The 72,089-nt window shown below is 33.1% G+C and overlaps 3 protein-coding genes across 4 annotated transcripts in view; all 3 read left to right on the top strand.

Annotated features, from left to right (window-relative positions):
* Positions 1–6,545, top strand: part of LOC134727004 (aquaporin-like) — a 6,675-nt gene extending 130 nt beyond the window's left edge. Inside the window, exons 1-6 of the mRNA XM_063591392.1 lie at positions 1–176; positions 746–869; positions 2,384–2,601; positions 5,070–5,225; positions 5,604–5,659; positions 6,465–6,545. The exon at positions 1–176 is cut by the window's left edge and continues 130 nt beyond it. Coding sequence (XP_063447462.1) covers positions 1–176; positions 746–869; positions 2,384–2,601; positions 5,070–5,225; positions 5,604–5,646 — 717 coding nt within the window. The 3' untranslated portion in view covers positions 5,647–5,659; positions 6,465–6,545. The remainder of the gene's footprint in view (positions 177–745; positions 870–2,383; positions 2,602–5,069; positions 5,226–5,603; positions 5,660–6,464) is intronic.
* A 31,686-nt stretch (positions 6,546–38,231) lies between these two features.
* LOC134726383 (aquaporin-5-like) lies at positions 38,232–39,890 on the top strand. Its single transcript, XM_063590783.1, has 3 exons — positions 38,232–38,574; positions 38,910–39,033; positions 39,882–39,890. The coding sequence occupies exons 1-3, from the start codon at positions 38,291–38,293 to the stop codon at positions 39,888–39,890; spliced, it is 417 nt and encodes a 138-aa protein (XP_063446853.1). The 5' UTR covers positions 38,232–38,290.
* Positions 39,891–53,106: 13,216 nt separating this feature from the next.
* Positions 53,107–65,527, top strand: LOC134725032 (aquaporin-8-like). 2 transcript variants are annotated; one of them, XM_063588516.1, is made up of 5 exons: positions 53,107–53,375; positions 61,459–61,585; positions 63,958–64,190; positions 64,645–64,794; positions 65,328–65,527. In XM_063588516.1, the coding sequence occupies exons 1-5, from the start codon at positions 53,158–53,160 to the stop codon at positions 65,344–65,346; spliced, it is 747 nt and encodes a 248-aa protein (XP_063444586.1). In that variant the 5' UTR covers positions 53,107–53,157; the 3' UTR covers positions 65,347–65,527. The 2 variants fall into 2 exon arrangements, with proteins under 2 accessions (XP_063444586.1, XP_063444585.1); XM_063588515.1 differs by lacking the exon at positions 53,107–53,375 and adding an exon at positions 60,571–60,851.
* Positions 65,528–72,089: the final 6,562 nt, after the last annotated feature.

Here is a 72,089-nt window from a genome sequence, read left to right as displayed (position 1 = left end):
CAATCGGACAAAACAACCGGGAAATGGTCAATTTCTGACAATACAAAAGAGTTGCTTAGGGCAATTTTTGTGGAATTTATTGGTACATTGTTCTATGTCTTTATAGCAACGAACGGCTATTGGTATGGTCCAGGTTTTGTATTAACGTCACTTATGATAGCTTTTGGGAAAATAAGGTAAGGTTTGCTACGTTTAAAACAAACAATAATGCTTATTGTTAATTATGACTCGAATATGAAATGGTTTTAAGAGTTATATTTTGAAGTGACTGATAGGTCAAACAGGCCGGGTTAAATAATTGTATTGACAAATATCGTTTTTATATTGTATATAATTTTATACACAATGTCACTAAAATAAAATAATTCGTATTCGTATTTGTTAATGATTCATGGGATATTTAACGGATCACAGACTAGATAATACTACAGTAGATACATCTTCAGGTTTCTAGTACAGCAAAGTTTTCCGTCCTTCACGGATCTAATGTAAGATCACTGACAATCATCCAGTCAAATATTAATTATCATTATTTAATTAGCACAAATTATTGACGTAATCGACGGTAGCAAAACCTAAAAATGACAGATTTTTTTAATCAATGCTTTCTAATTTACATTGCAAATTTATTTACGTAGCTTGAATTCCATCCACAATATAGAATTCATTCATATATAAAATAATTTCTTGTTTCCATTTATTAGTGAAGAAGATATGTCACTATTTTTTTTAATATTTATTTCAGCGAAGGGCATTTTAATCCAGTAGTAACCCTTGCAGTAAGCATAAGTAGGGGATTTACCAGAATGACTGCACTCTATGTTATCGTTCAAGTGGTGGGAGGGATAGCAGGAGCGGCTTTAGCAAAAGTGAGATCAGTATTTTTAATATATGCTTAGTATAATGTAACATTTCTAACTGCAAGTACATAGATCACTGTAGCCGTATTTGGTATAACATATTTGAAATTTGATGTCCTCAATGCTCTTCAACTTTGTACTTGATTGGCTTTATAACTATTTAGATCTGAGCGTCAGTGATGAGTTTTATGTAGACGAAACGCGCGTCTGGTGTATTAAATTATAATCCTGAACCTTTGATAACTATGTTATAAAAAGTATGAACAACATGTAATTATGAAAAATTCGAATGAGGTCTCTCACAAATAAAAACACGCGTCCAAATTAATTGTAAGCCTGATATCTATAATGAGTTTATTTTAACCATTTGGTTAATTGCACTGCTGTTGCAGGCTTCCCGCCAAGGATTGTTTGACACTAATCACCTTTGACATGGTCATAATTATAACTTTGAATGTTTCGAAATACTAATGACTATACTCCCATCCATTTCCTCAGCTGTATTTCAGAAAACCAGTCGATATTTCTGGTATTTCATGCTATTCAAAGCATTTTTTTTTTTCATGATTAGAAAGGCACTGGTTAGTTGGGTTTATTTGTATCTGTAATGAGCTTATTGTTACTTACCTTGGATCTAGATTTTTCATTTTAGTTTTAACACGGTATGTTTATCAATCTATAAAAACTAATAATAATGGTGAAGTATTGAATGTTCCAGGCTGCCCAGCTTGATGATGTTTATCAATCTATAATTTTTTTTATAATACCTCAGTTATCATTTTCTATTTAAAATAAGTACACAATAATTTCACTATTTTGCAAATTACAAGCTTTAAACTATTGGACCGGTCAAAAATTTCCAACTATTAGACCTTGGTGAAACTATTGGACCGCAAGCTTCATTATATTTCAGTGAATTTTAAATGCAGCTACTCGATTGGAGGATTTTGAAATTAACTCGCGGAGTAACGACGTCGTGCTTACCTATTGTATCTAATATAGGGTTGACGTCAGTGCAAGACGTAGCCTTAGCATTTGAACATATCTATGAAGTAAACGATATGGTTTGGTTTCTTCATTTTAATATTACAATAGTTGATTTATCACCGCCATTGCTTGTCTGTTGTCTTTTTCGATATAATAAAATACTTACTGACTGGATATTCGTGGAATAGTAAGTTTATTGTCCCTTGGATACAGCTATTCCCCTCAGCTACGCCTCATGACAATAGTTACTCCTCGGGACAATAAACTTACTATTCCACTCATACCCAGTCAATAAGTATACGTTATTGTATAGCAATATAACATTATTCCCCAATATTCATGCAATAACCCTATAATATTACACTAGTGCAATAAATCTTCAAAATTCATGACGTCATCAACGACAAAATCTTAGTTAAAACAAGTTTTTACTTTAAATATTATATTGCTATACAATAAAGGGTTATTGTATGGAGATTGGGGAGTATTCATGCAATAACCTTATAATACTAATGGTGAGATATTGAATGTTTCAGGTTGTCTTTTTTGATGATTTCAATGCCGTTAGATTAGAACCATATCTCACTGTTTTGGGTAAATCTGTTGAACCTGCAAATGGAATTCTATGTGAAGGATTAAGTACCTTTCTACTTGTGTTAATGTACTTAATGTGTATAGTAGATAAAAGAAATAAGAACTCGATGTTGTCACCAATAGCCATTGGATGTGTTATAACGGCAAACATTGTAACAACGTGAGTATTAAGAAAAAACAGCATGTTGAGTATTTGTTGATAATTTGTATATAAAACTAACTGTGAATGGTTGTGCACTTCTTTTTTTTTAAATCTCCAATTCAAAAGTCCATACAATCGACTTAATCCAACGTTATCAACCAATGGAACAAGTGGAAACAACTCTTACATTCTTGACTTGAAGATATATAGTTTATATATATCAATTAAAATATCAATTATCGTTTTTTTTTTTAAATTATATGTTTGCAAAAGTATAAAATATTGGAAAAACGAATGATTTCATAGATTACCTTTAAGTTAGCGGTATTTGGTACAACTATTTTGGGAAATTATTGCCCTCAATGTTCTTCAACTTTATACTTATGACTTGAATCTGCTCATTTTTCCCCGAGCATAGATAATTGACCTGTTGATTGAATATATAATTGAGTGATTGTTTGATGTCTTTCGGCAAGTAGTGTATGTATATCCATGGTATTAACATTTAAAAGATAACTCCGATATGTAGGTTTTGAAAAGCATTTTGACAAGGACGAAGGTTGATTAATAAAGTGTTCTATTTACAAAATCAATAGTTTAGTGTCACAATATAAGCCTAAAAGTAGGTCCAATTAGAATCCGTCAAATAGTAGTTGAAGTTTACCCTTTCAGAGCACCTGAGATAACCCCTAGCTTTTGTTGGAGTTCGTGTTGCTTATTTTTTTAGTTTTCTATGTTGTGACATGTGTATTATTGTTTGTCTGTTTCTCTTTTTCGTTTTTAGCCATGGCGTAATTTTATTCGATTTATGAATACGACTGTCTCTCTGGTATCTTTCGTCCCATTTTTTGTAACACACACTTTCTACAAAATACGTTGAATTCAACTTCCTCTTCCTCACTTCAAAACCGGACTACCTCTGTGCATCGGTTTGACTCCAATGATGGAGAAGTACAACTGACAATATTTCTATATATTAATATATATATTATAGTTCATGATAAGTCAAAATCTTGACTTATTGAATTCTAGTTAAACATTTTATAAGGCAAAGTTTTAATTGTCTGGCTTATGTTTGTTCAATGTTTGTTGTTGCTAACTTTGAATATATATTTCTTTTCAGAGCTAAATTATTGAGCATTCTCAAAGAAAGCTATGCTTGCAGCACGCATCGATCGCGTAACCAGTCGTTCATATTACCTTATGGACCAAACTCATATAGATTTTAGAATACTAGTATTCAAGTATATTCAAAGATCAAAGGGGGACAATCAAACACTGGGGATGATCCTGGGCTCTCCGAAAGGGTTAACAGATCCTGCTCCACATGTCACACCCATTGTGTTACTCCTGATATTTAAAAAAAACGATAAATAGTGTTATTCGGTAGGTCACATTCGTGAAAAGGAAAGTGGATTGAAGTGACGACATAATGTACATATCCGATATCATCTGTGAACCGGTTATTGCAAAACGGTCAACCAACTCGTGATGGCGTCCGTAAAATTCAACTTTACCATTTTGAACTCTTAGTAAAGTTATAACTCATGATTTATATATATATATATATATAAAAATTTAATAAATTAATTAAAAAACTGAAACATGAAAAAAAAATAATTGATGGCCTTGTGGCATATTTATAAGAACAGATCAATTTTGCGTTATCTCCTAGACATAATTTTTTACGCAAGATATTACCAAATAACAATAGAGTGAGAATCCCTCATTCCTGTAATTGTCTAAAAGTGTTAATGTCGACTTTGTGAGCTCTAACAAGTTATAAATATATTATTATAACAATGGTATTTCATGAGCGCACATTTAGATGTTCCTGATCAGTGTGTTAATTTATTTTCTTACAAGCAAAAAGAGGAACGAAAGATACCAGAGGGACAGTCAAACTCATAAATCGAAAATAAACTGAAAACACAATGGCTTAAAATTAACAAGACAAATAGACAAGCAATAGTACACATCACACAACATAAAAAACTAAAGAATAAACAACACTAACCCCACAAAAACTAGGGGTGATCGTAGGTGCTCTGGAAGTGTAACTTGCTACTTTAGATCAATGGAGAGAATGAATATAAAAAATGACAATGAGTGCCAATGATTACAGTCTTATTTAGTTGTATTGTAATTTAGTTTATATCTTTTTTTTCTACATATCATTGTACTGTTGATCATCCATTAGTATACTTCCTCAATAAGTATTATCAAAAGTCATCAAAATACGTATGGATTGTGAAATTGAACATCTATTGTCTGTCCTATATAACATAATCAACCTGCAATACAGGATGAAGCATTCATATATGTCACTATTGAAAACATTGCATTAACCTACTCTGGTTTAAAGGTGAGTAACATATATGATACAAGATTGCATTTTCATCTTTAAAACAAACTTGATTGAAAACCATAGAGTCCTCGTTGTGTTCACTGTTGTGATAAAAACTTAAAACCTGCTTAATTTACAGTTTGAATGTGACCGGTGGATCCATGAATCCTGCTCGAAGTTTCGGACCTGTCGTGTGTCTGTTGAACACCAAGTACAGTCATCTCGTATGGAAGTATCACTATGTGTACTGGGTCGGACCTACAGCTGGATCAATAGTAGCGGCTGTTGTTTATAGGTTAATATACCATCAGATTTTTTTTTCAATAACACCTTTTCTCGCCAACATATTCTGACAATGAAAGAAAATTTTCTCTTCAGTGTTAACTTTCACTCTTTCAAAATGGTTTAAGATTGGATGTTAATTCCTTGTTTGTATACCAAAATAATGTTACTTTGATTTTCTTAACCAAATTTTGATACACTTATTATAAAAATATCACCAGGGATGGCATAGATACAAACATTACAAATCTCAATTTTCTATTTGTAACTGTTGCATAGTACATACTAGGCAACGAAAAACAAATGTGAACAACTCAAACTAAACAAACCAAATACAACCTACTAACCTACTAATAGTTGTATAGTTTTTAATATATATAATGTATTTCAGATTCATATTAAGTACAGAGCCCTGTTGTTGCAGAACCCAATGAATAACTTCATATTGTAGGTAAAATAATCAACTTATGAAAATATTGAATTGAATGAAGGCAACAGTAGTATTAATTCGATTTAGCAAACACAAATCCGGGTAACAAACTAAAACCAAGGGAAACGCATCAACTATAAGAGGAAAACAACGGAACATCAAAAACACTGAACTTAAACAACAGCAAACGCCAAAATACATAGAAATCAAAGCTGGTACAGGACACTTTAAAATAACATGAAATAGTATATATATTTGATTAGGGTCCAGCTGAAGGACGCCTCCGGGTGCGGGAATTTCTCGCTGCATTGAAAACCTCCTGCTGTTGTCTGTTCTATGGTCCGGTTGTTGTTTCTGTGACACATTCAATATTTTCATTCTCAATTTTATTTATTGAACCTGATTTGTGTAGCTAGTCAAACATCCCGCTCATATAGTAATGTTAAAAATACCGCTAATATAATAATGTTAAAAATACCGCTAACACTTATGATAATGTTAAAAATACCGCTACAATGACAATACTACATGAAAAGTTTTTAGTATAAAAAGTAAAATCACAAAAATACTGAGGAGTATTCAAAACAGAAATAATGACACACGCAATAACACTGAGCACAGAAAAATACATAATTTCAATAAGATGTTAGTTCATTACAACATAAAGCGTTAATATTGATGTGTATCTCTTATTTAAAGAGATCGTCAGGATAAGTTGGTTTAAAAAAAAATTGTTTAGATTTTTTTATTTGTAGAACGTTATTCTTGATACCATTCTTTATGTTTGAAATCTTCCCAAATGTTGTTTCGTTTTGTTTTCAGATGTTGTCAAAACTGGATGTTCTACGGGTACAGAATCAAGATGAATAATATAGATTTATATGACTAAATTTTATACTGAACAGTTTTTCTGTATTGTAATTAATGTTTCAAACGTTCTTATATTTGCAAACAAATGTGGATTTAACTATAATATATTATGTTCAAAGCATTTTGTTATAATACGTAAGTTCCGTAAAGATATCACAGACGATAACGTATATTAGAATCAAACAAGATTTTCTTTGATTTTTTGTGTGGCACTTTGTAGCAGAATTCTTAAACAATATCTTGGTATTTAAACTTTATCTGTATCATTTGGGAAAAATGGAAAGATAGCAAAAAAACTAGCACATTTTGTTTAGAACTTTTCAACACAATGAAATATAAAGATATTTCAAAACATAAAAACAAATGACAAAAAACAAATTTCTGTCTACCGTCATAGTCATTGTCTTTATACATTCGAAGATGTCTTATAGACAAGAACTTTTCAACGCTTAAATTGAGTGATTGATTGACTATTGCTTGTTTAACTTCCTTACTTACTTAATCCTCTTCGTGCTTTGATGCACATAAGGCCGACACTAGCTCTCTCCATAACACTCTGTCTTGTGCTTTCTTCTCTACTTCTCGCCATGACATCCCAACCTCCTTCATCTAAATTTCCACTGTTCTTCTCCATGTTTCGGGTCTTCTCCTTTTCCTCTTGCAAGTTGAAGTCCACCTCAGTGACACTTTGGCGATGTTTGCTGGTTCCTTCATTAAGACATGCCCTATCCATTTCCATCTTCTTGTTTTTATTTCATTCCTTATATCTCTTTGTGCTGTTTGGTTATTTTGTTGGGCCAAAAGATTTTGCATATTCTTCTCAAGCAGATATTGTGGAATTCAGCCAGTTTGTTGAAGTCAGTGTGTATAATTCTCCAACCTTCTGAGGCATAAAGCAGTATAGATTTGACATTGCTGTTGTAGATTTTAAGCTTTGTGTTTCTGGCAAGGGATGACAATTTCCAGATTGGTCTGTGTTGACATTCTAGCCTTACTCAGTCTTGCTTTGATGTCTTTGGTGGTCCCATAATCACTGTTTATTACACTGCCTAGGTATGTAAAGTCTTTTATTCCCTCGATGTTTAAGGATCCTATCTTTATTGGAAGTTTATTTGATCGGTCGTTGATTGACATGACTTTCGTTTTCTCGATGTTTATTTTGAGTCCAAGTTTGTTTGACATAGTATTAAGTCTTGAAGTTTTCTTTTGCATTTGTGTTCTTTAGCTGGATATTGAGCAAATCTCATGTCTGACGCCTGCATCCACTGAGAACCAATCAGAAAGTTATCCATTGTGTAATACATTACTTTCATACTTGTCGTAGAATATCTTTATTAGCTTGACTAAGTGTGAATAGTTGTGCTCTCTTTTAAGAAAACTCTTAGGTAGATTCAAAATAGAGTCCAACATTATTAATTAACACAACGATTGGAAACAACCCTAACATTCCTGACCTAGTAGAGGCGTTTCCCGAAAATATATAGTGTCGAAAACATGAAAATCATTAAAAGAGGGACGAAAGATACCAAAGGGACAGTCAAACTCATAAATCTAAAACAAACGGACAACGCCATGGCTAAATAATGAAAAAGACAAACAGAAAAACAATAGTTCACGTGACACAACATAGAAAACTAAAGAATAAACAACACGAACCCCACCAAAAACTAGGGGTGATCTCAGGTGCTCCGGAATGGGTAAGCAGATCCTGCTCCACATGCGGCACCCGTCGCGTTGCTTATGTGATTACAAATCCGGTAAATAGTCTAATTCGGTAGGTCAAATTCATGAAAGGGAAGGGGATTGTAGTTACGACGTAAGGAACATATCCGATATCATTTGTGAAACGGTTATTCCATAACGGTCAACCAACTCGTGATGGCGTCCGTAAAATTTACGAAGGGATGATTTCAACTTCACCATTTGGAACTCTTGGTTTAATAGCTTCCTTGTGAGCAGTAACCCTCTATCAAGAAAATCATGATAGGAAATGCAAGCACGGGAATATCGTATCAATTGGGAGATATATACCCCGTATGCAGGTGCTGCTGGAATGTTGCTACTTAGAAATGGAAAGTTCACAATTGGAAAGCTGAAATCATCTCTTTTGTCGTAAAGTTTTGTCTTCAACCGACCCTCATTGTCAATTTCTAGATGTAAGTCAAGATATGAAGCCGACATAACTGTATCTGTAGTATCCTTTATCTCCAATTCGATGGGATAGATGCGATCCACATAGTCACCAAATTTTGAATTGTTTAGTGAAAGAACGTCATCTATATAGCGGAAAGTAGAGTTAAAGGATATTGCTAACTTCTTATCTTTCTTCCTAAGAAGTTCCTGCATGAAGTCAGCCTCATAATAATAAAGAAACAAGTCAGCAAGTAGAGGGGCACAGTTTGTTCGCATTGGGATGCCGACAGTCTGTTGAAAAACACGTCCTCCAAACGTAACAAATATGTTGTCAATCAAGAAATCAAGCATCTTGATAATATCGGTTTCAGAGAATTTTTTGTTTTAATCAGAGTGATTCTTTACAAAGTAGGATTTATCCCTCCCTAAGACAAGATACTTGTATCTACGTTGGCCATTCTTTTTAATGAAGCAAAGTAATACCAACTCTTTTAATTTGTCTTTTAGTTTGGAATGTGGAATACTTGTGTAAAGAGTAGAAAAGTCAAATGTTTTAATACTGTTACAAGATGAAAGAGAGTTAGATTGAATGTACTATAAAAGATCTTTGGAATTTTTAAGTGTCCACATCTGATTCACGCCACCTCTATAATAGGCAGTTTCACAATAACTTTGAAGCCCGTCTTTGATTGCTGATAAAATAGATGTTAATAATTTAGAAAGGGGTTTCGTGGAGCACTTGGAAGACCCAGCGAAATACCGTTATTTGTAAAGACACTTATGTAGTTTAGGTATCCAATACAGAGATGGAAGATCCAGTTCTTCATCTTTGGTTGAAATACAATGGAACAAAGAACAGTCCTATGATTATCCAGGATTTCCTCTTTGGTAAGTGTCGTGAGGGTATATGTTGAGTTTCCAAGTGAATTGTCTATACCTAATTCGCTTATAAAGCAATTAATGTAATGACTTTTAGACAAAAACGATGTTATTTGGGGCTTTATCTGCGGGGACAACAACATATTTATCATGGAGGTCGGATAGGTGTTTAGCCACATTTGGGTCTTTGAAGATTGACGTAGAATGGGCATTGATAGACCCATTCAGTTTCTTAATTCTTATTTGTATTAACGACCTCACTGCCTTAATCCATTCGGATAGAGTGGATACGCCTTCCTTCTCGCGCTTAGCTCATTGCCTGGCATAATCCTCGACTTAATCCATCAAAATTTTAAAGTTGTATTTCCAATTGATGGATTAAGGCTCACGATATTTCGGACCTTTCGATAACACGTTTCGTAGAGAAGTGTTATTAACAATGTTAAGGTCACCGGTAATAACGTGGCCAGCAGGATTATATGTGAATTGGGAACTAGCACAAGTGCAATCAGGAGGTTTAGACTTGAAGTCGTCAATATCGAGATCCTGCAAAACGCGTTTGTAATTGAAAATTTTAGTTGCAATAGGTTTGGTATAGGTATAAGAAATTATTGGTACAGACTGGTCTTTGAAATAAGGAGGTATTTTCGATTGAACTAATTTATGATGAAGGATATTGCCTAGGTTGACGCGATCGAGACCTTTGTTGGCAAAGGAAAGATTTAGAAAAGATCTTTTTTCTTTTTCATCTTTTCCAATGCGAACTGGCTTGAAAAGTCTGTGACTTGCAATATCCGAAATAATAGCTTGTAGTTTGTATTGGTTTGAATGAGGGTTTGTAACAGTGGATTCCAAACATAAATTGAACCGAGAATGAAGTTTTGAAAGGGGTAATGAATAAAGTTTCGTGCGAATGGGATGAATATCTAACGGTTTTTGTATGCATGGCAGCAAGTCATTAATAGAGACATCATGCAGAGAGGGTGATGTATAATGATGATGACCATGACTACGTCTACGTCGAGGAGTCGAGTTGAAAATATTCATTACACTCACAGAGTTACAGGAAGGACTAGATAGAATACCTATACAATCAATTTTGTCATTGCAGCCATACGGTGTTGCAGTTCCCAATTGTCTAATCCAGTAGTCTTCTTTTTGTCTACGGAGAGTCGTTGAAAGATTAGGATTGTTAGAGCTATGGTATATCTTTTCGATAATTCAAACTGTCATAGAAACGATGGAATGATCTGGCTGATTGAAATGCTGGTATAGAATGTCGTTAGCATTGAGGTTAATGTCTGATCTATGACCGCACATACGTTTGTTTAGCCTTCCTCTCGTTTCACCGACGTATACCAATCCGCAAAGGTTGCACTCTAATCCGTAGACGACATTTATCGATTTACAAATCAGATCATCGTAACTTCTGGTAAAATATGACTTCTTGGTCAAATTGCTAGTGAATTCAGCATCTATAATTGAAATAGCACAAGTTTTGCAGCCTTTGGTCTCACATTTTGAAATGCGACAGTGTTGTACTGTGACATCAAAAACCAAAATGTCTTTAAGGAGAACTGAACAAGGCTGTATATGTGTTATATTGCTGTTGTCACAAGGACGATGATCTGAATGAGTCGTGTTAGGGATATTTGTCATGGCTGTTGATGAGGGGACACCTGCCGTATCAGACGACACCGTGGTGACGTCTGTTTCGGACCTTTTTATACTGGGCGACGTCCGAGTCAGTTTCCTGTTAGTTCTTCGTGAGTTCATGCAATTGTAGTTTTGCTATTGGGCGGATGATGTCCTCGGGGACAAAATGTCCACCAGCAGAGACATCGACCCAGTGTAATAAAAGAGGGGCGAAAGATACCAAAGGGACAGTCAAACTCATAAATCTAAAACAAACTGACAACGCCCTGGCTATAAAATGAAATAGACAAACAGAAAAACAATAGTACACGTGACACAACATTGAAAACTTAAGAATAAACAACACGAACCCCACCAAAAACTAGGGGTGATCTCAGGTGCTCCGGAAGGGTAAGCAGATCCTGCTCCACATGCGGCACCCGTCGTGTTGCTCATGTGATTACAAATCCGGTAAATAGTCTAATTCGATAAGTCAAATTCATGAAAGGGAAGGGGATTGTAGTTACGACGTAAGGAACATATCCGATATCATTTGTGAAACGGTTATTCCATAACGGTCAACCAACTCGTGATGGCGTCCGTAAAATTTACGGAGGGATGATTTCAACTTCACCTTTTGGAACTCTTGGTTTAATAGCTTCCTTGTGAGCAGTAACCCTCTATCAAGAAAATCATGATAGGAAATGCAAGCACGGGAATATCTTATCAATTGGGAGATATATACCCCGTATGCAGGTGCTGCTGGAATGTTGCTACTGAGAAATGGAAAGTTCACAATTGGAAAGCTGAAATCATCTCTTTTGTCGTAAAGTTTTGTCTTCAACCGACCCTCATTGTCAATTTCTAGATGTAAGTCAAGATATGAAGCCGAGCAAAAACTCCCGCTTATTTATAATATTAAATATACTGCTAATAGGACAACAACACGTGGCATGAATATATACTCAAACGATAGAAAATTCGTCACAGAAAAGTACATAAACCAATAATTTAAATTTCAGTACACTATTAAGCTACTGGTATCAGATTGATGTTTATCTCGTATTCGAAGATTTTTGTCTGGTTAAGTTGGTTGCATTTCAGTTTAGAATGTATTTATTATGGAATGTTATCCTTATGACCTATATATATGCTTGAAATCTTGCAAACATATTTTTCCATTTTATTTTCAGATGTGGTAAGAACTGGAATTTCCAGTAGTACAGAAACCAGATGAATAATATAAATTGTATGACTGAATTTGTACTGAACAGTTTTTCTGTATAATTGATACACTCCTCTGAGGAGCCAATTTTTTCTAGAACTAAACTTTCTTAACCTGATTTTTGGGTTTATATGACTGTTAAAAGAAAAATAGTGAAGAAAAAATCATATGATGGTGCACATTTATTTTTTGTTACGGTTGTATTGTGTTCAACAATAATAAAAACTCATGCACAGTAATTTCATCTAGATAACAAAAACGCATAACGTTAAAAAATGAGAAACAATTCAAACCAGAAAAACAAACGACAACAGATTCGGCGAATAACAAATTTGACTGAAAGAAACAAACAACAACCTACGAGTAGTATTTATTATACATATAATGTTTTCCAAACTCATATTAAGTACCGAATCCTGTTGTTGCAGAACCCGATGACTTGCTTTGTATTGTAAGTAAAATCGTAAACATAAGAAAATATTTAATTAAAGAATGGCAACAGTAGTATAACACTGTTTAAAGTTAGTAATTCGATTAAGCCAATACAAATCCGGGTAAACAAAATCAAATAGACGGAACATATCAAATATAAGAGGAAAACAATGGAACATTAAAAGCATTGAACTACATCAACAGCAAACGCCAGAAAGGAAACCGACTGTAGAAAACGACTTCCATATTCCTGACTTTGTACAGGACACTTTAAGAAAAAAATATGGGTTGAAACTGGATGTTATAGCTAGCAAGAACTCCCGCTTATTTATAATATTAAATATACTGCTAATAGAACAACAACACGTGGCCTGAATACTGTATTCTCAAACGATAGAAAACTCGTCACAGAAAAGTACATAAACCAATAATTTAAATTTCAGTACACTATTAAGCTACTTGTATAAGATTGATGTTTATCTCGTATTCGAACATTTTTGTCGGGTTAAGTTGGTTGCATCTCAGTTTAGAATGTATTTATTATGGAATGTTATCCTTATGACCTATATATATGCTTGAAATCTTGCAAACATATTTTTCCATTTTATTTTCAGATGTGGTTAGAACTGGAATTTCCAGCAGTACAGAAACCAGATGAATAATACAAATTGTATGACTGAATTTGTACTGAACAGTTTTTTTCTGTATTGTAGTTAATGTATCAAATAGTCTTTTACTTTTACCCAAATGTTGGTTTTAACTGTAACATATTATTGTTACAACATATTTTGACGTTAAATAAAAGCAACAGTAGTATACAGCTGTTTTAAAGTCACAAATCAGGGTTACAAACACAAACCGAGGGAAACTATGTAAGTTTCAAATACAAATCGTGATTAATCACGTATATAAGAATCAAAGAGATTTTCAAAGAGTTTTTGTGCATCACGATATTGTAGATTAAAAATTATAGAATTCTGACATAAAACCAACTAAGTAGTAAAACTCTATCTGCTTATTGCGAAAAAATGACAGATTACAGATATTGAACTAGCGAAATGTTTATAAAAAATCTTAACATCATGTTTTAATCGAACTTTAACCAATACAAATAAATATATAGATGTTCAGCTTTGTTTCACAAAATAAGATTTAGTAGTAGTGGATTATAAAGGCATAAACACTTTAATAAATGATTACACACATAATTCATATTGGAATTTGCCTTTTAGATCTAGCATTACTTAAAATGAATGATTTTCATACACATAATTGAAATGATGGTATATATTAATTGTACATTTTATATTAATGAAACAGAAAAAAATGTAAAGATATAAATAAATATAAACACTAATTAGATAAAAGATAATAAGAATTTTATTTTGAGCAAAATTCATTTGAGAAATGCTAAAAAAAGTAGAGAAAACGGGTTACTCTTCCCATGATAAAAGAGGGTGACAGTACCCAGTAGTCAGCACTTATGTGTTGACTTGAGTTATCAATGATATGTTCAAAACTATAAATTAACTGGGTTTTTTTGTATTTTTAAATACTGAGGCTTTTCTACCTCAGGAATAGATTACCTTAGCTGTATTTGTCAAAACTTTTAGGAATTTTTGGTCCTCAATGCTCTTCAACTTCGTACTTTATTTGGCCTTTTTAACAATTTTTTATTCGAGCGTCACTGATGAGTCTTTTGTAGACAAAACGCGCGTCTGGCGTAAATATGAAATTTCAATCCTGGTATCTATGATGAGTTTATTTACCTTTCTCGTTAAAGAAACCATCTTTTTCCAATACCTGTTTTAAATCAGACCATGACAAAAACTCTATTGTATTTTTTTCTTTTTTTTAATTTCAAAAAGAATTTTTTTATAAAAAGGATACATTCTTTACCCGAAAAAGTTTTTAATGCATTTCAAATTTCAAAACTTTGTTTCTCAGAGGTAACTGTAACCATATGACTTTAAGATTCAATAGATAAAGTTAACTTTTCTAATCACTTGGCGCTCGTCGTCAGTCCCCAATGTTCGCAAAAGAAGTACAAATTTTACGGCCACTCTATATGTTATTGCAAATTTGGTAAATAGTCTAATTCGGTAGGTCACATTTGTGAAAAGTGAAGGGTATTGTAGTTACGACTTTAGGAACATATCCGATATCAACTGTGAAACGGTTATTACATAACGGTCAACCAACTCGTGATATGATGACTTTTGTTCTGCTGTACCATTAACCCTTACAGGAAGATGTCTTAATGACTTTATTTCCCGGAATGGACTAAAACGCGATAAGGTGTATCAATTGGATTCATAACTTTTAAACAATGATTGCTTCAGTCGAGGATCATGCCAGGCAATGGATTGAACGCCAGAACTAAGACGTAGATATTCTGTCCGAATGAATTACAGCTGTGCGGTTGTAGATAAAAATCAGAATTAAGAAACTGAATGAATCTATTTATACCTTTGTTACATCAATCTTTAACGAACCAAATGATTCAATACACTTGTCCCAACTCAATGACAAATGAATTGTTGTCCCCTTCAGATGTAGTCCAAAACAACTTCGTGTGTGTGTGAATCTCATAACATAAACTGCTTGATGAATTAGGTATTGACAATTCACTTTGAAACTCAACATATACCCCTTTGGCACTAACTCAGGAGAATATCCTGGGTAAGACTTCTGCTTTTCATTCATTTAGAATATCAACCATGAATGATGAGCTGGATCTTCCATCACTTTATTGGAAACATTAAATACATTGGTGTCCTTCCAAAAATCGGTATATTGGTAGGTCTTCCAAGTGCTCCATTCAACATCAATTGTATCAGCAATTAAAACCGGGTTTAGAAGTAAATGTGAACCTTCACATTCTAGAGGTGGTGTGAATCAAAAATGGGAAAAATTACAACGATCTTAAAGAGTAAATACATAAAGACAACAGTAGTAGACCGCTGTTCGAAATTCATCAATCGATTGAGGGAAAAAATCCGTGTTACAAACTACAACTGAGTGAAAGACACAAGAGAAATTCAACACTAAAATGCAACACACAGAAACGAACTTTAATATAATAATGGCCATTTTTTGACTTAGTACAGGACATTTAAAAAAAAAAACACTGATGTGTTGAACCTAGTTTTGTGGTTAGCCAAACGTCCCGTTTTTATGTCAATGTCAAATAAAACATTTAAATTACAACATTACATGGCAGGACTGCAAAACATATAATGGGAGAACATACAGGACAGAGAAACATACAAATTACAGCTATCAAAAGGTATCAGGCTTATAATTTAATACGCCAGACGCACGTTTCGTATACATAAGATTCATCAGTACGCTCAGATTAAAAAAGTTCGAAAGCCGAAAAAAGTACAAAGTTTAAGAGCATTGAGGACCAAAAGTTCCAAAAAGTTGTGCCAAATACGGCTAAGGTTATCTGCCTTGGATAAGAAAATCCTTAGTATTTAGAATAGTTCATACTTTGGCAAACAGTAAAGAACAAAAAAATAACTATATAATAGATAAACATGTTAAAACCGAAGTGGTGAGAAACAACAGAATAAAAACTAATACGTAAAACATAAAAAAGGCACAGCCTAACAACGTATTATATAGTAGCCGAAGAGATCAACGACCAAAGGTGACGTAACATTTGAATTTCTAATTTTTCCCCAAAAAAGTTAGGATAGAGTTCAAGATGAGGTCTGTTATATTGATATAACATGTATTAATAACAATGAAGATTACAATACTTATTAATATTAAATAGTGGTAGTATTTAGATAATTAATTGAATTATCTAGCTATGTCGGTATTTCCTTTTAATCAAACTGTAAATCAAATGCATCGTACAAATTTGTTGATCCAAACTTAAATCTTATAAATGAACTGGGTGATAAATAGAAGGGACAAAAAAAGATTTACAACTATAAACGATAAGACAGTTGACAAAATTCGTTGAGAATATCAAATATAACAATCTAAGTCTGCAACAGTAGTTAAACATTTATTAAACAAAAAGAACATGTGGTATGATTGCAAATGAGACAACTCTCCACAAGAAACCATAATGACACAGAAATTAACAATTATAGATCACCGTACGGACTTTAACAACGAGAAAAGACCATACCGCATAGTCATCTTTAATAGGCCCAGAAATGACAATGTAAAACAATTCAAACGAGAAAACTAACGGCCTAATTTATGTACAAAAAATTGAACGAAAAACAAATATGTAACACATAAACAAACGACGACCACTGAATTACAGGCTCCTCACATGGGACAGGCACATTCATACAGAATGTGGCGGGGTTAAACATGTTAGTGGGATCACAACCCTCTCCTTAACCTGGAACAGTGGTATAACAGTACAACATAAGAACGAACTATGAAAATAAGTTGAAAAAAACTTAACTCATCAGATGGACACAAGTAGACGTGGACGGGTACTTGTATATCCCAACAACAAAAAGACACTAGGTACATATCTGAGAGTACTGGCAGTTAACTGACAGCTAGTTCAAAGCCTCTCACAACTTATAAAAACAAATCACGCATCTAAGACTAAATTATCAATCCCTACACATCCAACACCCAATGGATGTCGTGTAAAGACGTCATAAACAGTCAGAGAAAAACATGACATTTGACTGTTCTACACTTTACACAAATATTCCCATTTCAAAAGAAAATGACAAATTGAAAGAGTTGGATCTGATTCGCTTCGTGTATGGCCATCACAGTTATAAGAATCTTGACATAGAAAGGGATAAATTCTACCTTTAAAAAAATCATACTCATTCTAACAAAACATTCGCAGAAACTGACATTATCAAGAAGCTAGATTTCTTACATTGACAACATTTTTGTTACTTTGGAACAAACTATTGGCATTTCAATGGGAACCGACTGTGCTCCTCTTCTTGCTAACTTGTTTCTTTATTCATAATAAATAAACTCACCATAGATACCAGAACTAAATTGTGTACATACGCCAGACGCGCGTTTCATCTACAAAAGACTCATCAGTGACGCTCGAAACCAAAAAAGTTAAAAAGGCCAAATAAGAGATAATGTATTCATCAGAGACTGAACTCATACAGGAAATTTCCAGGAAGGCAAAAAAAAAAAGAACTTTAGTATCTTTCACATTTCTTTCCGCTCTACATATGATGTTCTCTCACTTAGATTTTTCAAAATTTTGTTAAAAGTTGAACGCATCTATCATTTCAAACCTAAGATAAAGGATATACAATTACCGTAAATTCTGTTTCATATCTTGACTTGCAAATAAAAATAGGCGATGGGTGTCAATTAAAAACAAAACTTTACGACAAAAGCTGTGGTTTCAGCTCCGAATTTTAACTTTCAATTTCTATGTATTAACTTTTGCAAAGCGCCTGTATTCGAAGTATAAATCTGTAAGTTGTTACGATAGTCCAGGGTTTGTATTTTATACACGACGAGGGACTCATTTGAAGCAGGATCAGCTTACTCACCCTCAGTTTTTGGCGGGGTTCATGTTGCTCAGTCTTCAATTTTTCTATGTTGTTTTTTGTACACTATTGTTTGTCTGTTGGTCTTTTTGTCATTTTAAGCATAGCAGTTTTTTGTTAATTTCATAAAAAAATTAATAAACTTTTAAACAATTCATGTCCTGTTTAGAAAAATATATAGTAAGTTAAATAGTAATTAGTTTATTACAGTGTCACAATCTAACATTATACATAATATCTTATACATCAAATAAAATCAGCATAAAAATATATTAGATTCCTGCCTTAAAAGACACATGAGCCACTTTTACCTCATGCTCATTAATAAAATTAACGGTACCGATTTTCTTTCACCAGATTCGCATTTCGACAATACATGTCACTTCAGTGATGCTCGTGGCCAAACTATTTGAAATCAAATACTTATATAGAAGATGAAGAGCTATAATTCAAAAGGTCTAAAAAGTATAGCCAAATCCGTGAAAGGAATCAGAGCTTTGCATGAGGGAGATGCATTCCTTAAGCTATAATAATTTCTAATATTTTGTAACAGCAAATTTCAATTGCACAACAAATCCGAATTTTAATGCAAGTACCTAAGTACTGGCTACTGGGCTGGTGAAACCCTCGGAGACTAATAGTCCACCAGCAGAGACATCAACCCAGTGGTAGTAATAAAATTAACGGTACCAATTTTCTTGAACAAGATGCGCATTTCGACAATACATGTCTCTTCAGTGATGCTCGTGGCCAAAATATTTGAAATCCAAAATTTATATAAAAGATGAAGAGCTATAATTCGAAAGGTCCAAAAAGTATAGCCAAATCCGTGAAAGGAATCAGATCTCTGCATGAGAGAGATACATTCCTTAATTATATCCCCGCTTTAAAAAAAAAAGCGGGGGGGGGGTATACTGTTTTACCTCTGTCTGTCCTTCCGTCAGTCCGTCAGTCCGTCAGTCAGTCAGTCAGTCAGTCCCGTCGCATTTTTCTCAGGAACTACAATACAAGGATTTCTGAAATTTGGTTTCAGGGTTTATCTTAGTCAGCTATACCGTGTGATGCGTTTTCAGATTGATCACTTGACAACTTCCTGTTTACCGAACACTTGTATGATTTTACACATGATAGCCAAGTTGAAAATTTTCGTCACATTTTTCTCAGGAACTACAATACAAGGATTTCTGAAATTTGGTTTCAGGATTTATATAAGTCAGCTATACCGTGTGATGCGTTTTCAGATCCATCACTCGACAACTTCCTGTTTACCGAACACTTGCGTATTTTTACACTATTAATATTATCCACTTGCGGCGGAGTACCATCAGTGAGCAGTAGCTCGCAGTTTCACTTTTTTATAATAATTTCTAATATTTTGTAACATCAAATTTTAATAACAATTTCCACTTAATTAAAACAAAAACGGTAAAATTGATTTAAAAATCTTAAATAATATACTGATAAATAATAATTAAAAATTGAAGTTCTTTAAAAGTTATAAATTTATTTTTCACCTCTTAAACATCAAATGCAATGTTTTAGCTAATAAAAATTAAATTTCAACACATCTCAAAATATAATAATTTCTCTTCTATACTCAAGATAGTAAAAACATAATTTGATAGAATGGGTGAATTTTATAGTTCCTCTCTCAAGTCCGAATAAAAATTACAGTTCATAAAAAAAGTGTTGTTAAGTTTTAATCGTATTTCAATCACAAAACTGACAAATTCTTTGATTTAAAGTTTTAACTCGATTGGTGTAACGTCCTGTTCCAATGGCAAGTGGTAAGGAGCCACTACGTAAGTTTGATAAAGTTCTACGGTAGTCTCTAACCTTGACGGATTTCACATATTAAACTGCTTGGTTGAAGATAACTTTTATACTGTCTAAACGTCCTAAATTTATTTCCATTTTCACAGTTTCTATCGTTATGCACATCGCGTAGCCAATTTTCAGCATCCACAGTGTTTAACTTGTCCTTTACAATACTAATTTTTATTCGGATTGTCATATTTTGAGGGTTTATCAAACAACTTAAGTCACTTTTTTGAATCAATGTTAGTAGACGCTAATGCCACGAGCGCTGTTTTAATTTACTCGATTCATGTATCTTTTTAACGAGCCTGTTTCAATCATAATTTGTAACGTTAAATTACAGTCTCAATTCTTCGATATTTTGATTAGTCTGTACTGTAAACCATCCCATGACTCCACGTATAGCTAGGTCTGAAGAGTTCTTGAAAGCGCTTAGGAAGTATCGGCAAGCTTTGTTTTAAACAGTTTCTAATTGTTCCAAATACTCGTTCCATATAATAAAACAAGCTGGACAAGGCTTACATATAGTTTTGTAAATATGTCATAGTCCATACCGCCACATGAAATGAATTTGTATAAAGTGCGGAGAGTGCTCTATTTTGCCTACTTTCTTATTTCCCTTACAATAAATTTTCAATTTAGATGTTCGTCAAGTCACAATCATAAATATCAGTATTTACTGCAATAATCAATAGTTGTGTCTCTAAAAAGAAGGTCAAAGTTCGATCGGGGGGTTGCGATACAACGAAAATGCATTATTTTTGTCTTTTCAAAATTTAAACCCAATCTCCATTTTGAACTCCAATTGTTGACTACATTTAACATCAGTTGAAGGGATTATTCATATGATGCTTGTAAAACAATGTCATCAGCGTATAAAAGGATAGACAAAATGCACGACTCATTGATCGGGATACCAAGATTTAGATTGTTTATTTCATCGACAAGATCGTTTACATATACTGAGAATAATGTAGGTGATATTTTTCAGCCTTATTTTACACCAATATTAACGCCAAACATATCGGTCATATAGCCGTTGACTTTTACAGCATAGCGAACATCTACATATAGCGACTGTAATCCTTTCAGAAACTTTTCATTTATGCCTATTGACATCAGTTTAAACCACATCATCTCTCTATTTACAGAATCAAAGGCTTTTTTGGCATCGATGAATCAAGCAAACGATGAAAGCCCTTCGATTTTTCTATTAGTTAAATACTTGTTAGAGTATAAATTTTCAATTCAACCACGATCTTTTCTAAAGTAATTTTGTTCATCGGCTAAGATGCTATTTTCTTCCAACCAGGATGATAAACGTGTTTTAAGAATATCTGCATATATCTTACAGGGAATTGACATCAGAGCTTTCCCTCGATAACCTAAAGGATCACGATAATCTTTATCAGGTTTTAATATTGGATTAATGAGAATGTTGTTCAATGTCGCAGGCACAACTCCATTGTCAAATGCAAACTTTATGATCTTGAATAGAATATTCACACACGAGTTGTTAAGAAGAAATTTGGAACATATTTGGTCCAGCCTGCAAGCTTTTTTAAGTTTTGCTCGATAAACAGCCTTCTTAACGTCCTCATACGAAATATCATTTTTTTTTATTTCTGATTCCTTACCTGAAAAATCAAATATTCCATTTTCTAGTTGATTTTTGACAGTACATATAAAGTCTTCGTAATACTTACAATCAGTTGCATTGGATAAATATTTATACTGCGTTTCCATGTATCGTATACTGTGTTTATATCTTTACACACATTACCTTCTGATGTTAATAGCTCCATTGGTATTGAAGAACTTCTATCATTCGTCATTTCTAATTTATCAGTTTTCTTCTTAAGTCTCTTGTGTTGTTCTCTGTCGAAAGATTAAGTTACTCTTGTTGTTGACGCATTTGATAACTTCGTTTTTCCTTCCTCAAAAGTTTATCGAACGTTTTCTCAATGTAAGAAAGTGTTCTCGCACACGTTTCTTTTTGGTACCACATCCTTTCCATTTCAGCCATATTTTTTCGTGTTCGCAGGTTTTATCCCACATTAATTTGAGATTCTCATTCCAGTATGGTTTGTATCTTGATTTTCCTTTTGACTTCCTGTATTGGTTATATCTTTCTGATTTTTCACCTATCTTGGATTTCACTTCTTCGGAAATAAGTTCAACAAAACAACCATCGACGCAGCATCGACGTCTTGTTTCACGGTTAAATTATTTTTAATGGTTTGGAAGACTTGTTCAGTAAAAGTAAATAGTGATCCTGCTAGTCCTTAGGGTCATTTCATGATATTTGCAACTTTTTGAATCTTTATATTCCTTTTTATCAAAAAGATTTTTTTAATATTATATGAATGATCGTATTAGTAATGCCAAACACAATATTAATTTAAATGTCTTTGAGGTCATTTACCAATATGTATTTGATAAATAAAAGTATTTGAAGCCTTGTCAAAGAATGTAACATTGAATTGATAAATTATAAAAGTGGTTTTTTTTTCATAAAACCTTTCAAAGTTTAATCGAAACTTAAATGGACTATTCTCCTATATATCTTCATGTAAACGTAGATTTACGGACAAAATGGTAGATCAGTTGAAAATAACATCCGTGAAGGAATCAGACCGTAACACTGTTTATAATTCTTATTTCTTTGTTCTTGATTGTATTGATTACAATAACAACTGTGCATGCAGGTGTCTAGTATATAGCCTATTTAACCACCATTTTAACTTCCATAGAACAATTTTGTGTACAACTTTACCAGTAATTCAAAAATATGACCACCGATATCTATTTGATAAACAGGGGTCTAGATGTAGCTCATGACCGACAAGGCAGGGTCACAGAAGAAATGGATGTCCATGTTGGTACGGAATACATTCAATCGGACGAAACAAACAGGAAATGCTCAATTTCTAATAGTAAAAAGAAGTTGCTCAGGGCAATTTTTGTGGAATTTCTTGGTACATTGTTCTATGTCTTCATAGCAACGAGCGGCAATTTTTTGGCTACAGGTTTTGTTTTAACGTCACTGATGATAGCTTTTGGGAAAATAAGGTAAGGTTGTGCTGCGTTTAAAGAAAACAATTATGCTTAATTTTAATGATTAAGGGGATATTAAGGGGTTTACAGACAAGATGATACTACAGTAAATACATCTTACGGCAAATAATATATCTTCAATTTCGATTACTTGCAATCAATGTTAGTCAAATGCAGGTTTCTAATACAGCATAGTTTTTCATATCATGAGCACTGTTGTATCTTCTCTGATCAAATTTTAGATCAATAATCCAGTCAAATATAGATTTTACTACGACTGGGTCGATGCCACTGCTGGTGGAGATTTATTTCTCCGAGTAAATCACTAGCCCAGTAGTCAGCACTTATGTGTTGACTTGGGTTATCATTGGTATGTTCATAATAATAAATTAATTGTTTTGAATTTTGAAAACTTTGAATTTTTTAAATACTCATGGTTTTCTACCTTAGGAATAGGTTAACTTAGCTGTATTTGGCAAACTTTTAGAATATTTGGTCCTCAATGCTTTTCAACTTCGTACTTTATTTGCCCTTTCAAATTTGTTTGATTCGAGCGTTACTGATGAGTCTTTGGTAGACGAAACGCGCGTCTGGATTAAATGTACAATTTTATTCCTTGTATCTATGATGAGTTTTTTTTATCATTATTTGATTAGCACAAATTACGGACGACAATCGACGGATGCAAATTACGAAGTTTAACAAAGCCTTGTTTTTAAACCTAGCTTTCTAATTTACATTGCATATGTATATTAACATCTTGAAATCCGTATACAATATGGAGTATATTCATGTATCTAATAGTTTCTTGTTGACATTCTTCAGTAAAGAAGGAATGACACTAATTGTTTTCATTTCAGCGAAGGGCATTTTAATCCAGTAGTTACCCTTGCAGTGAGCATAAGCAGGGGATTTACCAAAACAACAATACTTTATCCTATCGCTCAAATAATTGGAGGGATAGCGGGGGCGGCCTTAGCAAAAGTCTGTTTTATTCTTTTTCTAACCAGGTTTGATGTTATATTGCTTGGTTTCAAACAACAAGTACATATTATAAAGAATATAAACAACATGTTATTATTTCGAAAAATTCGATGATTTAGGTCTCGTACAAATATAAACACGCACGCCTGGCGTACACAATTCTTAGCCTGATACCTATAATGAGTTTATTTACAACCATTCGGTCAATAAAATTGAGAATGGAAATTGGGAATGTGTCAAAGAGACAACAACCCGACCAAATACAAAAAACAACAGCAGAAGGTCACCTACAGGTCTTCAATGTAGCGAGAAATTCCCGCACCCGGAGGCGTCCTTCAGCTGGGCCCTAAACAAATATATACTAGTTTAGTGATAATGAACGCCATACTAATTTCAAAATTGTACAAATAGCACCAGGCCAGTTGTCAACACATAAGTGTTGAAATTAGTTATTTTGACATAATTATAACTTGGAATGTTTCGAAATACTAATAATTTACTTCCGCTGATGACTATAATACCTTAGCTGTATTTGACAAGACCAGTCGGTATTTCGGTCATTTATGCTCTTCCAAGATCTTTATGCGGCATTTTGTTATGATTCGAGCGTCACTGGTTAGTTTCTTTTGTAATTGTGATGAATTTATTGTTTCTTACCATGAACCTCGACCTTTTATTCTTTTTTTAACACAGTTTGTTTATCAATCTATAAAAACTAATAATAATAATGAAATATGTTCCAGGCTCCCAATTTCGATCATCATCTCAGTAACTTTAGATATGAAGCCTACCGTACTGTTTTGGGTAAATCTGTTGAACCTGCAAATGGAATTCTATGTGAAAAAGTAAAATCACAAAAATACTGAACTCAGAGCAGGATTAAGTACCTTTCTACTTGTGTTAACGTACTTAATGTGTATAGTAGATAAGAGAAATAAGGAATCGATGTTCTCACCAATTGCCATTGGATTTGTTGTACAAGCAATTATTTCGGCAACGTGAGTATTTAAACTACAGCATTTGTGGATAATTTTTTGGTAGGTACATTCAAATTATAGAGTTCATAAAACCAACAGAATCCAACATTATTAACCAACAGAACGAGAGGACAAAACTCTTACATTCCTGACCTCGTAGAGGCATTTCCCGGAGATATGGTAGTGAAAACATGTATATCAATTATATGGTCATATTTTTATAAATTAACTGTTTGCAAAAGTATGAATTATCCGAAATACTCATTTAGATTTTGAGGCATATTGATAAAAACAAATTAATTTTGTGTTATCTGATAGAAATTAAGCGCTCAAATTTTTACGCCAAGTAAGCAAATTCCAATACAGTGCCAAAATGAATAATATTGACTTGGTGAGCTCTAACAAGTAATAAATATAAGATTATATCAATGTTATTTCCTAAGCACATATTTAGAGTGTACGTGATCAATGTGTTTTGAGAATATTTATTATCTAACAAGCTAACTTGCTTTCATAGATCAATGGAGACAATGATATATAAAAGATGAGATTGTGTGTCGATCCCTACGGTAATATTTAGTTGTATTATAATTAGGTCTTTCCACCTTTCCGTGGAAAGACCTATTGAATTTGTTCTGATTATTAGGTCTTTCCACCTTTCCGTGGAAAGACCTATTGAATTTGTTCTGATTATTAGGTCTTTCCACCTTTCCGTGGAAAGACCTATTGAATTTGTTCTGATTATTATTATTATTATTTTTTTTTTTTTTTTTCTTCCGCCTAATTTTTTTTCTTGCGTATTATTGATGTTTCAAAAGATGTCGCTTAGATATTTGGAATATGGTATCGTATAGTTTATACGCTTTTAAAATTTACAACTGTGTAACAAAATACTTTACGTTGTAAGAGTTATCTCCCCAAACACTGTTTTTCTTGTGGCCACTACTCCTTCGCAACCGTTAAAGATTACGACAAATTTATTTTACCAAATTGCTCGTTACATCTTCAGGATTAGGATATTCATTTGGACCGAAGCTTTACGGAGACTCCATATGAGAGTTATTCCCCCTTTTCCCTTAAATTAAGTGATATGCATTTCTAAATGGTAAACCATAAGTGATAAAGACATAGGGTCTTTAGATTTGGGGTCCTTGGTCGAAAATAATAAAAATGAGGTCAAGGTCAAAGGTCAAGGTCATATTCTAAATTTTGATTTTGGCTTATTTTCATTTATTTTCAATACCTTATGACATATCGACAAATAATTTTTCATAAATTGTTAGTTGCGACATGTCCTTACTTGTATATTTTGATTGAAAGGGTGCGCAGACAATAAATAGGAGTTTTTGCCCATCTTACATTTAGAATTACGCGTATAGTGATATTACTAATAAACCAAACATATTAAAGACCTTGGGTCTTTTGATTTAAGGTCCTTGGTTTGTGAACTTGAAATTGAGGTCAAGGTCATAGGTTAATTTGATGTTCTAGATTTTGACCTTTGCTTTAAATTCATATAAATACATCATACAGCCATAGGAACTAACATTTTAAACTGATTTTTAATATTTCAATATCGAAATAGATCTTTTCTAGTGGAAAGACCTACAATTGTTCTCTGAACAATTGGTTTTTAATTATTTTTTTTTTTTTTCTTCCGCCTAAATTTTTTTCTTGCGTAGTATTGATGTTTCAAAAGATGTCGCTCAGATATTTGGAATATGATGTCGTATAGTTTATACGCTTTAAAAATTTACAACTGCGTAACAAAATACTTTACGTTGTTAGAGTTATCTCCCCAAACACTGTTTTTCTTGTGGCCACTACTCCTTCGCAACCGTAAAGATTACGACAAATTTATTTTACCAAATTGCTCGTTACATCTTCAGGATTAGGATATTACTTTGAACCGAAGCTATCCGGAGACTCCATATGAGAGTTATTTCCCCTTATGCATTTGATATAAGTGATATGCGTTTCTTACTGGTAAACCATCAGTGATATAGGCCTAGGGTCTTTATATTTGAGGTCCTTGGTCCAAAAAAATGAAAATAAGGTCAAGGTCAAAGGTCAAGGTCATAATCTAAATTTTGATTTTGGCTTATTTTCTCTTATTTTCAACAACCATGAAAGATATTGACAAATTCTTTTTACTAAATTGTGAGTTGCGACATGTTGTAACTTATAAATTTTGGTTGGAAGGGTGCGTAAACAATAAATGAGAGTTTTTGTCCCTCTTATGTTTTAAATCATGCCTATAGTGATATAACTCATTAACCATACATATTACAGACCTAGGGTCTTTTTGTTTGAGGTCCTTGGTTGCTGACCTTGAAAATGAGGTCAAGGTCAAAGGTTAATAGGACGTTCTAGATTTTGACCTTTGCTTTAAATTCATATAAATACATCATAAAGCCATAGGAACTAACATTTTAAACTGATTTTTAATATTTCAATATCAAAATAGATCTTTACTAGTGGAAAGACCTACAATTGTTCTCTGAACAATTGGTTTTTAATTAGGTCTTTCCACCTTTCCGTGGAAAGACCTATTGAATTTGTTCTGATTATTATTATTAGGTCTTTCCACCTTTCCGTGGAAAGACCTATTGTATTTGTTCTGATTATTATTATTATTATTATTATTATTTTTTTTTTTTTTTTTCTTCCGCCTAAATTTTGTTCTTGCGCAGTATTGATGTTTCAAAAGATGTCGCTTAGATATTTGGAATATGATGTCGTATAGTTTATACGCTTTAAAAAATTACAACTGCGTCACAAAATACTTTACGTTGTAAGAGTTATCTTCCCAAATACTGTTTTTCTTGTGGCCACTACTCCTTCGCAACCGTAAAAGATTACGACAAATTTATTTTACCAAATTGCTCGTTACTACTTCAGGATTAGGATATTCATTTGGACCGAAGTTATCCGGAGACTCCATATGAGAGTTATTTCCCCTTATGCATTTGATAAAAGTGATATACGTTTCTAACTGGTAAACCATCAGTGATATAGGCCTAGGGTCTTTGGATTAAAGTTCCTTGTTTCAAAAAAATGAAAATAAGGTCAAGGTCAAAGGTCAAGGTCATATTCTAAATTTTGATTTTGGCTTATTTTCTCTATTTTCAACAACCGTGAAAGATATTGACAAATAATTTTAACTAAATTGTGAGTTGCGACATGTTGTAACTTATAAATTTTGGTTGGAAGGGTGCGTAAACAATAAATGAGAGTTTTCGCCCATCTTATATTTAAAATCATGCCTAAAGTGATATAACTCATTAACCATACATATTACAGACCTAGGAACTTTTTATTTGAGGTCCTTGGTCGGTGACCTTGAAATTGAGGTCAAGGTCAAAGGTTAATAGGACGTTCTAGATTTTGACCTTTGCTTTAAATTCATATTTATACATTATTAAGTCATAGGAACTGACATTTTAGATTGATTTTTAATATTTTGAAAAAAAAAATAGATCTTGACTTGTGGAAAGACCTTCAATTGTTCTCTGAACAATTGGTTTTTAATTATTATTATTATTATTATTTTTTTTTTTTTTCTTCCGCCTAATTTTTTTTCTTGCGTAGTATTGATGTTTCAAAAGATGTCGCTTAATTATTTGAAATATGGTATCGTATAGTTTATAGGCCTTAAAATTTACAACTGCGTAACAAAATACTTTACGTTGTAAGAGTTATCTCCCCAAACACTGTTTTTCTTGTGGCCACTACTCCTTCGCAACCTTTAAAGATAACGACAAATTTATTTTACCAAATTGCTCGTTACATCTTCAGGATTAGGATATTCATTTGGACCGAAGGTTTACGGAGACTCCATATGAGAGTTATTCCCCCTTTTCCATTTAATTAAGTGATATGCATTTCTAAATGGTAAACCATAAGTGATAAAGACATAGGATCTATAGATTCGAGGTCCTTGGTCCAAAAAAATAAAAATGAGGTCAAGGTCAAAGGTCAAGGTCATATTCAAAATTTTGATTTTGGCTTATTTTCATTTATTTTCAAATACCTTATGACATATCGACAAATAATTTTTCATAAATTGTTAGTTGCGACATGTCCTTACTTGTATATTTTGGTTGAAAGGGTGCGCAGACAATAAAAGGGAGTTTTTGCCCATCTTACATTTAGAATTACGCGTTAAGTGATATTACTAATAAACCAAACATATTGAAGACCTAGGGTCTTTTGATTTAAGGTCCTTGGTTTGTGAACTTGAAATTGAGGTCAAGGTCATAGGTTAAGATGACGTTCTAGATTTTGACCTTTGCTTTAAATTCATATAAATACATCATAAAGCCATAGGAACTAACATTTTAAACTGATTTTTCATATTTCAATATTAAAATAGATCTTACTAGTGGAAAGACCTACAATTGTTCTCTGAACAATTGGTTTTTAATTATTATTATTATTTTATTTATTTTTTTTCTTCCGCCTAATTTTTTTTCTGGCGTATTATTGATGTTTCAAAAGATGTCGCTTAGATATTTGGAATGTGGTATCGTATAGTTTATACGCTTTAAAAATTTACAACTGCGTAACAAAATACTTTACGTTGTAAGAGTTATCTCCCCAAACCCTGTTTTTCTTGTGGCCACTACTCCTTCGCAACCGTTAAAGATTACGACAAATTTATTTTACTAAATTGCTCGTTACATCTTCAGGATTATGATATTCATTTGGACTGAAGCTTTACGGTGACTCCATATGAGAGTTATTCCCCCTTTTCCATTTAATTAAGTGATATGCATTTTTAAATGGTAAACCATAAGTGATAAAGACATAGGGTCTTTAGATTTGAGGTCCTTGGTCCAAAATGATAAAAATGAGGTCAAGGTCAAAGGTCAAGGTCATATTCTTAATTTTGATTTTGGCTTATTTTCATTTATTTTCCAATATAGACAAATAATTTTTCATAAATTGTTAGTTGCGACATGTCCTTACTTGTATATTTTGGTTGAAAGGGTGCACAGACAATAAATGGGAGTTTTTGCCCATCTTACATTTAGAATTACGCGTAAAGTGATATTACTAATAAACCAAACATATTAAAGACCTAGGGTCTTTTGATTTAAGGTCCTTGGTTTGTGAACTTGAAATTGAGGTCAAGGTCATAGGTTAATATGACGCTCTAGATTTTGACCTTGGCTTAAAATACATATAAATACATCATAAAGCCATAGGAACTAACATTTTAAACTGATTTTTCATATTTCAATATCAAAATAGATCTTTACTAGTGTTTATATCTTTTTCTACATATCATTGTACTCCTTGATCATCAATTAGAATACTTCCTTATTATCAAAAGTCATCAAAATAGGTATGGATTGTGAAATTGAACATCTATAGTCTATCATATACTGACCGGCTTTAGAAACGCAACACTACATTATTTTTGTGTTAATTTTGAATGAATGTGTCACCGTCAAAAGCGATGACTGCCTGTTACAAACGCCAAAATGATTGTCAGAAAGGTCAACAAATACTGTCTGACATGTTTTAGGTTCTGTTTTACACCTTCTGATTTTGCATTTGTTCGACCCATTAATTGCGATTGGCAATTATGCGGTTGGAACTTGAGGGCTTTAAAGGTTTTCCTTCAGTCGATTCTTTGGTAATTCAGTTTATGGGAAAAATTTATGGCATGAATCTGTACTCAATGACACTCGGCATTTGATTAGCAGTTGACGTTGCGGTCGTAAACATGTCTTGCAAATGACGTTGCGTATTCAAATTCTGTTGACGTTTCATTGTCACTACACGTTGATTTGTTCATTGATGGCTAGAAACAAATCTGGTCTACTTGTTTCGTTGTCGGAAGGACAGTTAGACGAGTTTCTGAAGTCATAAAGTATGGTTGCAGCACGTTTATGTTTTCATGTTTGCAGTATTTTTAAGGGATAATTCAGTTTTTTATTTCTCAGTCTTGGCAAAATGTGGATGCAACATTTTTAAACTGAAGTAAGTGAGGCAAAGGATTTAAAGAACTGTTTGACAAAGCAAAACAAACCTGAAACAATCTTTCATGGGTCCAAAATTTCGCTTTAAGAAATTCGTGCGACTTAAAAATTCGGTATGTTCAATAACCACAGGTAAGTCAGATTTTGATTTTTTGTAAGGAGAAAGAAGTATGATAAGCATGGACAGAAGTTATAAGAGAATCAAACAAGATTTGGTAAAAAAAAATCAACAAAACGAGTGTTGCGTTTCTAAAGCCGTTCAGTATATATATATCAATCAACGTACAATACAGGATAATGCATTCAGACATGTCACAATTGTATACATTGCATTGTCCTATTCTGGTATAAAGGTGGGTAAAATATGTCATACAAGATTGAATTTTCATCTTTAAAAAAAACTTGATTGAAAACCATACAGTCCTTGTGGTATTCACATTTGTGATTAAAACTTGGCTTAATTTATAGTTTTGATTTCACCGGTGGATCCATGAATCCTGCTCGAAGTTTCGGACCTAACGTGTGTTTGTCGGATACCAAGTACAGTTATATGGAAGTATGGAAGCATCACTATGTGTACTGGGTTGGACCTACAGCTGGATCAGTAGTAGCGTCTGTTGTTTATAGGTTAATATAACTTCAGATATAGTCAATAACACCCTTTCTCACTCGTATATTCTTCTTATTGATTTTTCACTGTCAGAATATGTTGAATTGATACGGAAGTGGCATGATACAACATTTTACCAAATTTGACATCAAAAACACATACTATGATTTTTAGACACTTTTGTTACAACCAATGAATATAAGTAATCAAATATGATCTTAACATAAAGCAAATGTTCTGTTCACGATGACGGAAAAACTAAAGCTATCCAACAGTGGCGAGAGAGAAAAACAATGCAAGCAAATTTCATTTTCAGTGTTAACTTTCACTCTTTCAAAATCTTTTAAGATTGTATGTAAATTTCTTGTTTTTATACAAAACTTAGTTACTTTGAATTCAATCTTTTAAACAACATTTTGATTTACTTATATGAAAAACCAGCAGGGATGGCATAGATACAAACAATACAAATCTAAATTTTCTATTATAGTTATTGTTACACCGTTCATAATGACCACAACAAAAAACAAATGTGACACAATTCAAACTAGGAAAACCAAAGACCTGAGTTATGACAAAACAATTAGCGCAAAACAAATATGAAAGAAGGTTAAAAAATACACCCTACTTATAGTTGTATAGTTTTTAATATATAAAATGTATTTCATATTCATATTAAGTACAGAGCCCTGTTGTTGCAGAACCCAATGACTTACATTTTGTTGTAAGTAAAATCATCAATTTTAGAAAATATTGAATTAAATAAAGGCAACAGAAGAGGTAATTCGATTAAGCAAATACAATTGCTTAATCGAAAAAAACTAAAACCAAGGGAAACACATCAACTATAAGAGGAAAACAATGGAACATCAGAAACACTAAACTTTAACAACAGCAAACGCCAAAATGGCAAAATACATAGAAACCGTTTGTAGATAACGACTTGCATATACCTGGCTTGGTACAGGACACTTTTAGAAAACATGAAGGATTGAACCTGGTTTTTATAGATAGTCAAACCTCACACTAATATAGTAATGGTAAAAACACCGCATATATAATATTGTTAAAACTACCACTTATATAATAATGTTAAAAATACAACTAACATAATAATGTTTAAAATATCGCTAATATAATAATGTCAAAAATACGCAATAACACTGAGCACAGAAAAATACAAAATTTTAATAAGATGCTAGTATATTACAACATTAAGCGATGATATTGACGTGTATCTCTGATTTTAAGAGATTGTCAGGATAAGTCGGTTGCATCGGTTTTTAGAAAAAATATGTTTATAATTTTTTAATGGTAGAACGTTTTTCTTGTTACCAATATTTAAGTTTGAAATCTTCCCAAAATATTGCTTCATTTTATTTTCAGATGTTGTTAACTAGATATTCTATGGTTACAGAATCCTGATGAATAATATAGATTATAAAACTTAATGTTGTACTGAACAGTTATTTTGTATTGTAATTAATGTTTCAAACGTTCTTATATTTGCGACAAAATGTGGGTTCAACTATAATATATCATGGTCATAGCATTTTTTTATGATAAGTAAGCTCCAAAAAAGAAATCACGAAAAATAACGTATATTAGAATCAAACAGATTTCCTTGCATTTTTTGTTAGCACTTTATAGCAGAATTTAAATCACAGACTTCTAAAACAATACCTAGGTAGTTAAACTTTATCTGTATCATTTTGAGAAAAAAGGAAAAATGGCAAAATATGAACTAGCAAAATGTTTATAGAACTTTTCATCAACAGATTAGCACTGAAATCAAATCAATACAATGCATTATATAGATCTCGATATTCAGCTTGATTTCACCAAAACAAATGGCAAAATCTCTGTCTTCCGGTACATCTAACGTCATAGTCATTGTCGTTATACATTCGTTAATGTCTTATGAAAAACTTTTCAACACATAAATTGATTGATTGATTAATTGATTGTTGCTAGCTTAACTTACTTACTTACTTAATAATCTTCGTGCTTTGGTGCACATTAGTCCGACACTAGCTCTCTCCATAACACTCTGTCTTGTGCTTTCTGCTCTACTCCTCGCCATGACATCCCAACCTCCTTCATCTCGCTTTCCACTGTTCTTCTCCTTGTTTCTTTTGGTCTTCTCCTTTTCCTCTTGTCGGTTGAAGTCCACCTCGGTGACACTTAACCGATATTTGTTGGTTCCTTCCTTAACACCTGGCCTATTCATTTCCATCTTCTTGTTTTTATTTCATCCCTTATGTCTCTTTGTTCTGTCAGCTTGAATAGTTCCTGATTGGTTATTTTGTTGGGCCAAAAGATTTTGCATATTACTCTCAAGCAGATATTGTGGAATTCAGCCAGTTTGTTGAAGTCAGTTTGTATAATTCGCCAACATTCTGAGGCATAAAGCAGTACAGATTTGACATTGCTGTTGTAGATTTTAAGTTTTGTATTTCTGGCAAGGGATGACAATTTCCAGATTGGTCTGAGTTGACAGGAGGTATTCTAGCCTTACTCAGTCTAGCTCTGATGTCTTTGGTGGTCCCATAATCACTGCTTATTACACTGCCTAGGTATGTAAAGTCTTCTATTTCCTCGATGTTTAAGGATTCTATCTTTATTGGAAGTTTATTTGATTGGTCGTTGATTGACATGACTTTCGTTTTCTCGATGTTTATTTTGACCCCAAGTTTGTTTGACATAGTATTCAGTCTGGAAGTTTTCTTTTGCATTTGTGTTATTTTGCTGGATAGTGAGCAAATGTCATCTGCAAAGTCTAAATCCTCAAGAAAGGAGTTGAGTGTCCATCTTATCCCAGTGTTACCATTTCCTAAGGTTGATCTCATACACCAGTCAACAACTATTAAGAAGAGAAGAGGAGAAATTATGTATCCCTGTCTGACACCTGCATCCACTAAGAACCATTCAGAAAGCTGTCCATTGTGTAATACACTACTTTCATACTTGTAGAATATCTTTATCAGCTTTACTATTTTTTTATGGTTCTCCATATGCTCTTAGTATGTCCCAGATATATTTTCTTATTACACTGTCAAATTCTCTTTTGAAGTCCATGAAGTTTAATACTTTTTTGTTCTGACACTCTGTGGATTGCTCTATGATGTTGCGGAGGGTAAATAGATGGTCAATGCAGCCTCTGTTAATTTTAAAACCTGCCTGTTCTTCACGCAGCTTACTGTTGATGGAATCAGTAATTCTATTCCTGATGACTCTAATGAATACTTTACTAGGTATTGAAAGTAGTGATATTCCTCGACAGTTGTTGCAAAGTTTCAGGTCACCCTTCTTTTGTAGTTTTATAATAATTCCTCTGTCCCATTCGGTAGGTATTTCTCCATCTATCCATATATTGGTAAATAGATAATGTAGTATCTCGCTTGTTGACCGATGTTAGATTTGAGTAATTCTGCACTAATGTGAACTATGCGTGGTGCTCTACCATTTTTTAGTTGTCTTATTGCCTTTTAGAATCCATCTTTACATACAGCTTCTGTGTCTATTCAAAGTGCATCTCCGAACGGTTGAATGTCAGGTATATCATCGTTTGCTTCAGCCCTGTTCATGATACTTCTGAGTGTTCTGGCCAACGATCTAATCTCTTCTTGTCTGTAGTTAGTAGCTTCCCCTCTTTGTATGATAATGGCGCCTCATTATTCCTGGACTATCCACAGAGCTGTCTGGTGATCTTGTATACTACACTGAGCTCTCCACGCTTAGACGCTTCTTCAGCTTCATTTGCAAGTTCTTCAACATAGTTTCTCCTATCAATCTTTTACCTTTTTAAACTGACGTAAAAAGAACGTGGCACACTCTTTTCACTCTTTACACGAGGCATCGAATTTAGCGTCCCCGTTATTATCAGATGTGGTTGCAAACTTGTACATCCTGCACAAACAAACGGACGAATTACTTTGGCAAGCGTTTTACTGCCTGTCCTTTGTAAGTTTTTGGCATTACAAATATTTTGATATGAGGGTCACGGATGAGTCTTATGTTGACGAAACGCGTCTCTGGCGTACTAAATTATAATCCTGGTATCTTTGATAACTACTCTTAACATTATTGCATCTTCTTTTTTCTTTTTCTTTTTAAAGGACATTTTTATGAAAAGGATATTTTTTTACCCGAAAACAAGTTTAGTTTTTATGCATTTCAAATTTACACACTTTGTTTCTGAGAGTTACAACACAAGGTTTCTGCCATCATATAATTTTAAGCTCACATAATTCAACAGATCAATTTAAATGTTCTCATAAGTTGACGCACGTCGTCAGTCATTAATGTTTAGACCAAGATCTACTAATTTTTCAGTCGACACCTTAGATAACTTGTTTGAATCACTGTTTGCTAATTTTTACAATTTGGAAAAATATTTAACTGATACAGTAAAAAGTTAGAAAGCAAAATTGATCAACAGTAAAATATTTACTTGATCTTACACATGAATAATATCATTCCACAACATCTGTAACTGCAAGAGATGATCTGTTGATAGGAAAATGGTGGACAATTTACAGACAACATATAGGTCACATTTCGAAATTATCTACCAGTCTCTGATAAAGGTATTGCTGCTAAATGACCTTTGTACCAATTTTTGGTATTTTGAAAACCGTAGATACAGTGAGAAATTGAAAACAGAAAAAAAAACGTCATTGGTAAAAGATAATTTTTCATGAATTTCTTTTTTTGTGTAATGTTCGAGAGTGGTCATTATTGATAATGTACATAGGATCATACAATGAGCAAAGCAAGATATGTATGTCCTCTAGTAATTACCGGTGACTACCTAAACCAAAACATTTACAAATTTGGGACGGACAAATCAAACAGAAAATATAAGGCCCCAGCTATCGTAGACGAGCATACACAATAATGTGACGACTATAATAATAAGAATATCATCATTATTTTATTTATGAAATTAAAACTTCAATTTCTTCATTGTTGAAATATTAAATAATGTATATATTATCATTACTTGGCTGTTATTAAAGAATTGAATACCTTTTTCGTAAATTTATTGGGGTGTAAAAAGATGACCGAAGTATATTTTGTATGAAGCGTTGACCGTGCGCTCCGTTCTACAAATTTGATCACGATCAACGCCAATATAGAATCTGGGTACTGACGATGTAATTTATCTTAATGACGTGTTATTATATTTTTTGATTAATCTTTATGAATCTTACTGTTACTGTTTAGTCAGGTGTTTTTTGTGATACCCATTTGAAATCACTCAATACTTATACATCCCGTCATTGTGTTAAATTTTGTTGCTATTTTTTGTATTTATGTGTTTCATTTTTGCTAATGTACTCAGTCTTTATGCATTTTTTTGTGTAACTTTGATACATATGACGCGAATCTGTAATTATACGTTCCGTCATTGTGTAATTGTGCTGCGGTAAATATTTTTTTATTTTTGTCTTTAGTTTTTGCTTATGTACTTTGTCTATATGCCTTTTTTTGTGATTCTTTGTTACGAATCAGACCCCTATATTTTTTTACATTTTTTACCAATTATGTGTGTTTGATTTGTTCACACATCGTTGTCAATATAATGGATATAACTGTCATAAAAGTTTGATGGTTTAGCTAACTATGAAACCAGGTTCAATCATTATTTTCACTTTAGGAAAATGCCTGTACAAATAGTTATCAAAGGTATCAGGATTATAATTATATATTGGCGTGTTTAGTCTACATAAGACTCATCAGTGACTTTCATATCAAAATAATTATAAAGTCAAACAAGTACAAAGTTGAAGAGCATTGAAGACCCAACATTCCAAAAAGTTGTGTCAAATACAGATATGGTAATCTATGCCTGGGATGAGAGAATCCTTAGTTTTTCGAAATATTCAATGAAAACAGGAAATTTATGAAAATGACCACATAATTGATATCCATGTCAACACCAAAGTACTGACTACTTGGCTGGTGATAACCTCGGGGACGAAACGTCCTTAACAGTTGCATCGACCCAGTGGTGTAAATAGTTACAAAGGTACCAGGATTACAAAACTTTGGCTTTGCGCGTTCCTGATGGAGGTAAATCAAGAAAAGCGCTTCGAACGCAATAAATTATTAAACGTGTTGTTTTCATTTCTGTAATTTCAAAATGAGACATGGTTGCTGTTAGCAAATCAAACGAACGAAGTAGAATGTTTAAACGACTAATTTCATTATGTATCCTAATTGGTATTTCTCTTTGATCATTCATTTATTACTTCCGTCTATGAGTACTCTCATCTGCATTTCAATTGTTCATCTGTCAAGTGTTGGTTTTGTTTTTAAATCAAACAACTGTCAAAAGTATTTCCTACCATTTATTGTAAAATTGTATGAAAAATAGTGTAAACAATAATTTCCGCACTTTTTGAAAATTCCAATTATTTATTAATTTCAAATTAATTCTAGTACGTATACTGTTAAACTATCATTTAAACTAACGTAGAAGAAATATCTATACAACTGTACTTACCATTGAAAACTATGACAACCGACATTCATTTAAGAAACAGAGATATAGATGTAGCTCAAGACCAACAAGTCATATTCACAGAAGGAATGACTGTCTATGATGGAACGGAATACATTTATTCTGATGAAACAATCAGAAAACCCTCAATTTCTAACAGTAAAAAAGAGTTGCTAAGGGCCATTTTTGTGGAATTCCTTGGTACATTGTTTTATGTCTTTATTTCAACAAATCCCACATATCTACTGGCTCCAGGTTTCGTATTAACATCACTGATGGTAGCTTTTGGGAAAATAAGGTAAGTTTTGTGTTATTTACATTGAATATAGATTTTTTGTACGGCATAGTTCACACCAAACTCACTGTTGTGCTATAGTGGATAAAAAAAGAGTAAAGCCACAAAATTACTGAACTCCGAGGAAAATACTAAACGGGAGACCCTAATAAAATGGCAAAATCAAAAGTTCAAAAACACGAGCCTGTCAGTCCCATTTACCTGATCGTTATTTAATTAGCACAATTAAAGAACGATAATAAAGGAACGCAAAACCTAAGAAGAACCAGTTAGTGCAATTATAATTTATTTTAATGTGTTAAACCTGCTTAAACATTATTGGAGGATTTTTATTTCAGCGGAGGTCATTTCAATCCAGCAATTACTCTTGATGTAAGCATAAGTAGTGGTTTCTCTAAAACGACAATTTTCTATTCTATTGCTCAAATAATTGGAGGGATAGCGGGAGCAGGTTTAACAAAGGTAAGTTCGTTTTTTTTTATCATGTTTAATGTCATTTTACTGTGTTTCAAACAGCAAAGAGAGATGATTCAGAATATAGAAACATGTGTAGTTTATGTAAATTAAAACAAATGCATCAGTAACGTTGATGTACCAGAGAGATATATAAACATTTTAAAAGTACAAAACAATCACCGATACATATAGAGACATTGATCCGACGTTATTATATAAAAAAAAATGTGGTATGCTTGCCAATGAGACAACCGTCCACAAGAGACCAAAATGACACAGAAATTAACATTTATAGGTCACCGTACGGCTCTCAACAATGAGTTAAGCCCATACCGCAAAGTCAGCTATAAAAGGCCCCGAAATTACAATGTCAAACATTTCAAACGAGTAAACTCGCGGCCTTATTTACATAAAACAAAATATTGACGTCTTGACAACCTATATTATTATACCTTACATATATTTTAAACAATTCTATTGGGTGAAACGTTGTCGCGTGACATGGAATAATTCAGTTGTTTTTCATTCAATTGAAAGGAAGGACGAATAACCCTAAAAATGTCCACCAGCGGTGAATAACCCTATTATTCACCGGCGAATAACCTTTTGAGATTGTTGATTTGTACTTGAGTTCTCTCCCATGATTATGACGTCACAGACGTAAATAAACAAAATGGCAGCGTTCACGTTACAGTTGAAGCTCACCGAGAGACGAAGAAGAAAAAGAGACTAGGAGATGAGGCATTAGACATGAATAGAGTGACAGCAGCTGATGATAGCTCTTATAGACTAACGGTCCTTTTCAGGGCCATCAATATTTTACAAAAAGATTCTACTTTTGTTGTACAATCTAGAAATTCTAGAACACAAATGTATTTTCATCTGACGCCAACTTGTCTTTGACTTTGTTATGTAAAACATATAGAAAGTGTTCGAAAGGCCTTTCCACTCTTAGTTCGGTATAATAAATCAATTGTGGCCCCTTAGAATCGATGAATATCCAAAATTGTCAACCCTTGAAAGTTATTTCACTTCGGGCTGCGCCCTCATTGAAATAACCCTCTCGTGTTGACAATTTTGGATATTCACCTCATCAACGGGCCATAATTGTATATTGTTGTATGACGCCAGAGCAGTGAAATAACCACATTTATTTCAAATGTTTATTTCACTGGGAAATCAATGTCAATCATTGCAACCATTGTTATACTAGAAAACATTTTAATGTTTCAGTCTGTCCAATATGATATCGAATATTCGCCGAAAGGCATAAAAGTTATTTTCTTATATTCCTGGATTCTAAATGTTTAACGTCGGATCTGCCTTAAATAATTTCATATGATATTCCGTCATGGTTTTATTTCTAACTTATATAACCAAAAGTATACATGAGGCATTTCCTGAAACTCATAATTTTGATATAATATTTTAATATTCCAGGCTGTACACGATGTCAATCATGATTACTATCGTACTTTTTTGCGCAGATCCGTTGAACCTGAATATGGAATTGTATGTGAAGGATTGATAACATTTATACTTGTGATAACGTACTTAATGAGTATAATAGATAAGAGGAATAAAGATTCGATTATGTCACCAATTGCCATTGGTTTTGTTGTAACGGCAAACCTTTTTGCTACGTAAGTAATAAACAAAGTTTCAGCATTTGATACCTATTATTAAATGTTGATAATTTAATGAGAAATGTTTGTATTAAAGTCAATAACAAAAACTCCGCTGAATAAAGCGTCACCGCTACTTCAAAATGAATTACACAATGCATAGCCCTCAAGGTACATTTCCAAACCGGAAAGCTGTCAAAAAAGCTACATGTAAAAAATACTGAACTCCGAGGAAATTTCAAAAAGGTGAATCCCTAATCAAATGGTAAAATCAAAAGATAAAACACATCAAACGAATGAACAACAACTCTCAATTCATAGTGATGGTGATCTCTCACTATCTGAACATAAAACGTTAATATTTAAGAATTTGTGATTTTTTTACATAATGATCATAATATATTTGTTTTGCAACGTTTCCCTTTAATATATTTAACTTACAAATCATTGTATGAATGGATCAACACTTATTAAAAGTTACTAGATAGATACAACATTTGTCAAAATATGCTTAACTTGTCGATATGGGTCAAACAAACAACAATGTCAAGGCCATACAAATATATGTTGTCCTACACCGGTATAATGGTGGGGAAACTATGAAACTTACAACTGTAATACAAGATTGTATTTTTATAATTAGGCTGAATTGATTAACCATTATTCCATGTTAATTTCGTGTTATGGTTATTTAAAAAACCTGACTTAATTTACAGTTTTAGGGTAACCGGTGGATCCATGAATCCTGCTCGAAGTTTCGGACCTGTTGTGTGTTTGTCGAACACCCAAATCAATCATATCATATGGAGGAATCACTATGTCTACTGGCTAGGGCCTATAACTGGATCAATAATAGCCGCTGTTGTTTATAGGTTAATAAAACTACAAATGATATCCGTTGCATCCGCCTCCCTTGATATCGTCTTTCCTCTATATGATATTTTACACAGTACATGTGACGGATAGTATCTTCAACGATTAAAGGATGTTTGCTACTCAGTTTCAAAATAACAAGCTTTTAAAAAATATTATATACGACATCGTAAAAAAAGAAATGTTTTCGAAATACGTATTTAAAAATTTGGCAAGAAAGTGCAACAAAAACTAACACCAATGCAAAATACATAGAAACGAAATATTTGATAACAATTGTTATTTTCTTACGTTGGTACAGAACATTTTTAGAACATATGGTGGGTTGAGACTGGTTTTATGGCTAGCCAAACATCGCAATTAATGGTAATGTAAAAAAAAACACTTACATTACGTGACAGGAATACAGTACACAAACACAATCAAGAACACTCAGAACAGAGAAATACATAAATAAATAAAAAAGAAGTATATTTCGACAAGTTAACCTCAGAATTACAAAGAACACCTATAATTAATTTACGAAAGTACACAAAAACATCGAACTGGTCGTCACATGGCACTTTTAAGATATGTAATTCCCATTGTGTTCGCATTTTTGTGTCGAACAAATGTTTTTTTGCAAAAACAATATAAAAAAAACATTCGTCAATTTTCAATGTCTTGTAAATACAGCGAAGTACGATCAAGATAAATCACTTATTTACCAATTCATAGAGTCCAGTCCAACTAAGTTTAAACCTCAAACAGAATATGTTTTAGTTCTCATCAGTAGCATTATAACCCAAATATACACAGAAAAAAAGTCCCATAAAATATAACTTGAGGAAAACTCAAAATCAGCATTTTTAATTTCTTATGGAAATTAACATTGAAAAGTGAGATAACTTTGCAAAAAGGGTAGAAATGTCTCAAAATTGAATTATTATAATGATAGCAGCATGCCCCAATAAACTCTAGATACTATCTTTGATAACATAAGTAGTACTTATCTAGTCACACCATTTTCACTTTTCAACAATTGATGTCATAAAACTAAGGAGATGTGGTACGACTGGCTATGAGATGACGTAGATGTAAGTAATTATTTGGTACCGTACTGTCTTCAACAATGATAACATCCATACATGTTATAGTTATCTATAAACTAACTGAGACATAACATAAATTGAAACAATTCAAACGCAACCAACAGATTTATTTTATGAAAAAACAGTTATCGAAAAGTAAATACGATAGACAGCAATAAACGGCAAACACGGAATGCATCTATTATCTATTTCAGATTTATATTGAGTACAGAAACCTCTTATTGTGAAACTCGCCGCTGCTATGATTTTTCTTGTGAGTAGAATCAGAAATATAAAGAAATTATTGAATTAAACTATAAAATGAGTATTCATCTCGTATTATAGATAATGGTGTTTAACGTCCAGCGTCAAATTAATATGCATATTCAGGAAGAGTACCTGTAAATGTACTATAAATGTATTTGCTTTGTACTAGACTGACACGTTGGCGTGCTAAATCACAAGGTTACAGGCCAATGGAAGAAATCTTACCTTACCTGGACTCATTATTCCGACTCCGAGCTACCAGTCTTTCCTCGTATTTCTTAATTGTATGTGCTTAGCGGTAAAACAGCAAATACCGGCCGAGGTTCGAACCAACAATCTCCCGCATTCGAGACGAATACGCTACCATGAGATCACCGAGACGGTTCGTATGTTAGGAGATTGTCAGGTCAAGTTGATTATATTAGTTTTGAAAATAATCAATTGCGTTCGGAATGTTTTTATTGTAGAACGTTATCCTGGTAATCAATCTATATGACAAAAATTATGCTATAGAATTCTTTATTTTATTTTCAGAAGTTATCAGAACTGGAAGTCCCAACTATATAGAACTCAGATGAATACAATAGTTTGAATTTTGTACTGGACACTTTTTCTGTATTGAAAATAATGTAACAAAACATTTTTTTTTCTTTACTTTTTAAAGTATAAGTTTAGATAAATGTAGTAAACAGTTTTGTATGAGCATGAGCAACACGACGGTTACAACATGTAGATCAGGATCTGTTTACAGTTACGATAGTACCTGAGATCACCTCAAGTTTAAGTAGGGTTCGTGTTGCTCAGTTTTTAGTTTTTTTGTTATGTTTTGTATATTATTGTTTGTTTGTCGTTTTTTTTTCTTTCATTTTTAGCCATGGCGTTGTCAGTTTATTTTCGTCTTAATTGTTTAAATGCCCTTCTGGTATCTTTCGGCTCTCTTTTATAATTGTTTCGATGCTATCAACTTATACGTTTGGAAGTGAGTGATCCGAACCATCGTCCTTGTTCACGTTAACAAGACATTGAATCCCGATCAGCTTAACGTAAGGAAATTAAAATGAAAAGAAAACAAAGAAAACAAAGAAAAAACATTACTGAGAAATTTAAAAATATAATTCCTGATTTGTTTGATAAAGAAATATAAGTGCTTCATAATAAACATATCATTAAAATAAACTAACAACTTGGAATTAAAACAAAACTAGTACTTAAATTGAATAAAGAGTAAAGGAATACACTTACGGAAACTTCGTACTTCATGAGGAATATGCATACTATATACAGTATGTGCTATTAAAGTCAAATGAAAAAATATGATTTTTATGGGTTTTTTTTCAACTAAATGGCTAGTTTGTATTTTAAAACAAATGTACATATACTAGTACTTTTTCTGAAGAAAATTCTTTCATTTGTCCAAATTTAGAAGAAATCAACTTTTTTTCAATTGTTGGCTTCCAGATAAAACTTTGCCGACATGTTTTCAGTATACCTCAGCTTGACCTTTCTCGTAAAAATCCGGTAATCTCAATACGCAAGAGCAAATGGGAAAACGAAATTAGCAGAGAGAGAGTCAATAAACGTAAACATCGCTCCGTCATCGTTATAAACTGTATCTGGGGTTGGATTCAATATCGTAGCGGCTACATAGGGCTACGTAGATTTATGATTATTGAACGTGTAGCTATCCTAGCTGCTACATATATATATTGATAGCAGCTAGGCTAGCTACTCATTCAGTAGACAAAAATCTACATAGCACTATATTTAGCTACTACGAGTACGATATTGAAAGTTATCCTGTTGTGCAGGTTATACACGTGCGTACTTAAATATCCAGGCTTCTTTGTTGATTGTTTAAATAGTTGACAATCGATAAATTTCGGTTTCAAAACACGACCAGTAATTAGCTGCCATATTTTCACAACATTACTTAACGAAAATACGATATGGATCCGTGAAAAATTATGATAAATCATTCACAGATAACTAAGTTTATGATATATGCATGCATTGGTTCAATAATTAGATTAACATCATGTTTCACCAGTCACTCGTTTCATATGACTTTAACTTCAATTTTTTTTATTGGAGTCTTTTGTCAATTTACTATCAATGAACTACAACATTTTTGATGTTTTTGTTCGATTTATTTGTATGTTCGTTTGAAAGTCAGTTGTGTTGTATGTCTGTGAAAAATAGTTTTCGATGCTGGATCCCAACTATTGGAAAATTAAAGGAGGGACGAAAGATATCAGAGGGTCAGTCAAACTCATAAATCGAAAAAAAACTGACAACGCCATGGCTAAAACTAAGCAAGACAAACAGACAAACAATAGTACAACCTGAGTTATCTGCTTTAGTTTGCATCCCCAATTTTGTCAAATTACCGAACTTGTATTGAACTGGCATAAATGTGGTACTGTTCCCAGGTTTGGCTAGTTATAAAACAAGGCTTTTAGATACATTAATCAAGTCAGGAATATGACAATTTTTCCCACTTGTTCTGTTTATAAATTGCGTTTCATTTTGTTCGCTTTTTATAAACTTTCCCCTCTTAAATTTACTTTGGAGTTCGTTATTTTTGTCAAACATTTTTTAATCAAGTTTAAAGATGAAACATTCGTATAATTGACATAAATTTATTCAACAAGAGAATCAAAACTTCAAAAGTATTGAAACTTTGAATTTAATCATGATCTTAAACATATTAAAATAGTGTCAAATAAGAATTAAAAGCTGAAAACGAAAAGAAAAGTAGGTTTTTTTTTCGTTCATGACAGATTGATTTGAAACGATCGGTTTACAATCAGAAGTCAAGATCATACAATTATATGTCTCATTCTGTATATGATTCTCAGGTGTCAATGTATAGAATCTTTTATTTTTTCATTTGTTTTCTGTTTAATTATTAATATAATGGTACACATAATTACATTGTTAGAAATGTAAATCAATAGTTTTCTGTAAATATAGAAGCATTTATCGGTGTAATTATAGTTGTTTGTTGTGAAATGAGTTTTGAAAAGAAACAATGAAATGTAAAATTTTCTAACGGTTATAAAGATAATATTTAATTTTAATTGTTACTTGATATCATATAAATAAGGTTAACAGTAGTATACCGATGATCAACAGTCAAGAATTGATTTAGAGAAAGCAAATCCAGGTAACAACTTAAACAGGGGGAATAAACGGAACAATAGACAACATGGTGTCAACATGCACATAAACAAACTATGACGGAAATGCAGCAAATTACAGTATGCATGTCGCGTGGATCTGCGCTAATACCTCTAGTTATTGTGCAATTGTAAAACTTGTTTGTTGCTTGTCTTTCATTTCTTGCGTTGGTCGTTGTTTATATGCCTTTTTAAGTTTCTTCGTTACATATATGACGTGGCTCTGTACTTATACTTCCCGTCATTGTGTAATTGTTCTATGGCAAAGATATGCCATTTTGTACCTCTTTGTTACGTATTTGTTTGTTTTTAGTGATTACGATTATAAAATAATGTTGACTGCTGTATATTTGACTTTTTATTTCGCCATTTGATTAGGGACTTTCCGTTTTTAATTGTTTTCGAAGATCAGTATTTTAGTGATTTTACTTTTTTTTAACAGCATATTCAAATGCAAGAACACGCAGCATAGAACAACACGCAAATAAATAATATAATAGTCGTTACAACGTATGAAACATAGAATAACAACGACCGTCTTTCATTAACGACAGCATAGGATATCACAAACAGTGACGTATTCAAGTAAAGAATATAATTATAGTCTTGATATTCATACAATTATCCTCACAATACTAGTCCAAACAGTGACGTATTTAAGTAAAGAATATATAATCTTGATATTCATACAATTATCCTCACAAGACTAGTCCAAACAATTATCATGATTATGATTGGGCTATTTTAAATAAATGCTGTGACGACTCCGTAATTGTTTGGACAAACACAATACTTTATTCATGGAAAATGGGGGTTAACTCGAATATACTGAATGTGGTAATAACCATGCATTTGTTACACAATCATTTTTATATGATCAAATGTCGGGAAACTGAAAGTTGTCCATGTGCGAGTACAATATGATTATTTTACTAGAATGTTATGACCAGAGGCTAAACTGACCGGAGTTCAGCGTAATAAATGTCATAAATGTAACGAATTCTAGATCTCAAGCGAACAAGATAATTAATTCTTATTAAACCAGATCTTTTACCTTGCTTTTTTTTGTCTGATTATAATCAGATTGCAGATAAGATATTTATGATCGTATCATGTGATATCGTAGGGCCTTGTCATGTGATGCAAATATTCACATTCGATTGTTATCATAAAACAAGACATTATACCATAATAATAACATTAGACGTATGTTTCACTTTTTAAAAAAGTGATAAAATTCGTGTTTTCATGATCCTAGCTAAAAAATATGTAATTATAAGTATTGAATGCTTCTTTTTGTAACTTCATTTGGTTGTAAAAGCGTTGCCCGTGCGCACCTTCCGCGCTTCATACAATATGTACTTCGGTCACCGCTTTTTTAACAAAAAGAAGCATTCAATTCTTAAATTAGCTTACAGGTAACTGATTAACAAAATGATTACTGGTCAGTAAGGACCTGGATCATTTCAAAGTACAAAAATAAAATTACAGGATGTTTTTAAAATGAATATAAAATGCATAAAAGATCATCTTTCTGTGTTCCAAAAAAATCATCATGAGTGACTAGGACTTGAAACAAAAAATTTAAAAGATCTAAATAAAAAAAAAATACGATTTTCAAGAGCAGTGCATGACGGCCAAAAGTGCCATTTTTGGTAAAAAAAAAAAAAGGTTAGGTAAAAATGAAAAAGACAAACAGACAAACAATAGAACACATGACACAACATAGAAAACTAAAGAATAAGCAACACGAATGACAGTATATGTGTTTAAAAGAGATTACAAAATTTTCAAACTTGACAGTGATCACTTCATCCGAAATTTCACGGTTTCACGCCGTAAAATTATTGCACAGGTACAATGCATAATAATTAATGGGGAGAAAACCTGTTTAACTACATTTACAAGGCGAGAAAGAAAGTCGAACAGTGAAGCTCGTAAGCAATACTTTTTTCAATCTGAGCATGCAAATTAAAGATTATGTTATATAGTTTACCAAGAACATATTCGCAGAACAAAAACATTTATTTTGATAGTCCCAGACACTATATAAGTTGAAAGTTTTTTTCACTAATTCCACGTGTTTTCGAGTTGAAGTAAACTCGCAGTAGCCCACAATGCATTGTAATTCATTGAGTCGATTGTTCAGTTTTTCAAGGCCATTTTGGCTAAATGTGTTTTGGAAATTACTATGCAAATTTAGTCTGACGTCAGGAAATCTAGAGTTCTCGGTCTGTTTAACCTAACCCTCAACTTTTACCCAACCGTCGACTTTAGCACAACCGTCAACTTTAGCCCAACCGTAAATTTTAGCCAACCTTAAAATTTAACCAGACCCTCACTGTAACCCGACCTTTAGTTTATCATACCCTCACTTTAACCCAACCCTTACTTTTAGTCCTTCATTTAACCCTATACGCCTCCCTTACTCATTTAACCCTTAATCATTTAACCCCTACGCCTCCCTTAACCTACTACACCCTTAGCCTACTTCACCTTTAACCTGATTCCCCCTTAACCCTCTTGACCCTTAGTCGTATTAACCATTAACCAACTTACACACCATCATTTACCCTACCCTGCACTACACTTAACCGTTACTCCTATTCATGACCAAACTCGTCTCCCAGTGAATGCTCTGTATAAGATTGTCTCCCATCTACATGAGAAATATCATTATGACAGACATTCAAAATGGCTATGTTAGTACAGTAGTTCTACTCCTTCGGGGCTGTGTTAACCACAGTCCATCGGGGAGGACGCCAATGTTCCACCATTGTCTGGGAAAGGTTGGTACTCGTCCCTTCAGTCTACCTTCATTAGGTAAGAGTACAACATCAAATAAGAAAATATATCATTTTTATTCCAATAAAAAGGTCATACTTCACCGGTCTTTTAACATTTTACAATTTGCAATATATACCTGAACGAAGAACCAACTTTTTTTGTTTTTATATATAGAGAGAGATGGGATAGATATATCGATAGATAGATTAAAAGTAAAACTGATCAGCAAGACCATGCAGATAAAGCTGCGATTAATTTAGGTCAGCATAGATGAAGTTATTATCTGTTTTCTTAGAGGAGTTATTACACGTTTATGACGATTTTTGTTTTTCCCTTTTCTTTTTTTTGTTGACAAAACTGTAGGACATTCGGCAATCCTCGGTAAAATCCGCTACTCTCCTTCCATCCATTAGATGAGGGTACGGAATTGGGCCGAGTTGAGACGAACGAACTGTAGGATATAAACAGAGGCTGTAAGCAGAAAAGAATATCAGCAACACAAGATCAACAAAAATGTGCTTTAATCAGGACCTATCTAATCTTAAATGTTGCAGTGTGACCATTCTTGAAGATTCACAAAGTTTTGCTACCTTATATAAAATAAAGGCAACGGTAGTATACCGCTGTTCGAATTTCATAAATCGATTGAGAAAAAAACAAATCCGAGTTACAAACTAAAACTGAGGGAAACGTATCAAATATAAGACAACTACGACACAACAGAAACACAACATTAAAATGTAACACACAGAATTACAACATTAAAGTGTAACACACACAGAAACGAACTATAATATAACAACGGCCATTTTCCTGACTTGGTGCAGGGTATTTTAAGAAAAAAAATGGTGGGTTTAACCTGGTTTTGGGTTTTGAGGCATGCCATGCCTTCCGCTTAAAAGATAATGTTAATTATAACATTAAAATTACAACATTACATGACCACAGTGTAGATACTATTCTGTACGCTATCCGGAAGTCGCGATTTTCGAAGCGAGAACTTTTTGGATCACATTTTAAATTTGTTGGATATACTATATTAAACGGTAAGATGTCCATCTGTACATTGCTTAATGATTAATTCAGCTGGCATCGATATTCACAAATGGTTTATAATTAAATTTAGCACATTCTTTATTCGTATCTTTGCCTTAATCAAGAGATTTTCAAGTGCATCACTACGGAAAATCAGTCGGTGAACCTGAAAGACAATCTTTTTGTACCCTTGCTGTACAAATTAACGTAAAAACCAGACTAAATTTACTAAATAAAGTACATTTTAAGTGGTGGTAAAAGTTTCAGCCAGATCTTTGAAGTTAGAAAGAAGAAAATTACACTTGTTTGAATTTCTCACTGTACGATCAGTCTCGCTTGTATATTTTGAAACTGTATGATCAGTCTTTATTTCACTGTATTCTAGTGGTGATTTCAAAGTTATTTACGATACATTAGAAGATGGCATTTTTCTAAATAACACAAATATATTTTAATAAACTCACATCCTGAAAACTTATCAAACATGTTTTAGCTTGATAGGGTGTACTCGACTTACTACATTAAGTATAAGGATGTTTGAATGTTGTTGAAATAAGAGGAAGGTTTGTTTGTTTATATAAGTTTCAGAAATGTCCTCCGTTATACTTAAAATTGTACAAACACACAGATGTAATTGTATTATAAAAATGCATGTATTTACAAAACATTCGAGGCAGTACTGTAGCCTATAATTGATCACAGTTCCTTCACTTTGTTTTGGATGTAGATCTGTCTCTTTCACACTCAATTGTACTCCACTTGGTAAAGCGGTGGTTTATAGTGATAATGAAGTCCGTCTTTCAGTTCGTCCGTTTGGCCGGTACAAAATGTTTTGGCGCTTTTGTTACAAGCGCATCTCCTCATAAACCACTTAATATATAGATTGGGGTTTCCAGACATTTTTAAATGGAGAGGGGGTCCAATCCAGGAGAAAAGAGGATTCCAAATATATGTTCCCATACAAATGCATTGAAAGTTAAAAAAGAGTTTCAAACCTCCGGATCCCAATTTTCTTGAATCCGTCATTGGTGTAACTATTAATTATTTTTTTCTCGGATTCTGATAGTAAAAAAAGAAGATGCGGTATGATTGACTATGAGACAAACCTCTACAAGAGATCAAAATGACACAGACATTAACAAATATATCTCACCGTAAGGCCCTCAACAATGAGCAAAGCAAATACCACAAAGTCAGCTATAAAAGGCCCCGAAATGACAATGTAAAACAATTCAAACGAGAAAATTAACAGCCTTATTTATATATAAAAAAAAAGGAATGTATTTCGAATTTTATTAAAAATCTTTATATAAGATACGGACTTGAACATTGCATTATATGGGGGCACCCATCAGGTATTTCCAACCGTGACCTCCAAAACCAATTGTTAAACTTTTCTAAAATTGCTCCATATTTAATCAATTAATGTATTATGGACCTTCTATTTCGAATTTTTGGTAAAAATATTTTTGATGTTTCTATATCTAAAATACGGACTTTGTCATAACCTTATATTGGGCGTACCTATTTTATATCCACAACTTCCTTCAGGTGGCACGGTAGTATTTCCTGGCCATAAGGGATAATGATAGCCTTTTTAGAATTTTCACCACTTTCTAACACTGCAAAAAATTCTACATTCACAGTTAACTGAAGTACTTTCATTTTACCATTCAGAAATGAATTTGGATATGTACCATGACCGTTTACTTTTTTTGCTATTTTTAAAATCCTAAGGCCACTAGTACTTTTAGGTCTTTTATGGTGCAGTGAATGCAAAATTTAAAAAAATTCTCAAAAATTCATTTTCATCTGTATATAAAATTATTTCATATTTTTCTACCCCTGATTCATCACTCAGTTTGGGAAAGTATGTTCAGTTGATACTGTATTTTTTGTCCAATCACACTGTTTAGATACATTTACCTAAGTAGGGTACACAAAAGAGCAACCTAAATTCTGGAAAGCAAATACTACCGTGCCACCTTCAGACACTTGTCATAACTTAATGAATCTTTTTCAGATTCCTTATCATTTAATTTGATGTATGTTATCACCAATTTGTCAACGGCAGCCGGTGAAAATATTCTTTAAAAATGTAATAGTTGAAAAGATAACTGCAACGACACACTAATACAAAGTCCACAAGCAAATCATGTATTGCCTTTTAGGCATTTGATTTTAAGTAACACTGACGGAACAAAAATATAATTATTTTGGCGTCTACAAAAATCATCAGAAATATATTTATATTGTCTGATGAAAGAAATTACACGTTATAGTTCCATGGACACAATCATAATATCACAAAGACACGTATATACCTTCAAATTGCCGTTGTTTTTCAGTCAAGGTCGTTAAAAACTTCCATTTGTTGTTGGTTTTTTTTTTCAAAATCACGACTGGTCATACAGACAAAAAATCTGAAATCGCTACTAGAATACAGTCAGTTTTAGACTGATCGTACAGTAATTTTTTTGGGATCCTCAAGGAAAGCATATTTTTTATTTGAAATACGAACATTCTACTTAAATACGATAGGAATATTGAAACAGTATGTATTTAACTGTAAACTGATGCAAATATTTGCAATAAAAGATTATTTGCTTTGTACTACGAGAGCAAAATTGTCAATCGATTTCACTTTTTCCTATGAAGTTGGTGTGATGCACGCGTATATTTTATATTCTACTACATGTTTTTGTTACAGTTACTCATATTTATGATGCAATACATACATTTAAGATGTGCAACGCACTTTATAGATATAGGAGTAAACAAATGATGAGAAAAGGCACCAAAACAAAACCGTTCTGTTAGCCAGTTTGAAATCCTCCCTTCGAAAATCGCGACTTCCGGATAGCGTACAGAATAGTATCTACACTGTGATGACAGGACTCCAGGACTCATGAGGACTACAGTACAAATAAATGGGAGTAAATATAGGCAGCACAGATAAATATTAACTGTACACAATTGCATCTAATCCATTTTACTGCAATCGCAATCAGAAACGCAGACAAAATTTGTCTGTAAACGAACAGCAATTGAGAACACACATCCTAATGAACAGATAGCAAGTAAGGACTCTGTCCTCGTACAACTACTTTTATCCGTTTAACTTTTAATCAAACAAACATAGATATATCATAATTCAGTCAGGGATATCGAAAAATTGGTTTAAATGTCCACGGTAGATAACTACGTTATACCTACAACTGAAGGTAAATAAGACACGTTTGACCTTTTACCTATATATAGATTATATAAATAATCTATTGTAATAGAAGGAAAATGAGCGACGGTGAACCTCTATTAATTAGCGATGAAAGACATCCAAATCCATATGATACCTGGGAAGACAAAATTAGACCGGTTGTTGCCGAATTTGTTGGTGTGACCGTTTTCGTGTTTGTTGGTACTATGGCTGTACAAACAAACGATATTACCAGCATTGGCCTTGCACATGGTTTGATGATCGCATTGCTTATAATGGGACTTGGAAATATAAGGTAAGAAGATAGCGTTGAAAAATAACAACATCAAGTTTCAAAATGTATATACATATATTGTTTTTTTAAGAAATGCACTTTGTATTGCACGTTTTTAGGCAGTCATGTGTCCAGCATTTGGTGATGTCGTATGAGTTTTTAACGTAAAATGAAATATCGAGAAAAACAAACGTTGCTACGGAACACTGAGGATTTTATACAGATAAAGATGTGTTGGTTTTTCTAAGCTACACGATAAGGAGTATCGCTTTAGTTTTTAAGTCTAGCGTACCTTGCTAAAAAAATACACATTTAAAAAAAAAGATCATTCAAATATAATAATAATGGTTAAACTAAATCTCCCCATTTGATTGTTGACACTTATTAAAATGCAACTCATTTCGCTTAATACTAATTCAATAAATCAAAACAATAATTACCAAAGATAAAAAATAAATAAGGAACAGAGATAAAATTACATAACTTTTTATGAAACTATAGATATGCAGTTAAAACCATGACGCTATTCTTTATCCTTTGAGAGGCACATCTACTGATACTAATGCTTTTTTATTCTCAATTTTTCTATAAAATCTGGAGGAATAAATGCTACAGTTAAAAATGTGTAAAATTTATCTTAATCATTAATGTTGTATAAAAAGACAATATTCACATGACAATATAGTTTTGTTGACAATGAAACAAGACACTTTATTCCGGGGTGTTAGCCAAATATATCATCTTACATTTAATCTTTTCTTCGAAATGTGTTGTGACGTTTTATGCTGGTTAGTGATGCGAATGATATTTTAAATCGTAAACGCCTCCCTTTGCCCTATGACAATTACTTTGTAAATTTTCATTTATACTAATAAAAACATCATTGTAAATTTGATGAGTCAGAATGAGACCTGGTTGGGTTTCATACATGCAGTGGCGGATCCAGAGGGGGGGTTCCGGGGGTGCGCACCCCCCCCCCTTTATTTTTGCCGATCAATGCATTTGTATCGGGACATATGTTTTGCACCCCCCCCCCCCTCCTTTGCCCTGGGTTAGCACCCCCCCTTTCGAAAATTCCTGCATCCGCCCCTGACATGTCTTATCATTGATATGGTAATATTAAAAAAGGTTAACAATACTTTAAATTGTTCGATATACTAAGGATTTTCTTCAGTAGAAAATACATTACTTCAGCTGTATATAGCAAAATCTTTCAGAACTTTGGTTCCTCAATTATCGTCAACTTGTGTTGGCCTTTTTTTACTTTTTGGTTCCGAATGTCACAGGTGGAGCCTTTTGTAGACTGTGCGTCTGGTGCATGAAGTCGCAAAAAATGAGATTTTTTTAAGCTAGTTTAATAATGACAAAACTTGAAAACGAGAATTGCAATTAATATTTAACTTATTGAACGTCTGCTTCAAGTAGTGGATTTGAAGGCAGGTGTTGGTTTGCTCGTCATTCTGAAAAAAATAACATGATGCTCCGCAGGGCGCACCTTTATACGACCGCAGAGTTCGAACCCTGAACATTGGGGCAAGTATGGACACAACATTCAAGCTTGATACAGCTCTGAATTTGGATTGTGATTAAATAGTTGACACAACACAGGTTTCTGACACATATTGATATAATGAATGTGGTCTAAGAACTTAAACTTAAAAACTTTAAATTTTAAATTGGACATTACCTATTATGGTCCAATATCCAAATTCTAAATACATGGTAAGATTCAGCATATCAAAGAACCCAGAGATTTCAATTTTTGATGAAATCAAATAAAGTTCAATTTTGAACCTTTTAGACCTCAAGGTGAACCAATTTGATAACCGGGCCCAAACATCAAAAATCTAAATACATGGCTAGATTAAGCATATATCAAAGGACCCCACATATACATTTTTTTGTTGAAATCAAACAAAGTTTAATTTTAAACCCGTTGGACCAACTTGAAAACGGGGCCTATAACCAAAAATCTAAATACATGTTTAGATTCAGCATATCAAAGAACCCCAAGAATTCAATTTTTGTTGAAATCAAACTTAGTTTAATTTTGGACCACGATTTGGACCAACTTGAAAACTGGGTCCATAATATAAATTCTAAGTACATGGTTAGATTCAGCATATCAAAGAACCCCAAGAATTCAATTTTTGTTAAAATCAAACTTAGTTTAATTTTGGACCCTTTGGACCTTAATGTAGACCAATTTGAAAACAGGACCAAAAATTAAGAATCTAAATACAGTTAGATTCGGCATATCAAAGAACCCCAATAATTTAATTTTAAATTGGGCCCCTTATTCCTAAACTGTTGGGATCAAAACTCCGAAATCAATCCCAACCTTCCTTTTATGGTCATTAACCTTGCGTTTAAATTTCCTGGATTTTTATTTACTTATACTAAAGTTATGGTGCGAAAACCAAGAAAATTGCTTATTTGTTCCCCGTTTTGGCCCCTAATTCCTAAACTGTTTGGACATCAACTCCCAAAATCGATCCCAACCTTCCTTTTGTGTTCATAAATCTTGTGTTTAAATTTCATTGATTTCTATTCACTTATACTAAAGTTATTGTGCGAAAACCAAGAATAATCCTTATTTGGGCCCTTTTTTGGCCTCTTATTTGGGCCCTTTTTTTTGCCCCTTATTCCTAAACTGTTGAAACAAAAACAAAAAAAATCAATCCCAACCTTCCTTTTGTGGTCATAAACCTTGTGTCAAAATTTCATATATTTCTATTTGCTTAAACTAAAGTTATACTGCGAAAACCAAAAAAGTGCTTATTTGGTCCGTTATTCCTAAACTGTTGGAACCAAAACTCCCAAAATCAATCCCAACCTTCCTTTTGTGGTCATAAACATTGTGCTAAAATTTCATAGATTTTTATTCAGTTTTACTAAAGTTAGAGTGCGAAAACTAAAAGTCTTCGGACCACGACGACGACGACGACGACGCCAACGTGATACCAATATATGACCAAAAAATTTTCAATTTTTGCGGTCGTATAAAAATTAAAACTGATGAGTACGGATAGTGCAAATACTATGAACTTTTACCCAATCAGTCAAATCAGGTTATCACAACTGTTACACGGTTTAACAGGTCGAGAACTCTAGATTTTCTGACGTCAGAATATATTTGCATAGTAATGTCCAAAACACAAGGCCAATATGGCCTTGAAAAACTGACCAATCGACTCAATGAACTACAATGCATTGTGGGCTACTACGAGTAAACTACTACTTAAATTAGTGGGAAAACAGTCAGCTAATATATTGTCTGGGACTCTCATTACCAAAGTTTTTATTTTGCAAATATATTTAATTTAAAATATATAACGTAATCTTCAATTTGCATGCTCAGATTAAAAAAATATTGTTTATTGGCTTCACAATTCGACTTTCTTTTTCGCCTTGCAAAAGTAGTTGAACCGGTTTTGTGCATTGTTATGAATTGAACCTGCATTAATTTCACGACGTGACACAGTGAAATATCAAATGAAGTAACCACTGTCCAGTAAGAAAATCATTTGAGCTCTTTTAAACCTGTATAATGTCATTCCAAAATCATTTCTGCATAGAAAAACACGGAAACTTTCATTGAAACACTTTTTTCTGTACTGAATGTGTATTTTTTTCAAGTTATCAGAACCTGAACTAATAGTAAGAACATCACGATATTCAGTATGCTAAAAAAATATGTGTTATGAAAGCGGCAGGGGTGGATCCAGCCATTTAAAAAAAGGGGGCCTAACCCTGGACAAAAGGGGAGGGGTTCAAACTACATGTCCCCATCCAAATGCACTGATCGTCCTAAAATGGGGGTCCATCCCCCGGAACCCCAGCCCTTTTGGATCCGCCACTGAGCGGGTACGGTATATAGCTCAATACATATTTTATAGTTTCATCCATCGATAATATCCGTTTGTTGCTAATTTTATCACAAAATATACCTCAGAGGGTTTTTTTTTTTGTCGTTCGGCTGCTGTCCTGTTGACATATGTAAAATATCTCCAATATTAAAAGTCTCTGGATCATAGTGGGTGCCATATTACCTATTATTTTTTTCTTTCTAAAACGTGCTTTGTATATAGAAATAAGAAGATGAGATATGAGTGCCAAATGAGACATCTTTCCAAAAAAGACATAATTTAGTAAAGTAAGCAGTCATAGGTTCAATGCTAAAAAGTAAGCTATTAATGACCCAAAAATTACTTGTGTAAAACAATCCAAACAAAAAAAAAACCAAAAAAAACCGGCCCAATTAAATATAATAAAAGGACAAGAAATCTATTCCATTAAAAAATATATATTGTATAGGAGCCTGTATTTCAGTGGTTGTTGTTTGTTTATTTGTTACACATTTGCTTTTCGTTCATTTTTTTTATATAATTAAGGCCGTTAGTTTTCTCGTTTGAATTTTTTTACATTGTCATACCGGGGCCTTTTATAGCTGACTATGCGGTATAAGCTTTGCTCATTGTTGATGGGTGTACGGTGGTCTATAAATGTTAATTTATGTGTCTTTTTGGTCTCTTGTGGACAATTGTCTCATTGGCAATCATACCACATCTTTTTTATTATAGATCCAACGCCGCAATTTTCACAAAACATATCAAAGTTTCCACCTTGTCGAACATACATATGGATAAATTCATTACAGCTTATTTCCGAATGCATGTAGAGCAACACTTTGTGTAGCTTGCTTGCTTTGTTTGTATATTGTACAAAATATAAAATATACAAGTTAAATTATGCCTATATACATATACTTTTTAAAGATGTCAATCTCATTTTCAAAGCTTGTATAAACAACTATGCAAACAAAGCAAGCAAGCCAACAAAAGTTTTACTTCGCAGGTATGAGAAATCAGCTGTAGTATTTTTATTCAGTTTGGCAAATGTCCGATCGAGCCCGTTAAAAAACTAACATTCTGAAACTACAGTTGCTGACTTCACTACCTTCAAAACAAAGGGAACAGTTTGGAAGTCCCATATACTGAAATGTGACAAAAAAATACATATAGATTTTGTTAACACTACCATGTATGTAAATATTTCTTCGCCTTTTTACGAACACAAAATTCAAGGATCCCACATTTGCCGCTTTAATTATTTATACGAACATTTCTGTACTCGTGAATATCAGCACCGGCTGTTATCGACGGCTTACTTTACACTATTGAGTTTTTCTCATGGGTAATTGTGTTTTTTCGCTGTTGTTTCGTTCTTGTCTCACTCTGGTAGACAAATACATGAAATATCTGTGCCATCATCAAACATGTTAATGGCTATATATCGGGTAATTCAAACCCTTTTTTCTTCGCATAGAAACAACTCTTCTTTAATCTGAGCATGGAAATAATACTTTATATCACGAACTATGAATGAGGATACATAAAATGAAAAACTAAGCGAAATTGTGAATCCCGCATTGCACGGAAAAATGTGTTGTATTTCAGTAAATAACACGTGTTCTTGGTTGATTGTAAACACGTAGTAGTCCATCATGCATTGTGACTCATTTAGTGGATTGGTCAAAAACCTAGGTAAAAATGAATTGCGTCACATGTAAATAAACAATTACATGTGCGAGAACATAAGTATGCTAATTTATGCATTTCCATATAAGGTAGTGGTCCTGACCTGTTTAATGTCTTGTCATTTAATTTATATCTGTATATTTTATTATTTACTTTTCATCACGCAATTCCAAGGTTACCTGATAAATCATATGCTTACCTTGATTAACACAAAACTGAGGATTAAATATGAGTGAAAGTGAGCCCTTGGTTGTCTCTGTCAATCATCATGGCACTCAAAACGAAATTTTTGAAAGAGTATTTAGACCAGTTCTTGCCGAGTTTGTTGGCGTTACCGTATTTGTGTTCGTTGGTACTATGGTTGTTCAAACACAAGATATAGTTAGCATAGGCTTGGCGCATGGTCTGATGATTATTTTGCTTATTATGGGCCTTGGTAATATCAGGTAAGAATCTATTTGGTGTAAATATTGATTTGGGATAGCATAGTACACCAATGAAGCAACAACCCAGAAAAATTAACTTGAAGATTTTATTAGTACAGAAAAGATATGAATAAATTAAACAACGATTGTAAAAGATCTTCCATCCTATCTATAGAAAATTACGATGTTACAAAAAGTAACCATTTTTGAGGTTCTTGGCTTGAGACAGATACATAAACATGTATGATCTTCCAATGTAAATGAAAAGTTCACGTATAACAGCAACAGCAAAAAGTCTTATAAAAATTGTCTGATAGGGATCCTCGGGTTATCTATTACAAGACAAAAATCACTGATCTTAACATATCCTTGTTGATCCAAGGTTGAGAATTTTTTAACGACTGCTAGAAGTCTACTACTGATGAATAGAAAGTATAATTTATTAAGTTTCTCAATTGTTACTAGTATAGTCAAATCTGAAAAGTTTATGATTTAAAATTTCAAGTGTTTGGGGTGTTATCCGTCCATAAAACTAACGCGTTACACAGGGTACTCGTTTGTTTTTTGCGTTCTGCGTTTTCACATCATTAAACAGATTTAGAACGATTATGATCCAAACTTGCCCACAAAAAATGTATAGATTGCATTTTGAAAAGAACAAGAATGTGCGTCCATAGGAAACCATCTTGCACTATCAAATTTCCATTTGAAGTTTACTGTTAACCACTGCGAAATGTGATTCAAATCCCTAATTTAGCATAAATATTAAATATCATAAACGTGTCATATCTTATATTAGTTCTTCTTACATTGGCTGCATGTTGGCTTTTTATCTTATTTGCAATCATACAACATCTCCTCTTTATATATATGTTTACTTTATAAGTTCAAATTGGTGTGATTACAATCTACTAGTACCTTTTAAAAACTAAAACTTGTATCTACCTGCAAGCCAACTGAATCTTTAACCTACCTTACACATAACTTAAATCTAATACGGACAGACGGACGGACAAACGAACAGCTAGAAAAAAATAATGCCTCCCTACTCCTAAACCTTTATGTGGGCAATACTGAAATAGTTTAGTATGTTAAATAGTATAGCCCTCTATCTAAAGCCGTGATCGGTGTACTGTTATCTGAATTATCACAAGGTATATATTATGCCTTGTCATCGCATGTATCTTAAATATTTTTTTTACATTAGATAGAACGATCCCGAGGTGTTTTTATTAATCATATGATTAAACATGATTAGTATAAATCGAACAATTTTTTCATGAAGTTCACTTACTAATATTGTTAAACATGGGTGAGGGTGAAGGGACGCCACTGCTTGTTTCTGGTAGTATTGCTGGTTTTAGAAATGAGAACTTTGAAAAAGTATTTAGACCAGTACTTGCCGAGTTTGTTGGTGTTACCGTATTTGTGTTCGTTGGTACTATGGTTGTACAAACAAATGATATAGTCAGCATCGGCTTGGCACATGGTCTGATGATTGCATTGCTTATAATGGGCATAGGTGGCATCAGGTAAGATCTTATATGGGGTTAAGTATGGAGAAAGAGAAGTGCCATGATCTGATTTGTAAAATTTAATTGATGGGTTTAATTTATTACGATATGATTTTAGAAAACCACTGACGATGTTCCTCTTTTTTGAGACACGCACATACTTTGTGTTGAGGTAAAACAGTTTTTTTTAACCCTCCCCCCTTTTTTAGGGTATAACCAAAACCATGTTTCAATACCAGATAATTCATTGTTGATATAACCGCTTTTATCACAGAAAATGATTATTCCTATCAGTTTTTAATCTGCCTTGTTATTTGACTAATAACCATGCTCCAGCTTTATTGTTTATTCTTTCCCGCCCTAATTATAACTCAAATACTAGCCACTGGAACATAAACGACAATAATACACCATTGATCATCATAAAGGAAGATGATGGAAGTGTTAAACGACCTTGACTGGCTATACAGCCCTCGCACGTTCGGTATCATTAGGGAAAACTTCATGTTTCACGTGTATAGCCATTTCATTTAATGGAACGTTATCTACGTCCCAAAACCTTGGCTTGATTGAATAAGCAACGAAAGAAGTCCGTCGTTAACGGTTGTTGTTTTTCTACTTTCAGCGGAGGACATTTTAATCCCGCAGTTACACTTGGAGTTGCACTTAACGGGGGTATATCAATATCTTTGAGTGTTCTGTATTTCTTTGCTCAGATGATTGGTGGAGCACTTGGGGCAGCATTTACCAGAGTAAGTACCCTTACCGAAAAAATCAGCCTCCTGCACATAGTTGCTGCAGTTCTGCTGCGACCTTGCTGCAGACTTGCAGCGAACACAGAGTCAGTGTTTGCAGCGTGTTTGCTGCAAATACGCTGCAGGTCTGCTGCAAACAATTTACCATGCAAATGAGTGTTTGCTGCAGACCTGCTGCAAACATTTATATGCAAATGAGTGTTTGCGGCAGACCTGCTGCAAACATTTTTATGCAAATTAATCTTTCTCCTGCGTGTTTGCAGCAGACCTGCTGTGTGTTTGCTGCAGACCTGCTGCAAACATTTTTATGCAAATTAATCTTTTCCCTGAGTGTTTGCTGCGTGTTTGCTGCAGACCTGCTGCAAACATTTATATTCAAATTAATTTTTCTCCTGCGTGCTTGCTGCGAACTTGCGGGAACTACATAAATGATTATACAATACCAACCAATTGAGTCAAGATGTGTATACACATAACATTATCTTTACTACACAGTAAATTCTGGAAGTTTGGTTACATACATACATACAATATTTCGAATAATTAAACATTTGCATAATTATCATAGTAAAGGTTTATTCCTTTAAAATAATTATTTCTTGTTTTTGAAGTACGTGCTAAAATGAGTTGAATGCATATCTGAAATACGAAAAAAGGTTTATTTGAAATTTATTTTGTGCATAAATACTGCTTTTTAATTAACATTTTAACATAATTCAACTTTAATTATAACAACACAATATTTTAAAATAAGTTATTATCTCCAAACATTCTTTACTCGTGTACTGTATAGTTGATACGTGTTTGAAAATGTTTTTTCAAAACTTCATGCAGGTATTTATTGAGGGGACGAATTTCATATATTTACACGTCTATGAAGAATCAATACTTACAAGAAATGTCTTTGAAAACTTTTCTTTAATTTCCAATCTAAAATACTTCCTTAATTACCGGTAATACTAATCCATTGTATAATAACATGACTCAAACACCTTCAACATTTTCAAATTTCAAATCTGTATCTTCCAGGAAGTTACCAATGGGCATGCTCATTCGTTTTATGTAATTCTTGCAATGTTCTTGCAAACATATAGAATTATCAAAGATTCCTGCAATCTAGCTGCGAACATCCCTTAAATTCTAGAGTTTCCTGCAATCTTACTGCAAACATAAAAGTTTCTGCAAACTTGCCGCAAGCTTGCAGCAAAAAGCTGCAATGTTCACAGGAGGTTCGCAGCTAGCTGCAATCTTCTGCAAACATTATTCAAAGGGTTCCTGCAAACTTTTTGTTTGCAGCAGACCTGCAGCAAGTATGCTGCAGACATGCTGCAAACATTTCAGTTCTGTAAGGGTAGTTTAATTTTTTTTTTTAAAGTATTGAAAATGTGCTTTATTTCAAACATTGCCAATCCTTTCATCGTAGTGTCATAGTTTATTTAAAAAAAAAAATATCTGAGAAGGTGAAATACTGAGTTTTCATCGGTTTGCATCAAGAAATATTATAATAATTTGAATCATCTGACAAACACGTGCTTAAATGAAAAAAAAAACATTAGTAAATAAATCATTCCAGTGCGGCTTCATACATTTTCTAAATTCTTTATGACGTCAAAGTTTTACGAACACTTTTGTGATTTTCACTGTTGATTTCTACTTTTTTCTTCTACAGCAGACTCGGAACTTTCTCAATTTCTTTTCATTGTGTTCAACTTGTTTACAAATAGTCTTTGATTGACAGGTTACCGGAGATTAAATTCGGGGGCTTGATATGGATTTCGAGGGCTGATATCGATATCGGCCCCGAGGGCTGATAACCAACCTTGACCAACCTTGACTTCCGGCTATTTTTGGCCATGCAAAAACGTACATATCAGTACAAAATATGTGATAAATTAGTATACTGCATGGCGTTTACTGGTTTCAACACTGATTGCAATTTTGATCTTCGTTTTGTTCAAAAGACATACAGTGTCAATTTAACCAATCAAGTTACAAGATTAGACAAGATATTAGTATAACACGCCAGTATCATATAAATTTTAATAATCATATCACAAATATAGTCAGTCAAGGTCGTCAAAATCTCCCATCATCAACAATAATTCATGTGACGCGTGCGTATAATCTTAGGTGCGCTATGGATATCGGACTTTATTGAGAGCCAATCTTATAATAGTGATAATGTAAAATGGGTTGGTCCAACGGTACTTAAAAGGTGTGGGGGATTCGAAATCCATTTGAAATATTTTAGTACCATTGAAGCTCTCGATTGGGTAGAGTTCAAAATAACATAGTGTGACTTACCAGGGCAATTATTGAAATTATACTATACAATAGCTTTGAAATATACCAACATTTCATTTTTGCAGGCCGTTCTTCCATCACGCGTTTACCATGGTGACATTTCTATAAATGGTATAAATGGTGGAGCTCATACACTAGCACCAGGCGTAGAACCGGGATGGGCTGTTCTGTGTGAAGCTATTTTGACTTTCGTTCTTGTTTTTACTGTACTAATGAATGCTCTAGATAAAAGGAATCAAGATTCTGTTTTAACGCCGCTTGCTATTGGTTTTGCTGTTGCTGTGGATATTATGGGCGGGTAAGTTTCATTTCTCTTCTTTTACTGTAGATACATTTTTTGCTAAAGTTAATTTGCTATTTTACTTGTTTCCATGTTTGTTTGCATATGATGGGTATACACAAAAGGCAAATATAAATTTCTAAATTATTTGAACTTACTTTAGTAAAAATCATATGCAGATAAGATGCTCTAGAATATGACTCAACAGGAACGACTGGATGAACACTCTAATTAAAATACAATCTTGTGCCCAACTTTGCCTTGTTAGCGAAGCGTAAACACCTGGTAAGTTTGTTAATCATATTGCAGTCTCATCGTCTTGCCTTCTAGTCCATTTATTGAGCTATTTTTTTACAGAAAATATATATCTATTAGAAATACTTGTGAATTGCTTCCACGTAAAAACTCTCGTATTAAACAGGAGCCTTATATATATCCTCAACGTTCTTAAAATAACAATTTTAAATTACAGGGGGATGACCACTGGTGCTTCAATGAATCCAGCACGAAGTTTTGGACCAGCGTTGGCGGTATCAACTTTTAACGACGATGTATGGAAACATCATTATGTTTACTGGGTAGGACCAGCTCTTGGTTCTCTTGTGGCTGCTGGGATATATAGGTAAGGACATGATACTAGTTATATCTTAGAAGACAATCCTTAGATCTTTTTAATTGAATTTCAAAAAAGAAGGGTACGTGAACATAAGAAAAAGAAAAAGGATTCTGCACCATCTGCATGTGGTTCATGCGTACATGAAAAACTAGCACATTGTGTAGAGTTAAAATTTCAAATTCATTTTGAATTAGTGGTTTATCAACTCGAATGTTTTTCGCATTTTTTGTTTATCCCAAAACAGCGGTTTAGTTTAGACAGAAATAATGTCATAATAAGATTTTAGCCGCTTGCCTTTTTTAAGTATAGCTGCAAAATTTTGTAGAAATAGTGCACCTTAGGAAGTAGCGGAAAACAACGGTATACCATAATACGTCCCGTCTAAAAGACGACGGGCGTATAATAAGGATATGTGGTATGATTGTCACCAAGACAACTATCCACCGAATTTCAAAAAAAGTGTATGTAAGCAATTATAGGCAGCCATACTTGTTTTCCTGAATATATATAACATAATCACAATTTTTAAACTATTACAGGTTCTTGTTTCGTCGTTGAAAAGAAACTTCTGTCTCATTAGAGAATGAAATGAAATGAAGCCTTGCTGTTTTGAAAGAAGACGGAGTTTGCGAAGATGCTCAGAAATCCACTTTCTTTAAAACTGATACTCATATATTATGCATGATATTTTTTTTATAATACTTGTTATGTTTTTGAATAAATTGGTCGTGGGATGTGATCTTATTAGTTAAATATTCTTAAAAAAAAATACTTCCGAAAACCGTTTGCTTTTACTCTGCTTAAAATTAGTTTTATGTAAATATTCTCATTTTCAAAAAGTCTTTAATAGAGGAACTGGATTAGGTCCTTTTTATTCTTTTTTATGCCTTTTTTCTCTCTATTCTTCATATATTAGCATCCCATTATTCTCTGTTCTTTATTTTTTTTATCGATTTTTTCTAATCTTGATTTGGTTCGCGCATTCTTTTCTATTCTGTAGACACCCATTCAGTCCTTTATATAGGCAATACAAGAACGTGAAAAATTGAACAGTTGGAATGGAGATGTTAAAAATGAGAAAATGTGGTATTATTGCATATGAAACGAATATTCACCAGAGACCAAATGACTGATTGCATGCAATTGTATGACACCGTATGGCTTTCAAAGCCCACATCGTATAGAAACTTTTAAATTGTAAAAGGCATCGAAATTAATATATATAAAACAGTTCAAAGAAAAAAAAACCAGTGCAAAACAATACAAAACAATACAGTATAAAACATTTCAGTACAAACCCATAAACGAAAAAAAAGAAGATAAATAGCGACCAGCGACAACAATTTTCTGTAGCATGAACAAACAGAATGTGGTGGTGTTTCTTCTTCTTCTTCTTCCAGGTAAGGAACCGAATTCAAATTTTGAATGTATGAGGTCCCGCGAAAACTAACGCAATGTCGGACAAAACAGAACGTTTTCTCTTGGCTATTTACAGGATAAAGCGTTCTCTATATATATATATATATACAATTAAAACTATGTACAGGATGTTACTGTCTAAACTGTTGCAGAGCATGCCTTCAGGGCAGCTCTGAATCCATCAACTGTGTCAGCTGATGTTGCTGATGTTGGCAGTTGGTTCCAGTCTCTAATGGTCGTTGGAAAAAATGATTGTCCGAAGAAGCGTTTTTTACATCTGGTCCGGCTATCTTTTGGCGTTAGATATTGGTGTCTTTCTATGTCTATGAGTTCATGTTGGATTTTGAACAGCATGCATAGCCTATTTTGTTTCCTGCGATCTTCAAGGCTTTCCAATTTTAAAGATGTTACCATTTTTGTTACACAGCCAGGTGTGCGGTCTGTGTAGTTGTTGTTAACAAATCTAGCTGCTCTTTTCTGTACCTGTTCGATTGCTTTTATTTTAGCCTGTTTCGTAGGGTCCCATTCTGTGCTAGCATACTCAACTGAAGGTCTTACTTTTGTTGAATATGCTGCTGCCTTGACCGGTTTAGTGCAATCCTTTATGTTACGTCGTATGAAGCCTAGTGTTTTGTTTCCTTTTCCCACTATGTTGTCGATGTGTGTGTCCCAGGTTAGATTATTGCTGATAGTAACTCCCAGGTATTTACTAGCATCAACGGTATCCAGTGTGTGTCCGTGTAATTTGTAATTAGATGGTATAACAGGACGGTTCTTGGGTTGTATTCTAATTACAATGCATTTTTTAGCATTGAAGCTCATTTGCCACTTATCTTCCCAATCCTATAATGATGTGAGATCTTTCTGTAGTAGGTCACTTTCTGCTTGGTTACTAATAGTTCGATAGAGGAGGCTGTCGTCTGCAAAAAGTTTGGTCTCTGATGATGTTGCTGTTTCTGGCATGTCGTTTATGTAGGCCAGGAACAGTAGGGGTCCAAGAACTGTTCCTTGGGGAACACCAGAGAGTACTGGTACTTGTTCAGAGACAGCTCCTTCTAGAATAACGCTTTGCATTCTGTTTTGTAGGAATGATTTTATCCACCTGTTTGCTTAAGGATTTACTCCGTAGTACTCAAGTTTATGTAGTAGGCGATGGTGTGGTACTTTATCGAACGCTTTAGCAAAATCTAGTAGTATGATATCTACCTGCCTTTTTAATCTCGATGCAATTTCATGAATGGTGATGATGAGTTGGGATTCGCAAGATCGTCGTTTGCGGAATCCATGCTGTGCATTTGTGAGAATTTTGTATTTGTCGAAATGGTCCATTACGCTGCTGTGTACAATGTGTTCTAGGACTTTGCATGTAATGGAGGTAAGTGATACAGGCCTGTAATTTGATGCCAAGTGTCTTTCATCTTTTTTGAAGAGTGGGACTACATTTGCATCTTTCCAATCTTGTGGGACTTCTCCGGTGTTTTTGGATGCTTGGTACAGTTCTGTAAGAATTGGAGCAAGTTGGTATGCTGCTGTCTTTAGTATACAGGATTGAATAGCATCTGGTCCAGTAGCCTTATGTGGTTTCAGGTTCTTCAATAATTTATGAACTACTTTTACATTGATTTGTATGTCAGCCATGGTGGTATATGGAATTTTCCCTTCTAATAGGGAAGTTGTTCATGTGTTTACATGCGTAAGCAAATGCTCTTTAATACAACCTGAGACAGAAGTGTTGCACCACAACAGAAGAACAAAAGAGGGGCGAAAGATACCAGAGGAACATTCAAACTCATAGATCGAAAATAAACTGAGTTGTCTCATTGGCACTCACACCACATCTTCCTATATCTATTGACAATTCCATTGCTAAAAGAAAAAGACAAACAGACAAATAATGGTACACACGACACAACATAGAAAACTAAACACTAATCAACACGAACCCCATTAAAAACTGGGCGTGATCTCCGGTGCTCTTGACACCTATCATTGTAAATCCGCATTTAACGGACTCAACCGTGGAAAAGATGACAAATGAATTATAAATGTAGGCAAAAATCACATAAACCTTGGCATTAGGCAGAACCTTTTGGAATTCTGGCTCTCAATCAACTTCGTACTTTGTTTAGTCTTTTATTTTTTTTATTCGATCGTCACTGATGAGTCTTTTATAGACGAAATGCGCTTCTGACATTCAAAATTATAAGCATAGTATCTGTATTTAGTTTTTTTTTTCTCTGACGAAAATGTACACCAAATACAATTGACATATTGCTTATAACTCCCAACAAAACGGAACTAACAAATAAACTATGAAAACAAGATCTAGGTAAGGGGAAACCTGGAAGACACCACACGCATGACGTACAACTCGCAGTACTTACATACGTAAGACTATATTTGACTCATTGCTTAATAGGTTCTGAGAAACTGACCTTACCATGAAAACTTAACACAGATACCTGTGTCCTTGAGTCGCCCAAGGAACGAAGATCTAATTTGTCGTCAACTACTAACTGTCTTATTAAACATGTTATGAATGTGTATGAGAGTCACCATCCTTCTCTTCACTGATTATATTTTTATTTTTATGACACTTAGACTCTGTCAAAATGTTTAAACATAGCTTAGTCGTGATTTGCTCAACATTTTTTATTTTTCTGAGCACAGTCAATGAGTTTAATATACAAAATAATATACTAGACTCCAACAAATATGAGGGTATCACTATCAGCCTTCAATGTGACACAACAATTGAGGTATCTACCCAGATTTATTACTGGCACTTACATGTGTCCAATTTTAAAAGTGAATGTGTTTTTGGCAAATCAGATCGCCACATTCATCTTTTGATCAGAATTCTTTTAAGCAACCAGGTTGAAACCAACCCTGGCCCATCAAACTTGAATGACTCCAGTTACCCATGCTCTATTTGCTCGCATGAGTGTACCTGGGACAATGATGCCATTGTTTGTGATAATTGCGATAAATGGTGTCATATTGGATGTGTAAATATAAGTCCATCTATGTATGAAAAGTTTGGAAATTCATCAGCACTTTGGATATGCCCGATATGTGATACTCCTAATCACTCTAGAACCATTTTTCAATCATACCTCTCATCAGGTAATTCTATTTTGAACCCTAACTCATATTCAGTACTTTCAGATAGTTCAGCTTTTTCCTTAAGCTTTAATATAAATGATAGTCATGAAAACTTTGGAGACCCAGTTGCTACATCATCACCTAAACCACCAGTGACTACGGGGCGCCGAATGAGACTCTTGTGGTTTTGTACAAAATTCAATTCTGTCATAACAAAATCATTTTTGTCTTACAAAACTATGTGCTACAGACTTGTTTTGTGAGAACTTCAATTTTGTGATGACAAAATTCATTTGTGTAGACAAAATTCATTTTTGTCATGAAAAAAGTCAATTTTGTCTAAAAGGTATGCAAAAATAAACATATTTGCATAAAAAATTGACTTTTGTTACCTGATATGGAAATTAAATCACAAAAGTCAATTGTGTAAGGTAAGATTCAATTTTGTGAGACAAAATTGACTTTTGTGAAACAAAATTAACTTTTGTGAGACAAAATTGACTTTTGTCATTTTTGTTGAGACAAAATTCAATTTTGTCATTTTTGTTGAGACAAAATTAAATTTTGTCATTTTTGTTGAGACAAAAGTCAATTTTGTTAATTTTGTTGAGACAAAAGTCAATTTTGTAAATTTTGCTGAGACAAAAGTCAATTTTGTTAATTTTGTTGAGACAAAAGTCAATTTAGTCAATTTTTTTGAGACAAAAGTCAATTTTGTCAATTTTGTTGAGACAAAAGTCAATTTTGTCAATTTTGTTGAGACAAAAGTCAATTTTTTTTAATTTTGTTGAGACAAAAGTCAATTTTGTGACGACAAAATTCATTTTTGTGATGACAAAATTCAATTTTGTAACAACAAAATTGACTTTTATGAGACAAAATTGACTTTCGTGAGACAAAATTGACTTTCGTGAGACAAAAATCAATTTTGTTCAGACAAAATTCAATTTTGTTAATTTTGTTGAGACAAAATTCAATTTTGTCAATTTTGTTGAGACAAAAGTCAATTTTGTCAATTTTGTCTCACAAAAGTCAATTTTGTGTAACAAAAGTCAATTTTGTGTAACAAAAGTCAATTTTGTGTAACAAAAGTCATTTTTGTGTAACAAAAGTAAATTTTGTGTAACAAAAGTAAATTTTGTGTAACAAAAGTAAATTTTGTGTAACAAAAGTCGATTTTGTATGCAAATTAGTTCACAGAAACCAAACTAAACTAATTTGAATACAAAATTGACTTTTGTCGCTCAATTTTCAAATTAGGTAACAAAAGTCAAGTCTGTGTAACAAAAATGAATTTTGTCATGACAAAAGTGACTTTTGTCCGCTGATAGATAATTTTGTATGACAAAATTTCAAATTTGTAGTATGATACAAATTTGGTTAAACTGAACTCATTTTTGTTGAACAAAAGTCACTTTTGTCTGTACAAAATTGAATTTTGAGTACAAAACCACAAGAGTCCCATTCGGCGCCCCGTAGTGACGAAGCAATTAAGAAATAAGAATATTAATAGACAAAACTCATTAAGAGTTCTTCAGATTAATTTTAGAAGTTGTAAAAATAAAGTTCCTCAAATTGAAAATTTATTAACATCATCTAAACCAGATATTATTATTGGTAATGAAACGTGGCTAAACAAAGATGTATTATCTTCTGAAATTTTTCCAAACACACTATTTGAAGATGTATTCTGAAACGACAGGGTCGGAAAAGAAGGTGGAGGTGTATTAATTGCCATTAAAAAGGGTATTATTTGCCAAGAAGTATATAAAAGCAAAAATGTAGAACTTATTGCTGCCCAAATTAATATAACTGATACTAAATCCTTAGTTATTATTTCAGCATATAGACCACCAAATAAAAATGATATAGACTATCTCAAACAAATGATCATTGAAATTAATGAACTTGTTAAAATTTAAAAATTCCACCTTCTGGCTTGGTGGTGACTTTAACCTTCCTGACATAAAATGGCCTGAGCAAAACATATCTGGCTCAATGTATTCTAAGGAGCTGAATGAAGCATTTATAGATATGCTGAACAACTTAGGCATTGAACAAATGGTTGATTTTCCAACTAGGAAAGATAATATACTTGACCTTTTCTGCACAAACCAACCTGCATTAATAACAAAAATAAAATCTATACCAGGTATATCTGACCATGATATTGTTTTAGTGGATGCAATCTGCAAGCCCCAAAGATCTAAACAATCACAACATAAAATTTATTTATGGAAAAAGGTAGATATTAAAAAGATAAAAGACGTAACATCTAATTTTATATCTGAACTTATATCTCAGACTAATGAAAATTTAAATATTGACCAATTATGGAATAAATTCAAAGAAGGTAGTAATAAAATAATAGATGATAATGTACCAAGCAAAATCACTAAATCTGAGTACACCAACCCTTGGGCAAATAGGGATATAGACCATTTATGTAAAAAACAACGTAAAGCTTACAACAAAGCTAAAAAAACTGGTAAACAAGAACATAAAGATAAATATAAAAAGTTAAAAGCTACTGCTCAAAGAGAAATAAGAAGAGCCCAGAGCACATACATGCAAGAAATAATTAGCCCCCAGTTAGAAGAAAAACCTTAATCTTTCTGGCAATTTATTAAAAGCAAAAAAACAGAAACATCTGGAGTGTCACCATTAAGAGGAAAGGGTGGTTTATTGTATAGTGAGCCGAATACACAAGCTAACATCCTAAATGAACAATTTAAAAAGGCTTTTACTACCAAAGATACATCTTCTATGTCAAATAA

Source organism: Mytilus trossulus, chromosome 7 (assembly GCF_036588685.1).
Source record: "Mytilus trossulus isolate FHL-02 chromosome 7, PNRI_Mtr1.1.1.hap1, whole genome shotgun sequence".
Lineage (NCBI taxonomy): Eukaryota > Metazoa > Mollusca > Bivalvia > Mytilida > Mytilidae > Mytilus > Mytilus trossulus.
Note: the sequence above shows the minus strand (reverse complement) of the source record. Positions and strands in the feature narration are given on the sequence as shown.

What these genes read in the sequence shown, in the direction of transcription:
- LOC134726383 (XM_063590783.1), top strand. Translation starts at nt 38,291, where the DNA reads ATGACAACCGACATTCATTTAAGAAACAGAGATATAGATGTAGCTCAA. An exon ending in GTAGCTTTTGGGAAAATAAG is followed by an intron (nt 38,575 to 38,909) that starts GTAAGTTTTGTG and finishes TTTTTATTTCAG; the next exon opens with CGGAGGTCATTTCAATCCAG.
- LOC134725032 (XM_063588515.1), top strand. Translation starts at nt 60,628, where the DNA reads ATGGGTGAGGGTGAAGGGACGCCACTGCTTGTTTCTGGTAGTATTGCT. An exon ending in ATGGGCATAGGTGGCATCAG is followed by an intron (nt 60,852 to 61,458) that starts GTAAGATCTTAT and finishes TTCTACTTTCAG; the next exon opens with CGGAGGACATTTTAATCCCG. An exon ending in GCTGTGGATATTATGGGCGG is followed by an intron (nt 64,191 to 64,644) that starts GTAAGTTTCATT and finishes TTTAAATTACAG; the next exon opens with GGGGATGACCACTGGTGCTT.